This window comes from Vanessa atalanta, chromosome 15 (assembly GCF_905147765.1).
Source record: "Vanessa atalanta chromosome 15, ilVanAtal1.2, whole genome shotgun sequence".
Classification (NCBI taxonomy): domain Eukaryota; kingdom Metazoa; phylum Arthropoda; class Insecta; order Lepidoptera; family Nymphalidae; genus Vanessa; species Vanessa atalanta.
This window is the reverse complement of record NC_061885.1, coordinates 4305155-4377243: the sequence shown is the minus strand read 5'-3', so window position 1 is coordinate 4377243 and position 72089 is coordinate 4305155. Positions and strand designations below refer to the sequence as shown.

General features: G+C 30.6%; 6 protein-coding genes and 1 non-coding gene across 15 annotated transcripts; 4 read left to right on the top strand and 3 right to left on the bottom strand.

The window, feature by feature from the left end:
• The first annotated feature begins 18875 nt into the window (after positions 1–18875).
• Positions 18876–23873, top strand: LOC125069356 (retinal homeobox protein Rx3). Its single transcript, XM_047678831.1, has 3 exons — positions 18876–19159; positions 19459–19573; positions 22975–23873. The coding sequence occupies exons 1-3, from the start codon at positions 18953–18955 to the stop codon at positions 23568–23570; spliced, it is 918 nt and encodes a 305-aa protein (XP_047534787.1). The 5' UTR covers positions 18876–18952; the 3' UTR covers positions 23571–23873.
• Positions 23874–24671: 798 nt separating this feature from the next.
• LOC125069355 (chitooligosaccharidolytic beta-N-acetylglucosaminidase) lies at positions 24672–44364 on the bottom strand. Of its 6 annotated transcripts, XM_047678827.1 has the most exons (12): positions 44101–44364; positions 43895–44018; positions 39036–39138; positions 38460–38669; positions 29224–29432; positions 28275–28608; positions 28018–28159; positions 27458–27643; positions 27011–27246; positions 25496–25731; positions 24919–25106; positions 24672–24776 (listed from the first exon to the last, which is right to left on the bottom strand). In XM_047678827.1, the coding sequence occupies exons 3-11, from the start codon at positions 39128–39130 to the stop codon at positions 24925–24927; spliced, it is 1830 nt and encodes a 609-aa protein (XP_047534783.1). In that variant the 5' UTR covers positions 39131–39138; positions 43895–44018; positions 44101–44364; the 3' UTR covers positions 24672–24776; positions 24919–24924. The 6 variants fall into 6 exon arrangements, with proteins under 6 accessions (XP_047534783.1, XP_047534782.1, XP_047534781.1 ...); XM_047678826.1 differs by having other exon boundaries at positions 43887–44364; XM_047678825.1 differs by having other exon boundaries at positions 43891–44364.
• A 5735-nt stretch (positions 44365–50099) lies between these two features.
• Positions 50100–56176, top strand: LOC125069181 (MAPK regulated corepressor interacting protein 2). The gene is made up of 5 exons (XM_047678581.1): positions 50100–50240; positions 50323–50407; positions 50648–50757; positions 51076–51132; positions 54124–56176. Exons 1-5 carry the CDS (start codon positions 50189–50191, stop codon positions 54267–54269), a joined length of 450 nt encoding a protein of 149 aa, XP_047534537.1. The 5' UTR covers positions 50100–50188; the 3' UTR covers positions 54270–56176.
• A 228-nt stretch (positions 56177–56404) lies between these two features.
• Positions 56405–59034, top strand: LOC125069417. Of its 2 annotated transcripts, none has more exons than XM_047678908.1 (6): positions 56405–56640; positions 56847–57051; positions 57130–57208; positions 58194–58395; positions 58491–58610; positions 58993–59034. In XM_047678908.1, exons 1-5 carry the CDS (start codon positions 56566–56568, stop codon positions 58590–58592), a joined length of 663 nt encoding a protein of 220 aa, XP_047534864.1. In that variant the 5' UTR covers positions 56405–56565; the 3' UTR covers positions 58593–58610; positions 58993–59034. The 2 variants fall into 2 exon arrangements, with proteins under 2 accessions (XP_047534864.1, XP_047534863.1); XM_047678907.1 differs by having other exon boundaries at positions 56841–57051.
• LOC125069416 (putative diacyglycerol O-acyltransferase MT0231) lies at positions 58772–62017 on the bottom strand. Its single transcript, XM_047678906.1, has 6 exons — positions 61781–62017; positions 60561–61538; positions 60271–60453; positions 60008–60185; positions 59432–59628; positions 58772–59257 (listed from the first exon to the last, which is right to left on the bottom strand). Exons 1-5 carry the CDS (start codon positions 61967–61969, stop codon positions 59477–59479), a joined length of 1680 nt encoding a protein of 559 aa, XP_047534862.1. The 5' UTR covers positions 61970–62017; the 3' UTR covers positions 58772–59257; positions 59432–59476.
• A 911-nt stretch (positions 62018–62928) lies between these two features.
• LOC125069234 (mpv17-like protein) lies at positions 62929–69415 on the bottom strand. Of its 3 annotated transcripts, none has more exons than XM_047678654.1 (5): positions 69147–69415; positions 68218–68357; positions 66139–66224; positions 65650–65762; positions 62929–64417 (listed from the first exon to the last, which is right to left on the bottom strand). In XM_047678654.1, the coding sequence occupies exons 2-5, from the start codon at positions 68347–68349 to the stop codon at positions 64194–64196; spliced, it is 555 nt and encodes a 184-aa protein (XP_047534610.1). In that variant the 5' UTR covers positions 68350–68357; positions 69147–69415; the 3' UTR covers positions 62929–64193. The 3 variants fall into 3 exon arrangements, with proteins under 3 accessions (XP_047534610.1, XP_047534612.1, XP_047534611.1); XM_047678656.1 differs by having other exon boundaries at positions 69143–69158; XM_047678655.1 differs by lacking the exon at positions 69147–69415 and adding an exon at positions 68637–68655.
• On the top strand, positions 66767–66848 carry Trnal-aag. Its single transcript has one exon. It is a non-coding gene; the product is annotated as a tRNA-Leu (tRNA).
• Positions 69416–72089: the final 2674 nt, after the last annotated feature.

The following is a 72089-nucleotide window of genomic DNA, read 5'->3' as shown; positions in this document are numbered from 1 at the left end:
GACAAAATTCCGCCACATGTGTATCCACCAACCGCGATGGAGCAGCGTGACTGAATACACTCCAAACCATCTCCTCAAAAGCAGTTCAACGTCCAACGATTGGTACATTCATTTATTACCTTTTTAAATCTCTATCTAATATATAAAAATAAACCAGATTTAAGTTAACAATTTATTAAGAATATACTATCTGTTATTTGCAGGAGCGATACTCGATAGCTACTTTTCTCAAAGGTCACGAGTTTCTGTTTGGTAAGTTACAGCTACGTGAGGAAACAGAAAGGTATTTTAAAATCCAACTCACATAATTTGGCGTTAATAATAATACGATCACCGCACCGCAACTCATTAATAATAAACATAGTTGCACAAGCACATAGACTGTCCTCCAACTAGCAACAAATAAAAAGGACATTGAGGGGGACTCAGAAGGTCAAAGTCAAACCCAACAATCTTTATTCAATATAGAAGTGTTACATTTGCTTATTCATCGTCTAACACGAACCTGAGAAGAACCGGCGAAAGAAACGCAGCGGGATTTTTATTTGGTGTGGATTAAATACTTAAAAATTCGAACTGCTACACTTTTTGTTTTAGAGTTACTTCAAATGAAATACTTAAACCTTATCCGAATATATTTATCAAGTATACAAAAAATATTCACGTTTAAACATAATATCGAACAAAATTTCATTTCAAACAGTTTATGTAGTAATTAATTTCATACCAAAGAGAATTTACCATAGAGTGGCGGATTAGTGGATTTGCGGCGTGCGGTCGGACTAATTCATTACAGCCTGATTAAGGTTTACGGGATTAATTACTACACTACCTGAATGAATTAAGCATTGTATACGATAGGTTATTATGTATATTTTAAATTCAACTGTTTGTTTAATTATTGAACGGATAATTATTGACTATCGAAAATTTACACACTAAAAAGATTTTTTTTTATATTCAAATCGATGGTCGTTTATCATTACAAATTGTTATTTATTTAAAAAGGTGCATTTAAAACATATATATATATATATATTACACGCACTTAAATAACAATATTAACGTCCTTTAATTTCCCCACTGGTTTATATTCCACCACGCTGCTCCAATGTGGATTGGTTAATACACATGTGGCAGAATTTCGTTGAAATTAGACACATGCAAGTTTCTTCACGATGTTTATCTTTAACGCCGAGCGCGAGATGAATTATAAACACAAATAAAGAACATGAAAATTCAGTGATTCTTGTCTGGCTTTGAACCCGTAATCATCGGTAAAGATGCACGCACACACGCACTTATATGCGTAACAATTAAAAATGTAGGTACATATCATTCACACTGTACCAAACCTCTGGTTTGTTACCAGGATAAATCCTGTACACATTACCTTACTGTACAGTTTTCTATACAATTGACAACGTTTAAGAAACATTTTATGATTATTGACTATTTAGATTATCGACTGATTAGTTAAGACGGGAAAGTTAAACGAACAAACAAATAAACAAAATCACTTTCGCATTTATATCAGTCGCCATATTTTGTAAGCTGTAACATCATTGATCATTAGATTTTGCCTGTTATTTAAGCTATCGTCTCCGTCTGTTTTCATCCCAACAGCTAAAAATTTAAAAGTATATAAATATTAGATTACAGATAATTTCGTGAAAATTTGAAATAATTTTCAATTATTTTCCGGTTATAGAGATGATACTGAATACAGTGATATCTTTATCTTTATTGAGATCAGTGCAATCAATAAAATCTGTTTGCTCAAAAACCCATTTCTATTAAGGTTGTCAAGGAATCTGTAATAATACAGATGTTTTTTTTCTATTCATTGCATTTTACGTAGTTTGTACCACACCAGCATAAAAAGTCACCTCTAATATTTTCAAAAATATAATTTATATAGAAGATGATTTTTTAAAAAGAACGGAATTATTATTACTTATAATGGACGTACTATTACAATTTACATATACATACTCTTGCAAATGGTGATTTTGATATCAATAATTAAAGTCAGTCATTTTATATTTTTAGTTTTAGCCAAAAACAATTGAATCCAATTAAAACAAAACTGTCTAAAAACCGTCAAATTAATAACGATTTTGTTTGACATAACCACATGACATTGCGAAATCATATCATCGCATCAGCAATGCCACTAATATACATAATTAATTTAGTTAAATCAGTAACAAACTCGGTTACAAAAGTGGTGAAGATTATCACACACGACAGATAGAAAGATTGAAAATAAAATATGTTATATACGATTACTTCCATTCCATAAATAAAATATTAATTTTAAATTGGAATCAACGATTATGAAAATCGTTACCGTTAAATAATTTATAAATGTATTTTAATCAATATTAATAGATACAACCGAGAGTATTCATATATTATATTTGATCCCATACTTATTACTTAACCTGGAACACAGAATTACAAATTAGAATCGTTTGTCAGTGGAATGATTGGTAAGCAGTTGGCTTGAAGGAGTCATAGACAGGACAATGTTGTATTTTAAATAATAAAAATCATATATTACACATGTTTGCGACTTGTAGACGGATTTATTTTCAACCATTTACAGATAGGCACTTAATGAATGAATTTAACATTCATTTTATATTTAAAGGTATAAAATAACTCATGATGTAATCTTCATTGGACGCTGTTTAAACGTTTTAGTGTACAAGTCTCCTAAAATAGCTAATAGAGTGATTTTAATTAAGATAAATGAATCACAGATAACTTTGAATCTAGAGAAACGTTTGTAAATTACTCCGCAAAAGTAAAGCGTAAAAGTAATTACTCGAAATGAAGCGTGCCGATAGAAATTAGTTTAAATAGGGTCGCCATATTTTATATTTAAGGAGATTATTTTTCTTTAAAAATATTTAACTGCTCATAAAATGAAGAACCAAGCTTAAAGTGTTTACCAGGTACTTTATTTTATGTCCATTTGAAAAAAAAACATAATAGTGAGCGTTTTATTGATTGTTGTTACAATTATTGATTCTCATTTACCTCATAATAAAAACTATGGACGTAAACCAAAATCCGTCCACTAAAAAATACATGTAAAATACTTCACGTACATAATACTTTTAGAAAACTCATGTTGAGTGAACGAGTGAATGATAGTTTTCCTTTGCATATTATTGTTATTATTTAATTATGATGACACCTTCGTCTACTATATCTATATTCAATTGTATCTATATTCGAATGTTATTGATTTCAAATTAAATTTAAAAAATATAAAAGACTATTTTTAATATTCGCAATTTTAAATTCCGAACTCGTATGTTCTTTATAATTAACAAAAACTGTCAAAGCCATAACATGTAAGCTTTACAAGTCTCTATTTCTCGTTCTGTCAAGCCACCCTACGGGACTCTGTCTTTGCCGTGACCGCAGTGCTTTAATTAAAGGATTACCTGTTTTTCCGTCCGCCACCGCCCGTCGAATACGGTTACCGTTCATTCGTATCGAATGCGGAAACTATTCAGGTAACTTGTATACAAAGTAATACTGTCTGTGCTTTTCTACTGAAAAAAAAAAATACAATGAGATTAATTTTGTTTCGCAATTTTGACATTTGTGACGATATTGGATTAAGTATACTTTTTTTATAATAAGGAAAAAAACGAATATAACGCAATATTTGTAAAATCCAATTCAATTATAAGATATATCTATTCACTTGATTTCTTGGAAGTAATTAAAAAATATACATGGTTATGTATCTTTAATGTAACAGTATTTGTAATTAGATTATTTATTTATAAAAAAAATCACTAGTTAAACAAAACTGATATAAACTAGCATGAGTATATAGTAGAGGCGTAAACTCGTGAAGCGAGTCTTGTATGCGAAACGTACATGTATTTTATTAACTGAGATCAAACGGATCGTAGCCGGATCCGGTTAGTACTTCAGGTGGTGAAACGAAATGAAATTTTTACTTTTTACCTTCGCTGTGCGCCCTCACTGAAACTGAAAAATCTTTGGTCAGGGGTGGTTCTGGAAAATTTACCTGAAATCCCATTCAAAGATAGATTTAAGCACGAATATATTTTAAAAAACAAAGCTTTCGAGTATTTAATACAGAAAAAAACAAACAAATATAAGTGCTACTTGTTATAAAAATATTGTTATGGGCTTTTAAATTTTTCAGTAAAAAAAAGAAATTGATGAAAATAAATTAATAATAAATTTAACGTATGATTTTCAATTGTTTATGTATGTAGCTTTAGTCTCTGTATATTTTTTACAATATTAAATACAATCGCGATACAAGTTCAATATGTAAGCTTAAACAAAACAAATTTTGGTACATTCGAAGTGAAAACAAACCAACAATAATGATCAGACGCGAACAAAAGTCTCTTTATACATTATCCACTTTCAGTTAAAAATTCCCGGAGCGTATTCTGCGCTTTAACAAACTGCATTCGAAATTAAAAATTTTCATTCCCTCTGTCCTTACCGGAGGATCACTTTTGATTATATTCTCTCCACCGCAACGTAATTGGGATATTCTGTGGGTACAACAATGGCCTTGCACAGTCATTCGTTTTAGGTATTATAAAATTTCCATTCTTCCACAATGCTATTCTGTGTGTTTTATTCTTGTTTTCGCTTAGCGATTGCTTAGTCCTTTTGAATGTATTGTATCATAATGTACTTACCTGCTCTTTTGTTGTTTGCAGAATTCTTGAGACGGTTGTATTCAATTTTAAAAATGTAGATGAAAATTAGAAAATGAAAACGAATTACTTATTGACGAATGATTTAATTGTATTGTATATTTGTTATATAGATAGAGATAGTAATGATTATGTAGCTGTTAAAAAACATACATAAACTATGTAATTAATAAGACACATTATTTTTACTTAAAGCTTTGGAATAAATCAATATAAGTCATAATGAAAACTTAATTAATTGGTATTTAAATACACAAAAGTATAAACTCAAGTATTTTTTGATTGTATATATGAACATACATATTTTATAATTCTATATTTTTGTATATATTCATTTGAAAAAATGTAGCTAAGTTTATTGCACATCTGAAAATGTTTATTTCGTGACGAGACAAGTACGGTTATCTACCTACCTTATTTACTATCGTATTTAGGTTTAAGATCGTCTGTTGCTATATAAAAAATATATATCCTCTATACTCTATTCCAACCGAGAGCTTGATTAAACTATGGATAATATATTCACTATGGATTTGCGAAAAAATTGGCATTTTGAACGTCGACGAAATTGTAAATCAGCATTTTGGAAGTAAAATTTAAGTGGGTATAAGTAGTTAAGTGTAACGGTATTGTATTTTATATAAAGATATATTAACCGTTTACTCTTAGTAGTGTCCAATATAGCTGAGTTATTAGCAAATCGCATAAAATGCGGAACTTACTTCCATGGGTATATAATTCGTCTAAACTTTTAGTATAGTGCAAAAAGTTTATTATATAAATATACAAGAAACTATATATTCCTTCATAAAAAAATGTTGTATGTTTAAAACATTATTCTAAATTGATAATGGATACATTTTACCATTATAGTTATGAAAATAACAGTCTTAATGATAGGAGTTCCTACAGTCTAGATACAAGATACTTGTAACCATCTCAATTCTATTATTTCTACTTTGTAACGCAAATGGCGAAGCTTAATAACATAGAAAATTGCAACCGGTTTGTTTGTATCTTTACCTCAAAGGTTTTATTAAGCCTTTTATATCATACTTTCTTTATGTTACCATATGAAATAAAAATAATATTCTTTTTACCTTTGAGATCAAAATATTAACTAGGTATTATATTAAAAAATTAATGAATAGGTATATTAATAGGATTTGTTGAGATAAAACTTTCAACATATCCCAGTCGAGTAGCAATTTACTGTTTTCTTCAGCCCATATTACAGCAATAATAAAAAAAATATAAAAGAACATGTTTCTCGCATCTCACCTTAACTATAAAATGGTACTCCAATCTTTTAAGGCGAATTATCGTGTGACAATGTGGCTCATATAATCGCTACGAGAGCGCCAGCCCGTGACGTCATCAACTAATGCACTACACAGATGATTGTCGTAGGTGAGGCCGCAAGGTAAGGCATACACACGTTATAGACATACTGGATATGATTCTTTTTTCAATCTTCAGTAATAAAAACGACTTTGTGTATAATAGTATAACTTCTAACGCCTAATGTACGCAATTTTTTCTGCGTGTAATGTTCGTATTATGCGTTACGGAGTTCAATAAAATAAATGCATTGTATTGTTCGTGTATCGATAAAAACCATATCAACTATTGTATACAAATATTTTTGGCATGTATTTTATTGTAACACATAATATATATTATGATATAAACTGAGTACGATGTAGTTATAATTGTGTAAATCAGAGAGTCAAAAAATTAAACGAATCACGTCCGAAACTATCGTTTTAGTTATAATAATTCTGCAAAATTACATAACATACATATTAGAACTTATTAATGTCGTTTCAACTACCACTAATTCCTTGAAAAACCAGGTGCAAGATTGATTACTTCGCTGGAGCCCGCGACACGCACGGAGCAACTAATTAACGGTGTCACACTGTAGTGGCAAGACAATAGGTTACGAAAAAAACACCTTAGTAAGAAAAAAAAACAAAACATTATGGACTATAGATATACATATGTTTTTTTTTGCTCTCTCAGTATGATCAAGACAAAATTATTTCAGCTAAAACCTCTTTACCCATAATACCTTTCTGGAAGTCTCTAATAAAAACAAAACTATCCTCAATTCAACTTTTAGTAATTTTCGATTTTTTTTTAACATTGAAGTACTTTTCAGTTGCATGTTTGGTTTGACATATGGTGTTTAACCGCATAGTTTTTTTTAGTGCATAGTATTTTGTTATTAGACTTAGGCTTTAAGTTATTATGCCTATGAAAAAAACCTTTCCTACATAAACTATCAATATACCAATGACTGCGTGTTTTCAGAAAACATGAACACAACAATTCCGTACCATTTGGTGGTAGGGCTTTATGCAAGCCCGTCTGGTTAAGGTACTATCCACTTATTAGATATTCTTCCGCCAAACAGCAATACATAGTAAGCTGAGTAAGCCAGTCTAACTACGAGCCCAATGGATATAACATTCTAGTTCCCAAGGTTGGTGGTGCATTGGCGATGTAAGGAATGGTTACTATTTTTTACAGCGCATACATACATACATACATACGTACATGTCTATGAGCGATAATAACCACTTACCACCATGTGGCCCTTTTGCCTGTCCGCCTACCTATAGCACAAAAAAACAATGCCAATAAAATTGATTTGATAAGAGTAATGCATAAAGTAGGAACAAAATACAACGATTTATTTATTTATTATTAATTAGGAGCATTCAATGATTTTCTCTAAAATACAGATAAGGTATAATATAATTTATTTATCTATCTATAACTTCTGTATCCATAATATTATTTGGGTAATGACTTGTTAATAACTAGACAAAATAAGTATCTTATTACGGCGTTGTTATATGTAAAGATTCAAAGAGATGGGTTTATTTTTTTATATTATATTTACTTACGAATTGCACCAAACAATGAGTTGATTATAAAGAACCTAAGGTTCTTTGAGATGTTGACAGCTACCGAATGCGCACTCGGTAAAAATTACAAAATGAAAATTGCGGCCCGGCGCTGCTGAATACATTAATATCGAATATTGAATACATTTATTTTATACCGAAATATTGAATGAATGCTTCGCAAAATGTGAGCCGAATGAAAATCAAGTGATATTCCCAGGAGATTTTATTTGAAATGAGATGTTCGCATTAATGTTTATTGATAATCTGTTTGGCGCATTTTCCTGTAAAGAGATACCGAATGTATGTGAAATGTTATTCTTTTTAATAATACAAATTACGAAGCGCTTCATATATATACCTTTTTTTTAAACTCATATAACCTGCTGTTTATCAAATAATTAATTTCTAAAATGACTATGTTATTGCTTCTAATGCGATCTATATATAATTTTTTATTAAAAAAATAATTGATAACATTAAGTGCTTAAATATATACAAATATGAATTAAAAATAGTTCCTGTATAAATTTGTGGCAAGAATGTTATTAATATCCTTACACTATAATTATCGGCCTTTTATAAGGAACGCATATTAACAACCTTATAGCTTATGGTTTATTTCCCACAACGTTGGTGCGCTGCCACCCATGGGATCTAAGATGTTACCATCTTAAATCATAACACCAATATGGGATTATTGATAAGCAGCTGGTAGGTACTTATTCTAATTAGTACCGCTAACCTGGACTGTCTTTCGAGACTACTTAATTAAGCAATGGTTAACATTCTGTTTAATGTTTAGATTAAAAATCATTCGTAAAAGAAAGCCTACAATTTATAGAAATTAACGTAAATAAAAAATTAAATTTATAATATATTCTTAAGTAATTAATTCATTATCTAGATTTATTCGCGTACTATATAATAAACATTGTTAAATTAAAATCCACTTAGATAATCTTATTGTAAAAACATAGACAAATTATTTATTTTATAATGGATTGTAAAAAACGTTTGATATATACAAACAATTAAACCATAAACAAATCAGATTAATGAAGTAGTGGCGGATGGTGATCCGGGGAGGGAGGGGTGAGGAGGTAGACATTTTAATCAACTTTGCGAGCCGATAGCCGACAATGCGCGCCGTGCAATCAATTTGTGTATTCAATCATCTCTCCGCTATTGAAAAATGAAAATTCAAATTAAAAAGTTTACTCGGGGATGCTTGTTGAGATATTTATCATCATTCGATCCGTTTATTATGTAAGTTATTTGGTGTAACTAGAATTGAAATGTACAATTGTTAGAAATAATTTTTGCGTTCTATAAAGTTATTATAAGTAATATAAGAACATTCAAGTTATTAAACTTAATCAATTATAATTAAATATTGGTAGGTATAGTACGTATTTATAAACGAAAGTCGAATTAGCGATTTTTTTATTAATAAAGTAATCTTCATAAAATACATAAAATATGAAATATTTAATATCGAAAGAACTTCGTAAATAGTAAATCTATTTTCACATTAATAATAATAGATAGATATTAAGATTTTTTAAACAGAACACTGACAGATTACTTCAATACCATTCATAACAACCGTCAATTTTCGAATGTGATTAAAAATAACACACCGCCCCTATAATAGCGATTAATAGCATGAGCCGGTTGGTTCCGTAGCGAGAAAAGAGTGCAATCACATTAGCGGGTGAACCCTAAAATTTTAATCTGCGCCACAATGGCAGCAATCGCTGATTGCAGCAGTGCGCATATGCATAGTCTTTGGGGATCGCTTAGCGTACACTGCAGGAGCAAATATCGTTCGAGCGCGAAGTTTGAGAAGTACAATATCTGTAATACTGTATATAATTATAAAAAAGTTGGAATACATTTATTTATTTACATATTACATTTAATAAAGAACATTCAAAATGACTGACAGAAAGCACAACCTAAGCCATTATAACAGGATGAAATTTTACAGGTTGAATGGAGGTTTAAAATGTGTATGAAAATGAAACAAAAAAATCCGCTCTGTATGATACCCGGTGGGTTTCTATAATGAGGGATATACGGCTTATAAAATAAATAATATGTTGATTAATTTTAATATACAGGTAAGGAATCTACTGCACGCTATTGAAAGTACCTACTTACATTACCTACCTGTATTGTATTTCTTAGATATACTTACATACCTAAAGCAATATTAAAAATTTTAATTTTCTATAAAAAACATAAACACATAAACAGAATTCTGATTTATTAATCAGTAGGTACTATTTAATATTTTAAGTACAATCTTAAAATTACTAAATATACATATTGTATTTATGTACACCACATTTCTACACCATTTTTTTTATTAAAGCAAACCTACTAAGCAATGTAGCTTTTACATATATGTATATTTTTCTGAAAATAAACGTCACGTTGTAGTAGTAGTTATATTATAAAAATATTTACCCCTAAAGGAATTATTTTGTATAAAAACATAACAAATATTATTTTGTATTTTTTGCCATCTTTGGAATTACACTTCGAATATGTTTCGACTAGTATAGATATGGGATTAATTATTTTATTTATTTCTACTCTTTTTACATACACACGAATGCAAATCAGATACACTTAAACAGATTACGTCAAAACTGAAAAATAAGAATGGGGTGAATTTTGACATTAACAAACTATTTTCAAAATTAGGCATTACTTTTTAAACATGTGCTAATAAAATGGTCGCCAGTGTATAAAACGCGTAACTGGCGAGGGACGAATTGTTTTCATATTAATAGCATGTCGAGAGGTACTCACAAAGGCAAGAAGCCTGGCCCCTCACTAGCTGGCGCGTTGTTTATGGCCATTTAATCATGTCGCATCTTTGTACCGTAATTATATATAAATCAACATAATATTATAAATTAATTTGATATCAATATTAAAAAAAATTGTAGCTCAATCGCAATTGTAATAACAACTCGTTTTTTATTTTTTCTTCAGATTTTAGTAAAGAAAAAGTTATGTAATAATATTAAATGTAATGATTTCATTTGCAACTTTATGAATTCGGATATCTACTAGTAACTCAAATAACGTTACATTGGTCTGTATTTATCAAATAAATGTTGTTAACACTGCCTAGATCATTTTCAACGTAGACAGTAAGTTGAAGATTTATTTTATTTTAATGATTAAGCAATCTTGTCCATATAAAGAACTAATGTTAATAATTCTTATGTAAAAAAATGATTACTATTTCTTAATATTAATAACAGACGACATTTTGTGTGCTAATTAATAACACCTGTTAGACTGTATGGATTATTATGATATTTGTTATAGAACTACATTATGTTTATGACATACCTTCTCATGGAACAGTTAATATTATATAATATCAGTTACCAAATAATACTTTACGATTCGATTCATTTTAGAAGTCGAGAAATCTTATTTACAAAAAGTTATATCAAATGCAAAGAACTCTACTCTATGTATATAGAATTACATAAAATCTTAATATAAAATAAAGACGGAAAAGCAGAAGCAATCTGCAGTTGTGAACTAATTTACTCTTTGACGGGAACTAGCAAACGGATTTGCTCGCAGTTATTACGTTGTGCAGGTGCGGACGTAGTTTTGTTTCACTCCCCTCGCCCCCTCCGCCCCCGGCCTCTTCGTCCCCGCACTACAGACTACTGTACAGTTTCGTCGCGCCTGAAAATTAATTCCTCTACATAATCAGAACTTCCGTGAGCGCGCCGCCCGCCCGCGGCCCGTCGTAGCTTCATGTCGAACTATCTTAATTTTTTTTCTCTCGCTCCATTTATTTTCTGATTTATTTACTGTTGAAGTATTATTTGATTACAGAGTATATAAGATGAAATAAATAAATTAAATTGATGATATATCCTCCTGATACCCAGTAAGAATGCCAATGAATAATGACCAGAATTACATATAACCCAAAAATGTATGCTAATTATATTATATCAATAAAATTTTTACTACGTTGTTTAAAAATGATGAAACCATTAAAGACTGGCCAGACCTCGATGGACTTAAAATTATCAACAGACGATAATCAAACGTGCTACCACCGTTTGTTATATCCAGAAATCCACTAGCTCTCTTGTTATAGTTGAGACAAAAAGGCCCAACGTCATAATTAAAAAAATCTCGTGCCTGCAAAGAAAGGGGGAAGTGGCGCGAAAGCAAGACGGATGGGGCGCCACAGAGGGGCCTCGCAAAGACAATGTCGCTTTGGAAGCGTTGCTTAATCATAAATATATCAAGCGGAGACGGAGTAGGCGTTGAGCACACTTGTGAATTATATTTATACTTATTATTTGTACATTGTTACATGGGACCAATCAAAAAGCTATTACCAATATATTTGTTACTAATCAAGCATACGATCAAATAGGGCTTTATAATCTATTTCATATCCATTTCGTGAGTTTATTAACACTGTCGTGTAGTGATGTATTATTGCTTTATAGAATTTATTTTAAGTCCTTTTGCGGAATACTACGATTTAATGATAATTGCAAAAATTGCTCATTAATTTGTGTATTGTATTTTCGAATTGTAATAAATGTTATAGACATTTGTTGAATTATTTAGATATTTTACTTTTAAACGTATTTTAAATTATTATAAATTAATAACACATATCTTATTTAATTGGTGGAAAAGAGAAAAGCAGATTGAAAGAAGTGTTAAACATGCTCACTGTTATATATACAATAACATATTATATTTAACTAGTTTCTTCCCCTGGGATTTTATAAGCACTGGATTAGCCATCCTGTGTACACACGACATAATTAAATATTTGGTTTGATTTAACAGTAATGACTTCGAAAATCTTCTCTTGAACAGGAGAGCATTCTTTTGTCCTGAAATACATGTATCATACTTCTTATAAAGTCTGTTACATTGTATAATTCGAATTTACCTACGTATGTGTATTCGAACTCCATTTGTGATGTAATTTGATATTTGTCGAAAGTCTTAATCGATATCATTATATGTCGCATAAATTGTGCTATCTCTACGTTAAAGTAAGTAGTAAAAACATATATACATAACATCTAAATCAACCCTAATTGAATTCAGAAATCGAACGATTTATGACAATTATTATTTATTTATTTAATTTTGAAAATCGAAGGATGATAAATTATAATGAAATCAACATAAACCATCTTATATATTACACAGTAAAGCATCGAGTTTTAAGGCCGCCTTAGTATACTTTATAATTGATCTGTATTTTAATTTATTCAAGTTTTATATACTATGTGCAATAAAGAATGAAAAAATATCAGAAAATATGATAATTAAATTTTAATTTGTACATATTCTTATTAATAAACCAGGAAACGTTTTCTTGTATTGCCTTACTGAAATAACTACTAAAGATGAGACCAGAAGATGCAGAGCTTTTTGGGGAAGGTCTTAGTATATAATGGTCATGGCTAAGCAGGACTACATCCGTCAATGGGTTTAATATTAATATACAATTACTTGGCTTGTCTTTATGGTCGCCATTCTAGATGAAATTCGGCCAGTAGTACTAGTAGTAGGTAGTAGTTTCTAAATATAATGTTTATTAGTGTAAATCACTTCGTTTAAATTATTTTATACAATATCAACATTATAATACATGCTAAAATAGGTATGACATTTATCACTAGCTATGTAACTTTCATTTAGCTTAATAATTATAAACATTCCTAACACAAAAGTCATGGGAACGATAACTCGAAAAAAACTTGTATCTTTATTTTATAGGTTCCTTTTTTAAAATTTGTAGCCGTGTGTATTAATAATAAAATACGCATCACTAAAATTTAAGCATTTTAGTGATGCGTATTTTTTTTTAAATAATAAATTTGATGTGTTTAATATCGATCAAGAACCAACAGCCACGATTGAATGAGTATTATTCGTGCGTTGTTTGTTCTCTGAACGTGGTTTGTTCGAAGGGCATAGGTACCAAATGACAAATGACAGTAAGAAAACTGACACATAGTATGTACTACGCTTAATTAATTTAATATAAAATGTTGTAGTGTGCAAGCAGCTCAAGGAGCTCGAAGGAGGTATGCACATGGGCGCTTGCTAAAGAGGGTGTTAAAACAAAACGAATGAGTTCGGACAAAGGAAGCGACGCGTCCCTGCGATTACAAGCCTTTTGATTCTATCATACATAACATATTTTGATTAATGAACGCCATCTTTATGTATACAAAGCTTTGTTGATAAAGAGTACAAAGTAAAAATTTTTGTCATATGTTTAAAACGTTTGTTTTCTGTGTGTAAAATTCAAACATACATAAGAAAAACTTGAGTGAAAATTTAAGCGATTCTTTTCATTTGTACTTCGGTTTATATTTTTATTTCAAGATGATTGCAATGCAATGGCAAGTTCGAATTTTTATTTACGTAAAACACGAAAAAACAAGCAGGGTACATTTATAAATAGTGAAGGAAATGTATTAACAATTTAAAACATTCTGATTAAAACCTATTTATATTTAACAAAAATCTAAAGAAATTATATAATATAATGATTGTACACTTTAATAATTCTAGATTGAAAAAAGGATTTATTATATTTTTATTTATTTTGTTAAAAAATAACAAATTATTCCCAATTAACGTTATCGCAAAACATCAAATAATCAATTATCAATATTGCAACCTCAGCGGGTACGTGTGTTTCTATAGTTATTACCGTAACCTTTGGTCATAAATTATTTTTATTTTAATTTTGTCCGCTGTATATAAACCTTATATTTAAAGTAACACAAATATTAATCTTTCTATGCTAAGTTGAATGACATTTATATAAGTATCAATAAGACCGATTTGGCAACCCACATAGCTGAAATCCGTGGATTAGGCCGTTAAATCATATTAAGTATTATGTATGTATTGACTATGTGTGATTTGAACACACACATGCAATTTACGGCTCAATCAATAAACAATATGCAGCGATGCAAATGGAAACGCAGCTTGAAGAGATAGGTATGTGAGTTGATTAGCAGTCAGTTGCCGGCAAGCCGCGTCGCTCTAGTCCACGAGCAACGTTCCCGGCGCCATTGTCTGTCGCTCTGCTGGCGAATAACTAAACACTGTTAGCTCATGTACGCTAGGGTTTACACAGTCTGCTATAATTGATTATTTTAGATCCTTACATTGTTACAACTTGATAGCATTCAATAATAAGAATATTTTTTATTATAAGTCTTTTTAATAGTTACCGTCTGGTTATAAAATATAATAAGAACGTAAATAGTAATCATTCTTCATTTTATTTTGTTTTTGAATCTATATGAACATATGTAAAATCGGCTATCCCTTCGAAGTTTTGTTAGAATAAAACCATTTGGAATGAAAATCTGTAGTACAGTTAGCAGCACTCCAGTATATTTATGACACACCTCAAGCAAAATCTGTGATAAAGGGAACAATATGCTAAGTACTGTAAGTAGTTGTACTAGGGAAATTTTTTAGAGAGTATACTGAGTATACTATGTGTCGTTTGAAAAAAAAGGAAGAATGCTAATAAATAAGTACCTAAGTAAAAAAATATGGTAAGCTTATTTGTATACCTCAGTTTCTATAAGCATATTATATATACATTTTCTATTTATTACACATACTACGGTTACATTAAAGTTTGAATGTGGTTGGAAACAATATATTTATTAGTTCAAATTAAGTATTATTAAAATCATCACTTGTTATTCTGACACTACACATCATTTAACAATAAAGTGATAACTCATTTTCAGAAGACCTCGACCTAACACATTCAGAGCAGAGCATATTTCGTTTTCCTATCGAAGCTTAATTTTCAGGATTTCAAAATAAAAACTAATTTATGCAAAGCTAAGCAAATTTAAATTAAAAGATTTATTTAATTTACAATCACATTAAGAAGAAAATTGAAAAAAAAAAGTTACAACCCTAAAGAAAGTAACTGGGGAGGCATTTCCCACTGGTTTGCGTCTCGCTTATAAATGCTATTTTAACGCGGAAAAAAAGATTAATTAACTAATTGAGCTGCCCGACATACCGACTGTGCTTTCATTTACCAACTCTACGCAAATGCTACTTGCGATTGTGTCTGGGTTAATGACACTTGCCACTTCACATGTTCATTTACATTTATATCCTGATTTCATCATTATTTTTTTTTATTTCTCATAATTTAGTATAATGACTTCATGTTGAGTCTATCTAGAACTTTAAGATTATAACAGAAATATTGCAATAATTTTTATTGATTTATTTAATTGTATATGTTGTAGGTGTTTACGTTCTTATTAAAGATTTGTTATACATATTTTTCGGAACAAACAATACTTAATATATGATAAAATTGATTTCATACAAGGGGATTGTCAGAACTTCTAAGAAGGTATTATAGACACGCACACTTTTACACGAGCGATAAACCTTCTTTCTGTTCTTTTATATTTTGATGTGAAAAGTAATCGAGCATTAAGAATGTACATCCCATGGATTTGCATCGACGTTAAAGTATTTTGACATCAAAATTATCCATAATCAGTACTGATCGACACTCAGAACATTATTCTGCCATTTAGTCATAAATAATATCATAGGTTTGATTTCAAATGATTATTTGAAATAAATATAGGTAATTGATTTTAATTTTTAAGCAAAACTGTATAAGTAATATTAATTTGATAAAATATTTAAAATAGACTTTTTCACATGCTTATGTATGTGTAACGTATCACATACATATGTAAGGAACTTGTCGTTAGTATCGTGTAAAAAATAGTTGTTTCATTAAATTCATATAACTCTTAAAAATTCAAACATTTTAATCGAATTTAATTTAATTATTACACAAGTAATGTTTGAACTAATTTCAGTATTAAAAAAAATACATTTTAATATGTCTCACGTTATTTTAATCATCGTTTAATTAAGCCGAAATTTAATCAGCGCATTATAAGGCAACGAAATCCAGCATCGTATCTGAAACAATATGGCTCGAATGTTTAATTAGCGCATTGCAGGCTGGTGGGGTGAGCGGGTGGGGAGGTGTTATTCATTAAAATGTTTGCGGAAACTCGTTTAGTGCTGCGGTGGCCGCCCCGCCCGCCTCGTAGGGTTGACTGAATTATAGTTATAACTACAGTAGGCTTCTCTTGGCTTACTGGGCAGAAAATTTTCAAGATTAGTTTTTTTATTAATAATAATCAGAACGCAGAAGAACGAATCCCAGATTAATTAGCCTGTGCAATATACCGTCCGTATTAAAATCGTGATGTTATTTTAAGTTATTGAAATACCTATGTACAAATCCTTTAACTTGTTGATATTCTTATATATTATCATAATAGATGAAATAAGGCAGATACAGAGATCCTCCTATTATTGCGCTGAGTATGAGATTTACATAATTCTACCGATAAATTGTTAGCAGCCTGCACTTTGGAAGTTGGCACTTAGCAGCGTTTATGCCCCTGTGTCTTAAATATTCGGAAAATCCTGGTCACCTAAAGTCTCTCTGCCGTTTCATAGTTTCCACTTCTGATGATTAGAAATCAGTCAAGAAGATCATTTTACGTTGACTAAGACTAAGATATAAACACACTGCTCGTGGTATATTAGTGTGTGTAACTCTCTCTGTGTCTGACCTCGACTATATATATAATATACTTAAGGTACACCACATTATTTATGAAGGAATGCGTGTAGAAGTCTTCCGATATTTTTTTATTAAGTATTTAACGATTAACCATTCTTTGAAAATAAATAAGAATAACAAACGAATTTTCTATGCCTATTTAAATAGGTTCTGGTGATCCATTACTTTGAGAAATTAAAATTGGTTCGAAATTATAATATCTTATATACAATTACTATTTACAATCAAAACTGAGCCTTCTTTCGTTTAGCACCCTTAGTTTTACTTTGCAACTCATAAAATTATCAAACAAATGATTCTTAAGTAATGTGTACGGTTATAGTTTTTAGCACCAAAAAAATATATTGAAATGGTATACCATAACTTTTTGCCATAAAAAAACTAAACATTAAGTATTTAGTCCATATTTCAAATTGTCACCCCTGTAGCGGGGTGCGGGGTGCGGGCAGTAACATTCATTTGCTCTTCGTAATCGCAGCTTCCGTTATCTGCAACCCACTTAGCGAACTCGCTGTTTGTTTTCGTTCCTTTGCCAATTATATTTTGCTGACTCTACATAATTAAGAAAATGCCTTCAGGCTAGTTGCCTTTGCATCGCTGTTTAAGACGCATAATATATACTGTATGCTTTAACAGTTTTTAAAACTGTTTGAGTTAGTTCTGCTATTATTTGTTTTCTATCTCCTTTACGTGTCTGTGTGTCATTTTTTGGCATAACACGAGTTCTATATGGAAACTTAGAAATGTAGTCACGGAAACTATGAAATAAAAGCGTATAAAGCTTTGTGATTCTTGAATATTAGTAGATTAGGCAAAATCTTTTTGTAATCTTAGCAATAAGACTTTTTTCTTGCTTTTATAAATAATATATATATATATATATATATATTATTCCACCTAGCTTTAATTCTTACTATGTTTACAACTGTTATGCTGTAGCTATTCAATTAATATGCCAACAATAAAACTATTTTTAATTTGTAAAATAATTTCAGTGATAAATATATTCATAGATTATATAAAATTTGAAATACATGTTACTGACATTCTGTTTTTGTATGGAGTAATTGCTACAAAAAACCTTTGAATAAAAGCTTAAGTCTACGCCGTTCAATATCTCATTAACAGTTTCAGTGCGAAATTAACCGCATTTATACAAAATTTATATTTACAGATACGACATAACTCAATCTACACCTATTTTAAACACAACCCCTGAGAGAACGTCACGATTGGCTGAATCCTCCATCCCCTAGGGCGTTCGGCCAATCACACTCGACTATTATACTGCGAAGGGGTGGAGTCAGGGTAGTTTATAGCACTGTTTTTTCGCTTACTCAAACAGTGTAGTGACGAACATCTCTGATGCAAGACTTTTTAAAATCAAAGTTCGAGTGTCAATATTCTCGTATCACATACGAACTTTTCGTATGAAATAAATGGTGAAAATGTTGTTTAATACAAATAAAATTGTTTAATAATACATTTTATATGAATAAAATGTCAATTTAATTCATAGTTCTTCCCCTAATCGAAAAACTTTGAGATATAATTTGAGGATACTCTGAATAACCTCGGAAACTTTGACAATGGCTGGACCGTATTTATCTCCGTTGCCAGGAGATCTTTTGACAGAGTACATGTTTGGTAGACGGCGGCAGAGAAGAAACAGGACCACATTCACACCGCAGCAGTTGAGCGAGTTGGAGTCCTTGTTTCAGAAGACTCATTACCCTGACGTTTTTTTAAGAGAAGAAGTAGCGTTAAGGATTAGTCTTTCGGAAGCCAGAGTACAGGTATGTTTAAAAAACTGATAAAAATATTTGTATTTACGTCTATTACTTATAAACTTCCTAATTAGTATGATTTTTTTTTACTATTATGTGTATATTTAATAATTAATCTAACACAAATGATTGTATATAAATAGTCTTTATTTTATTTACATTAAAATTCCTTGTACAAAATAAATAATATTGTCTGTAACTTTAAGTTAACGGTGTTAAAATGTATGAGGTATATAAATAAATTTACCTTTATAATTTTTTTATTATATTTATGAATTGTATGTTATTAATTTAAAGTAATTTTTAAGGTATGGTTTCAAAATCGTCGTGCAAAATGGCGAAAACAGGCAAGACTGCAACTGTTACAAGATGCTTGGAGGATGCGCTGCCTCGGTCTCGGCACACCTCCCCTTGGCATGCCAGGTTTGAAGAAATTTAATATTTTTTTATAAACAACTGATATACATTTAAGTATACCACATAATTGTACTGGCATGTATTTATAATATTCATATATTTATAAAGATGATGATGATAATGAATTCCCATAAATATAGGCTTTTAAATGCGATAATAAATAATCTTTGCTACTACGCGACTTCACCGCTACTTGGCTATTTATATTTCTAATGGTTTTAATTTTTGGAGCCGAAGTTTTCTGATTAACGTAGTAATTATTAAGTTATTATTATAACATTTAGTTCATTTACAAATTTCTACCTTTGCGTAACATTTTCTAAAAATGAGTAGGTTTTTTTTAAAAATAATTTTGATAACAATATTTTTAGGTTTTGGGTGGCTTCAAAAGTCAGTTTAGAGTCAAATTATTAAATTAGCAATTATTTCAATTTGAATACTGCTAAAGTTTACACATCATATTATAACAAGACATTTATAAAGAAAAGTGTGTAAACATATTAATAATTGAAAACCGGTTTAATATATATTATTTTACTTGTTTATTTCTAATAAACTTTTAATGAAGAAAATTAACTGGAGTTTTAAAAATTATACTAAATTTATGAACAATCAATGTACACTTCTAATTATCACTCGTACAATAACAAAAAATATATTTTCTAGTAAACTACTACTAATAGTCATGGTGCAGGGTTAAGACATTTTTAAAACGTAGGATCTACGAGGAACCGACAAGATTAAAAACGAATAAATTAAAACGTTATAACATTATTGTTACTCAATGTTGATCTTTCAAGCTATTCTTTGATTCGCAACTGAACATACGTCAAGGATGTAGTTAGTAATCTGAATGGGGTTGGCAGCGCTTTGTGCCACTGATATGCATATGATTAAAGTTAGGGATTGTTGCACAGATTAAATTCTCTTTCAGTGTATTATATCTATCTTACATGTCTCTCGTCAGCATTCCTCATTTGAAATGAACTATCTATATTACGCGAAGAGTACACCTTTTATATATATTATGATTAATATTGCGCGTAGGGAGAAGCGTGTGATTTTGTGCAGTTAAAATTGATACGGAGAAAATGTTAAGAAAGAAGTTACTTTATAATACATACATAATTAATTATTTACGTTTATACTGCCAATGAGGATATACATCCTGCACCGACTCCAAATAGTTTGGGACAAGGGCAGGGAAAAGAAGAAGTGTATATTGCCAATGTCACACAAATAATATGCCTTAGGGTTTCTTTATTATCAAATTAATCAGGTAAAAAAAATCGCATAGAAAAAATTAATTTCTCCCAGTCGGCTTGTTCCATTGAATAAACTTTGCCCAGCTTAAGGTAGTTGTCAAGATTATTATGAACTGAAACATTCCTTTTCTCGAATTAAGGAGAAGGATTCCACCACGCTACTCCAATGTGGAATGATGGTTGGTGAACATGTTAAAGATTGACACTTAAAAAAAAAATCCTTATAATGTTTTCGTTCACCGGCTTTACTAAAACGAGATAAATAAACACAAATGAAAATAATTGGTGCTTGAACGTATTCTAGCCTCGGAACCTACAATCATTTCTTTTAAAATTCAGGTGTCAAATCACTGGGCCACCTTGGGCCGTCATTAGGTCAAATCATTTACAATTACGGTCGAATGAAGTCCTGCCACAATATGGTTATACTTAGAACAAGAATATAGATTACACTCTAATTCTCTCAATTTGCCATCAACACGACTCCGCTGCGAGTTTTCATACTTAAGAATTTCAATCACGTGTAAAATTCCTCGTGTTATTTTTCATCACCGGACAAACTCAATGGCCGGATTTGAGGTTAGAGTTAAATTTCAGTTTGATATTGTCTTAGATGGAGATTCACACGTTCGTTATAAGAGTATTTACTAATATATATTTTTTATGTTGTACAGATATTTCAAATTCCTATACCAAATTGTTTCATTCTTTATTTATAATAAATGGTTTCAAAATAAGAATCACTCTATAACATTGTTTAAATAAATAAATATGTAATTTAAGAGTAATTACTGTTTCTTTCCGGTTCCACGTAGACTTGATAGAAATAAATGAGTTAAATAACATGTATTAAACCAGTTTTTAAATATTAATATGATTATAAAAGTTGTGGGCGACGTCTTTTGGGTATATTGAATGAAATTAATGTGTAATATCATATTCATCTATTCAACTTTTAAATATCTATTCCTGGACTGAGACCAGCCCTAACTGTCTCAATGCCGACTAATCCTGTATGGCTCTGAATCCATTGGTTCATCTGACCAGGGGACCTGCCCTTTTCCGAGTGGTTCTTTCTATTGGAGGACTACCTACTAGTTATTAAAAATAGCTTCAATTGGAGATAATAATAGCTTCTCTCCTTTTGGAGAGATTGGCAGGGATTCTACTACTCTGTTATAATGCGGGTCGACTTAACATCTCTATGTCATATTGATTCATCAAATATATGGCATTATAGTTTTTCTCAAAAACTGATATAATACCTTTTATAGCATGGTATAAATATGCTCTTCAAAAATTACTGTAGTGAATGTATTTTGGTCGCAATTATTGTAAAATGTAATGGTCGAATGTGATTGCAACTTTAACTATGTAATATTTAGCAAAATATTTCTGACGTTTAGACAATTTTTAAGCCTGATACGTTTACTGAGTTGAATAAGCTTTAAATTTATGATGCTCAACGAATAGAAATCAAGCATTTAAAATGTTAGCTGTGCTCATCCGATGTGATCTCACGACCCTTTCTCAAGTACTTGCTTTATCTACAAGATCGTATCGGCTTACTTGAATTGAATAAAGTATTTTGCATTTCTGTTCTATATATATTCTAATATTTCAGTTCATATAACAGTTAGCGTAGATGAATGGTTTCTAAATTATATCTTTCTTTAATTTGAACTTGACGGAATAATTACTAATTTTTAATAAATAAATATGTATTACAATTTCATATTTTATATACATTAAAATTGCATTAAAAAACCTTGCCAGAAATTATTTGCAAAAAAAAACTTAACAATTTAAAATATAAATGAAATTGAGATGACGCTAACTTGTATAAACCGCATACGTAGAACCCCACGTATAAATAATTTCATAAGCAAAAATGATATATTTGATCATATACCTAATATAAATAGAGAGAATTCGATAAGCTGTCTCTTTTCCGGAATCTCAGAAACAAATTCGTATCCTGTGATGTAGTTATTTCCATTTTATTATTCTACACATACTAAATTATTTCTATTCGCGTAAATATTGCCAAGATTTTTATATTCAAATTTTACATTTTATTTAAATATTAACGTGGGCTCTTAGAAATTTTTTATAGTAAAACAAGGACAAATTTCTTTACAGGACATACAAAGCCACCAGAATCCTCGCCCGAGGGTGGCGAATCTCCAACACCCAAAGAATCGCCAGAGTCACCAGCTATGGAAAGTAATGGCGAATTGAAATCACCTCGACCCGATACCTACCACCACAATGGCAACATAACTGAGAACATGCCCGCAATCCCACCGCACGATATGCCTCCCCCCATGTCGTATGCCAATGAAGACGGAAGAATGATGCAACAGCCACCCTTCCCTTTCCCACCATTATTAATGACACCTCAGCTCGACGAAGTGGTACCCACTGATTTAAGAGTGATGACTTCAAAGAACAACCCTTGTCACTGCGGGACGTCTGGAGAAGAAATAGATGAACCTCAAAACTTGGCGTATCGCAGACGAAACCACGAGGCGAGCGACAGTGAAAGCGACACTGAAATTGATCTTACTTCCCACTCTAAAGATGATGATTTGCGCGAATCAGAGCGACTCGCTAAGAGGATAGCCACGAACATATTCAGAAGTGACGCCGTACTGCACGACTTGTTACCGAATGACCTGAGTATGGGCATGAAGAACATGAACGAAAGAAATCTCGGTAGAAACGTATCGATGTAATTTTAGATTTCGTGTACATTTCTGTTTCTAGTCAATATTGTATTTTATAGACTTGTAGATACTTGTTTATTTGTACGAATTAATATTAATATCTGTGTTGGTAAGCTGTTGTAGATAGCGTACTGCAAACCAAAAATGTACTTTCTAGATTGTATTTATTGAATTTGTTTATTTAGTTTTAGATTTAAAATAAGAAATTGGGAAATTAATAATAGACCAAAGTTAGAAAAATCATTTTATTTTGTCAGTATAAAGGTTTCTTAGCCATTAATTAACCTGAGGCAGTACTTGGCGGTTTTGTGTGTTACGATTGTCGTTTCAACATTTGGCTAAAAAATCTTATGAGATCGCTTCAATTTAAACGGACAAAACCGAGTGTATACTTCGCCTTATACCACTTAATAAATTACTTTTAAACGATTTTTCGCATTTACATTTTTTCTTCCATTATTTTAAATTTCAATAAATAATACATATAATTAATTTACATTATATCAAACTTAGACATTAAAACATTTATATTAAATTGAATTAGTGTTCAATTAATTTAACTTATATTAAAAATATGAGATCGCTCGGGATCTTAGGCAGTAATGACTACCTTTATTGTCTTTTATTTACGTACGAATTATTCTTAAGTATTTTACTTAAATATAAATTGATTTCAGTTTTGGAAAAAAATACAAAATAATTGAGAGGTGATAAATCAAAAAGATTAGTTTTTAGATTTAAAGTAGATTTTAACTTCACATTATTGTTATGAAAATGGGAAATTAATAGTAATACATTTTCTGTGAAATAAGTTAGATGTTCGGGTTTCATAAATAGAGCCCTGTGGCAGAATTACAGAATCGTCATTGATTCAGTAACATCACACTTAGGTTATTCAACTATATATTGGAAATCTTTGATTTCCGTTAATTGTAATAATTTTGGTTTTACTACTTTATATTATTTTCAACAATCTTAAAACCTAATAATATTTCTTATGGTTTCCTTGTCAGGGCAGTTTTACAACGGCAAGATTCTGATAAAATAAGTCTCCTCGTTTCCATGAAAGGCGATTTTTCATTTTCACATCAGACGTTTCGATGTTTTATCATTTGATTTTCGTCACCGCGTTCAATCTGTAGAAATAAGAAAGATTCATGAAATATGAGACGCACATTTAATAAACAACATTATGTAGCGTCACAAGTGGGGGGCGTCCAATGGGGGAACTCCTGGGTAGGAACCCAGTTTTACCATCGAACAGTCGGGGGCTCGCTGCGGCTCGAGTCGGCGAGTGAACGAGCCAACCCGAGGCGTCGGGGCGCCGGAACTGAGGCTACAATTAGAGGCGAGGCTCACGCGGCTACACGCAGCGCAGGTCGTGCTGCGCGCACCAGGCGGGCGCCAGCGCGTCGGAGCGCACGCCGCGCACGGCGAGGCGCGCGCGCACGCGCTGCAGCCGCACCTCCGCCGTGGCCGCACCGCTCGCCGGGTCTGCCCACAGCCGCTCCGCCACGGCCGCCGCGCGCGGCCACACGCGCGTGTCTGCGCCGCCAGAGATGACCACTTTAGTGTCGTATTCCGCGCGACGAGTGTCGCGTGTGGTCGAAATTTCGCGCCCAATTTTTGGATCGTTACTCGACCATATTATCTTGGCAAACCGACCAAACGCTTTTGCTTTTATTAAAAAATTACTAGTAAAATATTTAAAATATAGATATACATAGTCGATATACATCTATAACCTTGTATTAATAAAACTTAATAAAATATTAAAAGGTAAATTGAATAATAAATTTTGGTTAGATTAGATTTAAAGAAACTCCTTTATGATATAAGATTGACCCATATACAGTATATGGGTCCATAGGTTATGCAGTTTATATTTTTATAAGTATAAAATTATTATAATAAAGTTTAAATAAACATCTCACCCAACGCTTGTGAATCTACATATTCACTCCACATGGCGACTTCTCCCCCCAACATGTTGGGATCGCGTGGCAAAGTATGGGCGTACATTCTCCTCCAGTTGGAGTACTTGGTGTTCCCCCAGAATCCGTGGTCCAGGTACCAGATGTCCTTGGGAACGGATATGGTCTTGTAGCCCATCCTTATTAGTTGCGTTAATAGTGAACTACTTATTGGTTCCCAGACTTCTATTACATATCTGTAATTCATACAACGCATTTATAGTCATTGGGTCTATAGCCATATAAATAAAAACTAGTGGGTCACCCGCGAAACTTCGCGTTTATTTAAAGGATTTATAGGAATTTCGAAATATATGAAAGATTTTGTTTTGATTTCATTTCATTGTTTACTGCAAGTATCTCTCATTTTCACTCATCTGCATTTGGTGCCAAGATTATAAAACTTTATTTAAATGAAATTTTTAATGTCAAATAGTATACATAGATAAGTTAGAATTGGAGTTTCTCTAACCGACCAGTATTTTCCGTTCTCTATTTTTTTTTAATTTTAACTATTTAGTTAATTGCAATCAAGAATCATCTTTATTTTTCTGCACATCTACGGCTAGAGTTCTTCAAAATGTGCAGCTATCGTCCCATAATCACTGGGACAAAAATCGGCTTTCGCTATTAATATATAAGATATAAAAATACACAACAATATACTTGATGTCAGGGATAATCATAAATCCTAACACCATTTCTTATAGGTACATTAGTCATATATTACATAGACGAAATAATCTATACGCAAAAATAAGCCATTTACGGATTTTTGGATTTCGTCAATGGGAGATTTACGTCCCATTAACGGGCTCTTATTTGCTTATCAAGTAATATTTGTTCTATTTCTCAAACGAATTCCATAACTAACTTCATTATATTCTTATCATGATAAGGTGAAGTAAATTAGTTCCAGTTTCAGTTCCATCATAAATGTAAAGTTTTAATGCTTGTTCGATTTAAAGAATTATAGCGTTATATCCTCTTTCAGTCGGAGAAGGAGGAAAGATTTGCTAAGCCCTTCTATATTATGCACTACAAACAGTTATTGATAGTTTGAAATTTGTTTACACGAATCCATTACAAATATTATATACTAATTCATATCTCGATCATTGATTACGCTCAATCAATATCAAAATTGTTTTTCGCCTATATTTTTTTTACTCCTCCCTTGGTTGAAATGGAATATACCTACCTGGATGGCAAAGGGTCAACAAAAGTGGGAAATGCCCCTTATAATATAATATAGCATTATTGCAATACTATGTTTTATATACCGAATTTAGAGACAATAATTCTTTCGACAAATTTACATACAAAATGTTAAACAATAACTAATTATTATAATAATAATATATGATAATTTAAGAAAGGCAATTTTGATATTACGATATTTAGAAATCACGGCGACGATAATTATTTATCAGGATTCATTTTGTTTATGACCGCTGATGATTGAAAGTCACTTACCGGTCTTTATTTAAATACTTCTGTATGCGATGAGTCTGCGTGAGTTCCGAAGACCAAATCATGACAGGCTGCTTTTCAGTTTGCCCCACAGCCGCCAGTTCCTCATCCCATATCTTGAGGGCAGTTTCGTGGAACTCACCCCACAGTTTGATGAAACCTTCCACGTTTATCTCGTAACCTTTGCTTTGCATGTAAGAAGTTATCTCTTCGGAGGAGTTCCAACAGTTGAAAAATACCTGAAGGATAATATGGTGGATCAAATTATTTTTGTCATATTACCAACCCGAATAACTTTGATCGGAATGTCTATACATTATAACTGCTCGAGTGGATAAATTACTGAAATCCCAGGTAAGGACTACTGTCCTATAAATCCAAGTAAACTTCAAAAATATGAATGATACATTATCTTATAAAAAGAAAAGAGAATTATTAACAGTAATTAACCTCATCCCCTCCCATGTGGAACAAGGCAGGCTTAGGTAAGGTTTCGGCCAAGTCCCGGTAAAGGTCTCTCAAGATGCGGTACATGGCGGGGTTGGCGGGGTTGAGTTGTCCGCACGGCGGCTGAATGCACAAGTTACGCCAAGTTTTAGCGTTTACGCACACAGCGAGGTCACCGAAGCCGTATTCCTAGAAATACATTAATTTCACCAATTATTATTAAAATATTCCTTGTTGATAAACAAATAACATTCGCTGACTGCGGTCAGCGAATGTTATTCGTAACAGATTTCATATATCCTATACGGTGAGTTGAAACTTTCTACAGGAATTCCTTTTTTACTAGATAGATATTCCCGGCATGCTAACAGATAATCCAAATTAAAATAAATGTTGATTTGTGCACGGAACTATCAATTATGTGACTAATTTAGCTTATCAATTAAAACATCTATAAATTAATTCGTCCTACTGACTGTTCTTGATTTGGATGTAGTAACATTGACTTTTCCTTTAAATTTGGATAGTATTGAGTACTAATTACAATTACACTTAAAGCCTACCTTTCCCCACTGCCAGCCGTTTCCTGCGTGCGCGGGCGAGTCGATTTCAATGACAACCCTAATTCCGCGCACTCGAGCATAATTTATGAACTCTCGGACTTCATCCGTTGAATATATCTCATAAGCAGAGTACGCACCATACCTGAAAATTTGATTAGCGTAATTTTCTATGCGTGTATGTCCTTGCTATTGTTAAAATTCACGTGAAGTATTTGTAAGTGCGTTCGACATCGAATCGTGGATTTTATTCATTTTACCTTGTAAATTGAGGGACACGTTTTGATTCCAATGGAAAACTATGGGAATCTGTAACGTGCCAGTGGAATACGTTCATCTTAACTGTTGCCATGGCATCTACCATTCTCTTAATATCGTCCATCGGAACAAAATTTCTCGATGTGTCCAGCATGAAGCCCCTGTGTTTATACACTGGCTTGTCCCATATTTTAGCTCCGGAGACCAGACGAAGGCTACATTTGTATTGTTCGTCATAATCTGACTTATCTGCTGAAACCAATTGACTAAATGTCTCTAGACCATGACGAGCACCAAACACTGTTTCTGCAATAATATGGATTACGGCGTTTTTCTCTGAAAAAGACGAAAATAACAAATTATTATTAAATAAAACAAATTTTTATCTTTTTGGACCAAATGTTTACGTTTACGCCCTGTTTGAGAAAACCTATTGGACTAACACATGTGGTATCCGAGGACGGGATCAAGCTTTATTATTAAGTGCTAAATGCTTTGACATGGAATTAAAAAGCATTAGGGACAGAAGTAGTGGTTTGAGTTTGAAATGTCAAAGCGTGAAAGCGGTGCAAAAATTTGTCATTAACTCCAATTTTATTTTTGTCCTATTTGCATTACAAACACTTTGTCCTTGAAAAATATAAATTTTTTAATTGCCTTCACAAGTAATAGGTATTAAAAAGGGAAACGTCTGCTAAAACAGTTCCAACATTTCACGTAATTTTCAGTTCATCATTTTATAAAATGTGATAAACATTTTATAAAATGATGAACTGTGTTTTATTACTCTAAGTACTAATTAAACATACATATCGTTATTTTTATTGTTACGGAACAGTTATGCTGTTGTCGTTATTAGCAATGCAATGACAAAATTAGTGATGACAACTCTTGAAATGCCGGGGCTTATGTCATCCGCACATTAAAGTACCGCCATTAAAAGATTCTAACCTTTACTTTGCACGTCCAAGCGATATTGCTCATCTGTTTCCCAAGTAATGTCCAGATCGGTCGTCTTCACCGTGATGTAAACAACAACAGGCGTCTCGACGATCTCGGTAACGTTGCCGTCACATTCGTCGATAAGGTTCTGTGTGGTAACTTGCGTCATCTTCACTAGGATCTCGCGTGTTTCCACGGGTGCATTGCTGAGATCAAATCTGCGAAATATTTTTAGAAGTGTTACTTATTTCTTCATAATATTACGTTAAATAAATATAATATCTTATAATGTAATAAGTTGGATTAAAAAAACTATATAACATATTATTTATCACATTATTCACGAGTCGAGGTGGATAACGCACCAACAATTAGAACACGCGAGTCTTACTTTAAACTTGCGGATTTAAGGCTTCGTAAGCACCACAGATATTTAACTCGATAGAGCCGCAATAATAAGCTCTAAAAAATATCTTCAAAAGTGAAGGAGATCCAGTGTTGTAGATGTGAAGTAGATGCAGTGGGCATATACATGCTGCTATTTTACTGAATAATATTTAATAAAATATTTATTACATATAGTATAGAAAATATTTTTTGTTTTAATTAATAACGATTTAATTATATGAACATCAAAACATAAATGAGCAAAATAAACAAGGATGATACTGCTGCCAAGTATGGAATATTCGATTAATAAAATCGCAGACGATGGGCGTCGATAGTCCCGACTTGGCAATCACGATTTGCCTGTCAAATAAATGATCAAAGATCTCTTAGGTCGAGTAACCGTTATCACTTATAAATCGGTCGTTCACCCCGGCAAAGCAATGCCAATTTCCACAAACGCTAAGCAAATGTCATATACATACATCAAGAATGGCGATGACCGGTGACCTCATCATAATACATCTCAACATTGATATTTGTTTACATCTACAAACTTGCCTAGAATATTTACGATTATAGCTTAAGTTGTAAATGTTAACTGCGGAAACATTTCACAGTCATCATAATTTGAGATTTAATAATTGTTTTGTTTTGTAAGATATAATATTATACTTATACCTATTTTCATAATCCTATAATAAATAATATCATCACATAAAATTTAACAATTAATTATGTATCATTGAGATTAAAATAACATAGTTATGTTTTGAAGAAAAATTAAAAAATAAAATCGTCGTCTTATGTAATAGACTTCTGTTTAGAAACTATAAGACAGACAATTCTAAAGAAGCGTTGGCGTAATGTAAATATTTCTGAACGCCATAGTTAGCCAGTTTTATACTATTATTTTATATAACCTATTCTTTATACCCGTAACATTTACCTACACTATTCAAAAATCAGTTTTATTCTTTAAGCCTTGCTAAAATGAAGATGTACATCTTAGTTCGTCATCAGATATGGACACAATTTTTAACGGAGACAGCCAACTATACGCTATGGTATAGTCCACAAACACATTCCTCATACACAAGACGATGGGATAGAAACCCGAGACCGCCGGAGTGAGTTCAGGCGCAGTACCGACGACTTAAAATGCTCTCCGAGTCATTAAATTACAAACACTACTAACTTCTTTATGCCATTGTATAGAATACCGCTTATACTAATTAATTTATTAATAATTAATTTATTATGTTTGATAATAATAATAATTAAAATTGAATGAAAACAAATCTTATTATGTATGTTACCAAAAGATGATTAGTAACGAAATATAACAACGAAAATTCTGAAGATGAATTTCTTAATTTGCGGAACTAGATTAAGAGATTCATTTATAAGAGATATTCCTTTACAATATGTATTATGTTTGATTTTTTTTTTAATATGAATCAATAACGGCAATTTCTTTTTTGTTTTATGTAATGTCATATTGCATAAATTACGTTAAATGTATTATTTTTACGATAGAGTCAATACCTTTACTACAAGTCAATATATGTATATACATACAAAAATATGTATGTGCACGCGAATAAGTCACACAGACAATTTATAATAATAATACACATATGAATAAAATAGTATTGTTAAAAGGTAGGTTCTTTATTGTATTAATACACGTTCATTACACCGTATTCATTGCACACATCATTCCGTTATAAAGTAATTTTAGTTCTTTATTATAATTTCATCGGACAATGGAAATTACGTTTTGCTGTTGTTGAAAAGGAACTGAACCATAATAGATAAAATACGGCTAAAAAAAACCAATAAAATTATAAATTGTACGTTGATATATCATATTCGATTCTATTATACACACGGACGTGTATGTCTGTCACGCTAAATTTAGCCCACAAGTCTGTGTAGTCGTTGGATGACTCCCAGAAAACAAAATAAAAAGTTTCATAATGGCGAGCCCTTCCAAACAGGGATCAAGAGAATAACCGTGCATTGACCGCTCAAACGGCTGGAGCTAATGATCAAAACAGTCTACGCTATATTTAAATATATAACGATACAACGAATACACGCAATGTTATCATCGTTCATTAATAGTAAAATATCGTATCTAGAATGATGTGTACGCCGCTGATAATAAAAACTGATTATTTTCTAATGTTTTTTTAATGAAAATCATGTTATTAGTACATAAGTATCGTAACTTCGTATAGAGTAACTTCAAAGTCGTGAACGGCATCAAACAGTGATTTCTCTGTTTTTGTTATCATTGATTAGATATACAAACGAAGAAGACTTCAATCATTTTACAGTTTAAAATCAAACTTAATTTTTACATGAGGCCTTATGCTCTAACAGTAGAAATACGTTAGTATGTTCGATAAATCAAATTATCGTTCGTAAATTTATCGATCAAGTTTTATTTTATTACATTAATTCAAGCATAAGGATTTTGATTATTACATTTATGACTTTGCGGATATGTCGCCCGTGCCTTTGGTGTAACTTTAATGTGTATTTTTTTTATTTTGAGTTTGCGTGCATGATTTTTTTACCAGGCAGTATCAAATTTTGAACGTGCATCTTTTTTACCAGCCAGTACCACAATTTAGCTTTTAAGAATAATATATGCTTTAAATCAGTAATTTGCAATATAAATGTGAAACATAAGATTTGAATCATATTTTTAATGCAGAATTTTGTATATACATATTAAAATGTTAATGACCTTAAAATATCTACATACATAAACAGTAACTGTTTATTTTTTATTTATTGATAGTATATATATATATTTTTTTATTTATTAATATTAATAAAATAATTACTTGTCCCATTGGATTGTGTACACTCACAGAGAGAATAGAGAGTGCGCAATGCACATATACCATACGTATTTGTTCAAACACTCGTGCACTATAATAGATCTAGCACAGTTGGCTAGCATTGATGAGTTAAGAGATCATCAATTATACTAGACCACGGAGGTCGTCAAAGTTTTCATATAATATTTTTTATATTTTAAGTATAATTTTAATTAATTATATACTCCCAAATCTCAACAGATAAATTACAAGGCCGATATATTTATAATATATTAGAAGATTAATAATAAAAGTGTTTTAAAAATATATTATTTATTTATTAGAAACCATAAGCAAATAATGCACTTGTATATATCATAACTTATGAATAAAATTACAATTTCCATGTACTTATTCTATGAGTACAAGCGCCTGAACTAGGCCGAGCCTGTGTCTCAGACGCTATTCTCTTCTGATGAATTGAAAAGTTAATCGATTTTTTTATGAGTAGCTTATTTTACAAAATAATATTCAATTATTTGTGATTTATTTTTATATTTTGCTTTGATATGGATCATAACACAAAATAAGAGACTATCGTAGAACAATGGTTAACTTACGTAAATAATAAAATAGTCAAATTTCGCCCACACGCGTTACCAAGAACATAGTGCGTAAACATGACGTGAAAACTATCTGGCGTATATAAATATAAATAACATGGCGTATAAAGCTATAAATATATCAAATAATCGTGTATCAACCTTGTGGTTGCAATAGTAGCCGTTGTGACGCAAGGAGTGTCACGGGACTTAAAATAAACAGACGGACGGGAGACACCTGTATCATTATATCGCACACAGCTCATATGTGTGTGCGTGGTCAAAATACAATGTAATATTATGGCTGGTTTTACGAGTCAAACATACATAAACTGTAATATGCCATTATAGTGTAAATTGAAATTCGTTTTAAATATTTAATTGGTAATATAATTATTTTATATAAATTGCGTAATCAAATTATTTTATATAAATGAGATTATTCAAAGAATATTATATTTATTTTTTGAGTAAAATAATGATATTTAATGGTCAATCGTTATTGAGATAAGATAAATATAAAAGAAAAAAGCAATTTTCTATTGCAAATACTAAGTATTTATTATATTTTGAGTGAGATAAAAAAGAAATAAAATACTAAACTCTAAACTGATGTACCCAATATTTTATTCCAAGGTATATATATACATATATATATATATATATAGTTATTGGAATTGCTATACAATATATTTTCGTGTATGTACATATTTTTTAACACTACACCTAATAATAAATCTTCTTTTCTATCGTTTAAATTTTTATAGTAAGCAAAATAAGTTCATAATCAGTGCAATCACCGCAAATCGCACAAGGTTGAATCAATAGAATATTGGGTTAAATGAGTAATTTAAAACATTAACTGGAATGATCATATTTCAAGAACGTCATATCTCGCCTACATATTATCTACTCGTACTCATAACATGCGATGCTTGTGTAAAAAATGTTTGTAAACTTATTTACAAACACAACAAACAATTGTAGGAATGTTTGCATTCCATTGCATCTTTGCATTAAACTGCACACTGAATTCAAAGATAATAAATAATAAGATCGCCGTCTAGAAGCTAGCTTATGACACTATTTATAGTGAATTTATAAAGTTTTGAGTTCAAATACCGGGTCAGACCAATTTAAAGTTATTTAGTTTTTAAACAAGAAATTCTCATAAGTTCAGAGCTTGGAAGTTTACAGTGTTTACACTTCCGTGCTTCGGAAATAACGTAAAACCGCTGGTCTTGCACTTAAACTCTCCTGTAGTATCGGATTGCCATTTCTTCGATTTATGAGAATAAAGGAAAAGAGTGCACTCTGCATGCACTTATGTACACTATAATCTTCGTTGGATGATCACTGTTTAGAACGGCCGTATCATAAGCCAAGAGGACATTATTTCATTATGTATAAGATAACTTTATGACATTCAGTTATTTTTTCCGTTTTCGTTTACCTGATTATCATCGTGTGAAACAATGATGACGTCAACCATTGTTTGGTGCACTGATTGATCTACTACCTACCTGTTAGATTTAGTCACTGTATATGTAATGATCACAATAGAGCAAATCGCTAATCATTTGCGAGAACTGATATATAATTATAATTGTGTATAGAAAGGTTCAAAATCATAAAGTGGTAAAGGTTGTAGGAGATAATATACAATCCGATTTCAAAAATTATTCTCCAATATCTAGGACGAACCTTCAGACTGGATAGGCTGGTTGTCTAAATAAAAGTGGTTAAAATTAATTTTAAAATATTAAAGAGGCAGAACAACATCTGCTGGGTTTTGCTATTTATTTATATTTTAGATACTTGATTATAATATGTTTATAAATCTGTATCTTACGATAACTCAAAATAACCAAGATGACTGCAACTATAAAAAATGTGTCCAAGAGATTCTGATTATAGTTATTTACCGGTTCCAATCATTTGTTTAATTAATAATGAGGTTTGATATGTGGAAAATGAACGACAGGACGTGATTTCGTCGACATTAATAATAACAATATTATGAGTATTGATCGAGCAGTGTTTATATTTTCGTATTATTTATGCATTGCTAGTATAAATTAAATTACGAGATACGCGATAAACGCTTCAAGCCATTATTAACGGCGTTTCAATTTTCCACAGAAACAAATCACAATGCATTGTAATGTATCAAAAATAGTTTTTTATCTTTCCGGCATTGCGTGCTAAGAGGGAACTGTGAAACAAGTGTGAACAAAGAACCGTATCTACGCTAGTTGCACTATGAATATCTTATGTACAGAGTGTTCTGTAAGTGTAGAGTTGAGGTAGCGTGATTAAGACTAATCCTTTCATGTTTAACTATCAATTAACGCAAATTATAAACTTTTTCTTTTTGTCATAAATTACAAATATAAATATGTTTCAGTATTAATTACTGTTATGGTTTTTCTATGAAAATATTAAAGCGTATTATTCTTAGTTTTAAAATCGCCGGAATTGTTCCTTCGAAAAATTTTTTTACGCCTAAGTAAAAGGTACAGTTTTACATTAGACCAACACGATGGGTCACCCTGTACAGTGTAGAAAATTACTAGGTTCACTGTTCAATGTATAATGTTCGTGCGTAATACAGTAACAGTTAAATCATAAATAAACCAGGCTCAATTATAAGAAAATGGTAAATAAATTATTACTCGCATTATGTAGGCGTCACGGGTGCTGCCTTGTGTTGCCAAGGTTATGTATAATTTATAGAATGCTTGTACACAAAACTTTAAATAAAAAATATACATTATAAATATGTAGGATGATGTTGGTAAAAAAGTTATTTAGTTTTTTTAAGACTAACTGCTCCACGCGTAGACCTTCTTGAAAGAATTGGGCTTTAAGATGTTTTTTTTTTTTGGAATCATTTTAATAGTTCTATATATATTAGTTAGAATGAAAGAAACAAATTTATCGGCTTCATCACATTAGTCTAGATTTCTCTTAAAATTAAAGTATATTTCTTATCATATAAATGAGAGACTACTTTTTAAATGAGTCATTTTTGTTCCAAATGAGCGTTCGGCAACGCTTTAAAGAGATCAACTATCTAAAGTCTACCTCCTTTAACAGCTTTCTAGGTTAATAGTGTGGTAATTATGAATAATTTAAACAGTCATTTAGATAAAAATATTTCGTTAACGACATACATCGAGATGGATCAATATGCTTAAATATACACTTGTATTAAACAATAGCTTATACATAGAGTCGTATAAAATCATCATACATTACATTGCATTAGCAGCCTGTAAATTTACCACTGCTGGGCTATGGCCTCCTTTCCTTTTGAGGAGAGGTTTGGAGCATATTCCACAACGCTCCGATGCCGGTTGGTGGAATTAACAAGTAGAAGAATTTCGTTGAAATTAGACACATGCAGGTGTTACGATGTTTTCCTTACCGTCGAGCATAAGATGAATTATAAAAATTCAGTGGTGCTTGCCTGGGTTTGAATCCGTAATCATCGGATAAGATGCACGCGTTTTAACCACTGGGCCATCTCGGCTCATAAAATCATCATTGTATCATAATGCCTGTTAATATCCGTCGTATTTAATTGCTATCAGGCTTTAAATTATATTATTGTGATAACGTTTGTTTTTACGATCCATCCATATTATTTTATCGAACAAATGGACATGCGACATATGTACATATATATCCTTTTTCAATTTACATAAATATTTGCTCGTATATATTTTTGTTATTTTTTTTAACTGTCGTATTAATTATTGAGGCAAATGTTACTCTGTTTACAAAAAAAGTTGTATAATAAAGTACATTATTTAAAAAATAGTAATCTTAGAAACTATCAGAGAGATTTGAAGATTTTTTCCTAATTAGCGAAGCAATAACCACAAATGTGTGTGTATTTAAAAAACAGGCATGTATAATTCAATCAACGCCATAAATAAATCGATTATTTCCACCTTTTAATCTTATTTTCTATATATGCATATTTCAAGTCAATAAAAATATACCTATATATATATTTTTGTAGCAAATTCGATCATCGTACGTGAAATTTTTCTCGTTGTTTTTTTCTCATAGTTTTCTCATAGATCTCATAGTTCTTTTTTTTAATTATACCTATACATTAAAACTGTTAGAACGTATAAATAAAGAAGGCAACGTATGAAACAATTAAATACAATACTAAGGTTTGCATTCGTGCAACATTTTTATTATATATTATTTTATCGCCTGATATAAACTCTGATTCAGCCGAGGAGTTATATGAGTGGGTCAAAGATCAAGGCCTGATATTTATTGTTGCTTATTTAAAATACAAACATGTATTGCAATGCCTGTTTTAATTTGTCAATAAACAATTATTTGATACAACTCGCATACAACTCAAATGGTACGTTGCAATAGTAGACTATATACGAAGACGTGCCCCTCCACGTTAAATCATAATCGTGCCTTAGTGTGTGTGCTCGTGCTTACCAGATGTCGTAGTGTGTGTGAGATGAATAACATAAGAGTAGAAACAGCAAAAATTTTATAAATTACATTATATTTGCAATAATTAAACGATCAAATTTAATCTGGGGAGACGAATTAGACTTACACCATGATTCATTTTGATATTAACTAAGTTCCAATTGTTAACATCAAATATATTGGCGTTCGGTAATAATATTTATCTTATCATATACCTTATAACATATTTGGGCTCTTTTTCATATATGTCAACAGATAAACATAGTTTCTCGGAATAGATTGTCAATATCATATATCACTATAAACATTGTTTATTTCGATTGATTAGTACAACAAAAAATATTCTTGCTATTTAACGTAGGTACTAAATGCTATTTAACCTTTGACTTCTTACATTGAATTAAAAAAAATTGTAATCCACTTATAACTTGGAGAAAATGACGTATTAACAATATTCTAATATTCAACGATCTCCAAAAAAAAACATTTACTTAATTAGTTCTCCGTCATTGTAATTATATTTAAGTATAAAAGTGGTTCATATTATACAAAAAAAAAAAAAACATTTCTACGAATTACTTGCATTCCTATTTACCGTACAGTCAAGCGATTTGCTTTTCATTAAAATAGATACAACAACAACCCAAGACACGTCAGAATCGAACCTAAGAATTTTAAAATGCAAATCGGTCCGTAAACCGTTACGCTATTGAAATCAATTATGAGTATGATTTAATGAATTTTTTATCATATTATTTTCTTAATCAGCATCAATTTCTTATCCACCAAGCTTAGGTTTCGAAAGAAACATAAACGAACAGGTCCAGTCAAGATGATACGCAGATAATTCGTAACGGTTTAACAAAACCTTTACAACCAGAAGATGAAATAGAAACACGTTTATTGAGTATGAAAATCGTTACTACGCTATGTTAGTACCTACCTTAAATAGTTAGGGTGTATCTTCACAGTCTGCATGCTCAGGGCAGCGGTAACGGGCCTAGGCCAGAGGCCACCGAACCTGCCACAGACAGTCCTGCACAGATCGATGCTGTCGTAGGTCAAACTAGACACGTTCCCACGACTGCCTGGCTGTGGACGCTCAGATCGTTGGCAGCCCGCATCCGGAACGCAGTTGTATGTCCATGTGGGTCTAGGAACAAATAAATTGAACAAACTTTGGTTATTTTAAATGCAACAAACTTAATTAAAATTATGATTCAATCATTTTCACGGAAGATATTGGATGCTCTATTTTACCTATTTTATTAAAAGGGAACGAAAATAGCTTTTTTTTAAAGCTTAACATTCATTTGCACTTTAATAAAAGTTCAAAATCATCATTTAAACTTTTATTAAATTGTGGTTGCTTTATACAAAGAGAAACCTAATAATAAACTAACTTTCAAACAAATAATTCTTCTTATTTATGTATGTAATAAAACTCGTCAAAGCGTCAGCTTCTTAAGCCCCACTGGATACCTTTTATACTAATAAATGAGATGGTACTTAAACTTACTCATATGCATTTGTCGTCGGATTGTCGATGGAATTGTCGTTACAGCTCACCAAGTGCACAATTACTACGACGGCAACTATCCATCGTCCGTCCATTTTTGTAACTAGAACAGATGTTAAATTTAAATTAATTTAAATAAATATTTTCATCGAATAAAAGAGTTATTTAGAATAGCAAGTAAATACAGCCTTATAAGACTGACGGGCTGACTGACGTTATTATAATGAAACATTGTCTTAACGTTAATAAGTACGCTTTGCGTATTCATTTAAAAAAGTAACCCGAATTCTTGCATTCAAGTTATTCCGCTACTAGATTGTTATAATTAAGTTCGAATTTTGAATTAAAAAGAACTAATTCATTTATAAATTAATTAAGTATAATCGAAATTATTTATAGAATAGTTACTATACTATGTTAACACATATTTCACGACCTTTTGGACTATCAATAACGATTGAGCGAATTATACTAGGATGATACAGAAAAAAAAATCAAATTCTGCACAATAATAACATGCATGTGTGTGTGCAAGTATGCATTGAAGCAATTGTATTTTATTACATCAAATCCGCTAAAGTTTTCCTTGTTCTTTGTTATATCAAAAATATGCATAACTCTAGCATGATTATATGCTGAATGTATTTGTGACCTTTAACGTTGTCTGCGTTACTTGATCGATTAATCTACACGGCAAGTTTAGACAAACCGCGGCTCTGTATCACTTTGAAACTATACGATTTGAAACTCGTGCTAATAATAACAAATATTTTATATTTTTACATTGATGTCTAAAATCTTAGTAAAAAAATATTAAGATACAGTAAGAGAGGGAAATGATTATTTAAAAAAAAAAAATTGTTAACGTCTTCAAATTGTATTTAAACGAAAACGATATCCATTATTATTTTATTCAGTATTCAATTTGATTATTTTATTAATTGCTAGCTGGGTAGCTAGTAATTAATCACGGCTTCACACGGGTACATTAAGGGAAGATGCATACCTATTACAACTTTTAAATCAAAGGACAAACATAAAAAGAAACATTCTCATTTTTTTTCGGCTAGGAAAGTTGAATTTATATTATTTTATTATATATTAAGTTATACATATAAGCCTTTATCTTAAATCACTCTATTTATTGACGAAACCCGCAATAAAATCCGTTGCGTAGTTTAAAAGATCTAAGCGTACTGACGGCAAGAAGCGACTTTGTTTCATACTATGAAGAGATACAGTAAACGTATAATTTGTACAGAGATATACACGTATGCGACACATTATTATTTAAAACATTAATTACTACATGGATTTCAATGAAAAAAACATTAAATATGACCACTATAAAAATGAATATTTTATTTATCACATTAAGTAGCATACTGTACTCCGTTGCGTGCGCTGGCGGGAAATGTTATCGCTATGATAGTAACGGTGGCAGGGCTACGTACTGGCACATCTGATTGGGAATCTACTCATTAACTATTCTACTAACAAACAATGACACTTATGTATAAATTAGATTTTATTCTGTTCCATTTTGAAAGTGGTGAACTAGATTTAATTACTTATATATGATTACCAGTAATTACAGACACGACGTACGCACGTAACATCTTAGAATCTTTAGTACCGTCAATAGACAGTGTAAGGAGTGATTTGTAATTATTACAGTGCAAAAAAGGGAAGATCATTATTTACCATTATATAAGTTCGATATCAGCCTTTTTTTAATTTGTATTTATAGAAAATAGAACACGATTATATTGTGTGTTTTCGCAATGACACTTCCGCACGCAATGTTGACACGAATATATAATATGTTAAATACCGTAAGTGAACGCATTATAATTTCCCGTTCTTCGTTTTTACATATAATTGTTACTGTTATATTTAAAACAGTTAACAAATTAACACATAGTTCTATAATATTCAAACATTAAAAATCACAGGTTAAGAGAATGGAGGATAAGAGGAAATAAAAATCTACGTATATTTTTACTTATTGTTAGATATTTTTTAAGATAATTTGTAATTACTATACAAGTTCTTTGTTCTCATTGTCCATTTTTTGAATTAATAAATATATATTAGTAACTCACCGATGCATTTTTTTTACACATCTGTCAAAAAATTTGCACATAACATCAGAAAAGAGGTTGTAATCAAAAACAAATATAAATAATGTGTCAATATAATATTTTGTTAATTATTAAAAAAAAATAAGGCTAAAGTCCGATCATTCTTTAGCATAAGCAATGAAAAACAATATCTATGTAACGTCACTATTGTATACATTATTTCAATAGTTTCAGTATTAAAAGCAAAGATGTTCCGGTCGATTGAACATGATTATACAGAATGCTTTTTTTTGTTTTAACGATCAATTTGTTTTATTGTTAAATACGTTTGTGATATTATGCTTTGTATTTTTTGTTGACGATACATCGTTATTTTGTAAAGAAAGCTAAGTAAGTTATAACAATGTAAACTAAGCATGTATAATGGAATCCACATTTATCGTCCTCAGATTATATTGATACTACTCTATTGGTATATTTTCATAAAATTATGTCTCATGGCGTTTACTTGTGGATAACGCTATAGATATTGAAACGGCTTATTTATCTGTTTGCTAGGTATCTGGTCTATTTATAGGCATAGAATCTGAGACTACCTTCGTGATGTTTTTAAGAAAGTAGTAAATAGTTGTGTCTCAATATATTTTCAACATTATTATCCGCAACGATATTGATTATTTATTTTTAAAGAAATAGTTATACTTATTGTATATAATATATATATATATATAATTGTATATATATAAGATTTTAAATAAAAAACAAGGTAAATATCCCGTGTCAAACATTTATAGTAATTATTGTATAATTACGAAAAGTAAAAATAAACTACAACACCATATTTCCGACTTCGCAAAGTCAAGAAATCAGATTCTGGCCAAGGCATTCGTTTCTATAACAAAATTCCGCAGCTTTTTTTTAAAACTGTATTTAAAGGTAGAGCTATATTGAAGGAAAGAAACTTATGTTACAAAATATTAATAAATTCGACGTATTACTCAATACACGATTGTAAATGACAAAATAGTTTCGAGTTATTCTGATATTCACGCAGGATATAATAGTTAAACTATACCTATTTAATTAACATTCCTGTAATTTATTACTTGAGAAAGAATAACAATTGAGTCTCCTGTCGATTATACTCGGTATAATGTGCATTCCGTACATTTAACATAATATAAAAATTGTTGTGATTAGATAAATCCTACTTGAATAAAGCATATATTAATTCTATAATTGTAACCTCATTTTAACTTAACTTGTGTTCATCCTGTGGTCGAAACTAAGCTACAATCATCATTGAAATTATAAGAAAAAAAAAACTTATTTCTTATAGCTTTTTTCATAGAAGAAAAAGTTATTGAAGTATTTAGTCTTTGCCTAATAGATAAACTCTTTGGAGATAGGTATAATTTTTAAGCTATTAACTATTTATGCCTAGACCTAATCGTATGTAGAAAGGAATGTTCAAGGAAATGATTTCGCCTATCAATCATATAATTAACGACCACAACATGTATAGTGAAATTCAATTTCAAATAAAGCAAATAACACGCGAAATGGATGCGTTTAAAAGTTTAACGACCCCAGCAATAGATTAGCTTGTATGCTATTAAAAAACAAATATAAATAATGCATTACCCAAGGCGACATTTAAAACTTGATAATTACGAATAATATTGCAAATTATTTTAGACATTTTGTATTAGTTAATCTATTTGTAATTTATTACTTAATCTTAATCTAAAATAAAATTCATTAATCTATAACTTAATCTTAATCTTTTTACTTTTTACTTTACTTATCAAATTAAATTATCTTTTTCAAATTAATTCAATAGTTTTGTTACGTACTTTTTTATCAGGAAATTGAATAATAATAATGATATTTCTTTGTAAACAGGATGATTAAATCCGTGAAATTAAAACCTTTGCTAATTAACTGAAATAAAGTTAAGCAACCTTCATATTTACAATTTGTATCGTAATATACTCATGTTATCTGCGTTTGCTTTACTTCTCATTTAGTTGAAATTGGGACTATTGCTGATAAGAATAATTCTTTGTCTAAATTAGATTGGATAATTAGACATGGTTTTAAAAAAATTACAAGTTCATAGAAAATACTTATAAAGTTCAATGTTTTGACCACAAATTAAAAATCAGAGCTGAACAAACTTACATTAAAAAGAACAAAATATCATTCTTATTTTATTATTAATTAAAGTTGGCCTTAATGATATATAAAAAATAGCTTCTTAACAAATACATTTTGTTTTATTTTCATAATTTTACTGTTTTAGGCTTGGACAAATGGTTTTGATTATTTATTAAGCGAATTTATATTTTTACTTTATAATCAATTTAATTGTCATAGCTTGAAAAATACTGTGTGATTACTAAAAGAGCGAAAGTTTTTTTTTTTATACATAACATTTGGTTGCTTGTAAATAACTAATATGTACATAATTACAATAAAAGTTTAATTTATAACTTAATAGCTTTTAGTTGAAAATTTTTGGTATCTATTTAAGTATTTTTTTATTTTCATTTTCAATAGGGTTTTATTAGTATTTTTTTACTATCTCGAAGAAAAGAACTTGGTATAGATATATGCAAGAATCCCGTCATATTATAAATGATTATTTAAAATATATTTATACCAAGAAAAGTCAAAATTTTAATGAAAAATTAAATTAAAAATAAACGACAAATTGAATATATTAATATCTATAATATAATATATATATTAATATCAAAAATACCTACTTACTCTTATTACTTTAGTATTTGTTCTGAAACGCTATGTTGGAGAAATAATATTGGTTAATGTGTGTTTTCTAGCACACGAGTCACACAACTATCACTTTCGGTCGGTGCATTATAAACTTCTTAAGCTGCAAATTGATTTCCAATCACATATTTTTTATTTGTTCTGAAATATTTATTTTTACAAAACCCTTTTTATAAGTTCATAACCTTGTACCGCAGTATCCTGCCGAGAAGGAATTGCTTTTATTTTTCACGCAAAGTCGCACTAAACCGGACTGCACTTTTTGTTGTTTTATATAATGTTTATTTTGTTTTTTTTTTAGCGATAACCACACTGGCTGTGATCGCGGCGCGGTTCGCGTGGAATATGGTCTGAATTTTGCTTGGTAAGAATTTAAGTAGTTAATATTGTTGTAGTTTAGCGAACGCTACTTCGGCACCATTATCAGACGTTGATGAAGGCGCGCACACGAGCGTAGGGCGCGAACTGCTCTGATTGGATGACTTGCGACGATTTCTCGGCAGCTCCGCTATTTGGCGGGAGATCTGTGTCGTAATTATGTAACAATGTATGGTCAATTAAAAAAACTACTATTGTCTTCCTATAAACAGCCTTTAACAACAAGTTCAATATTAAATGCGTTTATAACAATTGATACGATATTTTTATTTTATTTATGTTACCGAATGGACATCATAAACATTATTGTATTTACTATTTATGCTATGTACGTATGGAAAACACAAATATTTATTGACATTTAAATTAAGAACTTTTAATAAATTTATTAATGTTGGATTAATTAGATCGTAAAGTATATTTTTTCTTTTTTTATTCACACACATTTCTGACTTATGATTTTCTGTAAATAGTATCTGTATACTGTCGCCTCTAATGCGAGTTTAATTGATCTAATAAGGATTATATTTATAAGTTCATACCATGATATAAATTGATCGTACGCACGCAATAATAGTGCTGATATGCGAAAGATTTATGCTCTTTAATTCTTCATGGTATACAATCAAATGCTACATGATAATTCAACACTTAAGTAAATTTTAAAGGTGCATAAAATATATATAATATGATTAAAAAATCTATGTTAAGATTTCTTTAATTGATCGGACTATATAATATTAGAAAATAATCTTTATGAATAATTATATTTCGCCTTAACAATATTTCGACTGACATACATACGTTTAACGTGATAGCAATTTAGCTGTGAGTTATAATTTGAAACAATTTACGCACATCATATACTAGTATATTAATTGAGACTATTAGTCTTAAAATGTCATAAATAACGCCGTTTGAAATTCCATCTGAGATTGAAATATGACTGTGCTGGTACCTATTCTAGTTAAGATCGATTTTATTAATAGTCGAATACACGAATAGCCCTTCGCTTTCGTGACGTCAACGACGCCGAGCCAAAACCACTCCTGCTAGCCCATATAACATAAACTGTCCATTTATTCATCAATAACGCTTAAAAATCAATCGCATTCATTTAAGACGTATTTTTTTATAAATATGTGTCCAAATTTTTCAAAAAGAATACTCTTTCTACTTTTACATATTATTATTTTATAACCAAACTTATGATGAATAATTTGCAGAATTTAAATATATATTACAAAAAAGATTGTTATAAGAATTTATTTTTTAAATATTTTTATTGGTCAAGATGAACTGAAAGGTTCATGAACCTTTTTCTGATTATTAAGTCGTACTTATAATATTTATAAGTGTCACAACAATGCTAGGTAATTGGAATGACAAAATACATGGGTAATAAAACATGATCAATTATCCTAATAATAATTGATTCTCTATATATAACTTTAGCCATTCTTATCTTTGAAACTTGACATTTTCTGTTATTATTTAACATCCGAATCTGTATGAATCGATAAGGCAAGTTGCCTTATGTTTATTCTACAAACATGACCTAAATTGGACTAGTAAGCATTTCTTAATTGTATGCGTTAGCTTTGATTCTTATTTTGATATGATATATGACATATACTAAGAACTATCATAAAACACGAAGATTACATGCAATAAATGCGATGGATAATAAAATCACTTACCTGCTATCTTTATCTGAAAGTTATATTTGTAATGACATTATTCCAATTTATAAACAGTGTTTACATATATATTATGTATGTACATACTGAGATAATTAATATGAACCGAAACTGATTACTAATATTCATTTAAAATTATTGTCAGATCTCTAGTTTAAGGTTGAAGAACGAATATTTATTCTCCTAATACAAATAAATCTCCCACGGGAGACTCCAACGATCGACCATCCAAAAGCACGGTTTTGTTGCCTCAGCGCCCGCGCCCGTCGAACGTTAAACTTTACACCGACATAGTTGTAATTTTTCTCCATGTATTTAGATTAGTATAGAGTTTTTTTTTTGTAATTATTTCAAATATATTTCATTAAGAATACAACGAAAATTATATTCCTACTTACAAAGTTCTTCTGAGTTCTTTGATCTTGCCCAACACAGTCCCGTTAGCTGCATTCGACGTGGGAGTAGTCATGGTGTGAATCGCCATTGTCTGATCTAAATGCGCTTGTGCATGTTGACCCAACTAGCCATATACAGTTAGAATTTTATACAAGTCAGAATCTATGAAAACTAATACTTAAATATTTATTTACATTAAGAAAATAAAAAATGCTTGTTTATATCGGTGTATGAAATAGAAATATACGGATTTAAATAAAAATATATATAAATGTATAAATGTAATTAGTTATTTATTTAATACTTTATTACTACTAATTCTTTAATACTAATACTTCAAACCCAGACTGATTTATTGTACAAAAGACATTTAATGCTACAAACATATTACGGAAGTGAAAAAAAGAACAATAAATTGTGCATAAAGAAAAACATATTAAATATAAAGACTAATTACATACAAACATTCATTATATATACAAAAAAATATAAATTCTGTATGTGTATAAAAGTACAATCACATTATCAACATTTGCTTTCAATTCAGTAAAATAAAACATATTTGCATATGGATTTTTTTCATCTTACGGTATCATTTCAAATTCCGTTCTCTTTTACAACCTCATTTGTTCGGAAAACATGTAAAGCTGTTGGCCGAGATCCTGCGCCTGATCTCTCCGACCGTGTCAGATAGCCGACCGACGCGGACGATCATATTATGAGGGTGTGGGAATAGAGAGTGCTTCTGTTTTTATGTTCACACTTTTGCAATATTTATACTTATCCTGTACACATTACCGTCTTCACCATAGGGCACATAGGGCATGTGCCCATCCTGAGAGGGCCCCGAAGAACCAACAATTTCCTTCACACGTTTGTGCTCACGTTGATGTATATATTCGAAAGTGATATCTGTGTAAGAAATAACTAAAATATTTATCAAAAAAGGCTATAAAATAGCCATAAGATTGTACAACCAATCAGATTCCTACGTATTTACGAAAATTACCGCACCGTTTATTGGAAACTATACTTAAGGCCTAACCATGAGCAAATTATTGGTACAAGGTAGTAAATATCTACCAAAAGGACCCCAAATTCATGGGTGCCCAAACGGCCCCAGCATAGCTTGAGACGGCTTTACCTGTACAGTCTATTGGCTAATTTTTGAGATTGGACACCGAGTCCGTAATCTCAAGAGTACATCATCATATTTTCGGTATAGTATAAAATATTTCGAGTTTTTTTATAAAAATAATAAGTTAATTAATATATAAAATTCTTATGATATGATTTTTTGAGCGTAACAGTATCTAAGATACTTTATAAGTAAAGGGCTTATTTACTTATTTCAAATTGTGTTCCTATACACTTTACAATATAATGAAATGAAATTCGTCCGAAATCTAAAATAAAAAATATAAAAAGTCAATTACATTGTAATTTTATGGTGCCTTTGTCTTTCACAAGATGAAAGTTTCAAATTAAAAAAAAAATACAGTCTTATTCATATGCCATTCTCATACTGCATGTATCGCAAATAAGTAAAGATTGGACACACACGGACTTGTAGTTAAAACGGTTGTTAAGTGAAAGTAAAACAGCGAAAGTCTTGTACCTAACAGTATCGTTAGTAGAATGGCAAGCATTCAAGAATACTATTTAAAATGTAAAATAAAAACTTTGGCATATTGTTTATCATGTACGAACTATGAAAATGATGGATATGTTTATTTTATTTGATAAATATATTGAACATAATATGTAGTTCTGTTTCCCTAACATTTAAAAAACAGTCGGACTGAATATAGATGAATGCGCCTGATTATTAAATGACAGCAATTTTATCTATTATCACAGATTTTATAATTTAACGTAAGGAAAAAAATAACGTAATAAAAAAAATAAAAAAAGGAAATATTTTTCAGAGTCTCGATTCCTCTTCGTGTAGATAAATTATAGGTTACTTGTGATCTGTGGTCTACATTTGCAGTGCGGGAGCCTTTAAGACAGGGATTTTCGATACCTAATGTATTAGATTAATCCATGGAAGAGATGAATCTTTTTCATTCCACCCAGTTTTAATCACCAAACGCTCTATAGCGCAAAGCAACTTTAGCATTTTAAAATGGAAAGCCAACGAAGTCCATCTTTGATCTTCAGTTATTTTGCAGAATGCTGTCCGAGGAATCTTAGAAGACGCTTCCAGTATAATATCTAGGCTAATGATGTAATAATTTCTAGAATTTACTGTGGGATACTAAAATATTATTGTTGAATGGACCACCTCTGAATCGCTTTGAAAATATTTCTATAATATGCTTGATCTACTCGTATTTTAGGAGATTTGTAAATTATATTATACCTAATGAAGATCTCAATAACTATTTTTTATTTATGTAATTAATCGTTAACGTAGTTCTTATTAATTATGGCTAATGTTATGTCTACTATTAATTATATAAATAAATATTTCGTTTCTTAGGCAATAACTTACACAACTTACTCGTAAATCTGCTACTGCGTCTATTACCTTTTAAAACGTTAGTATCAAATAATAAGTAATAAAACATTTTTTACTTTTCTGTAAGGCTATAGAAAAATTCTCTTAAGCAGCCCAGAGTTCTTTAAAAAGTAGCCCAGAATTTGATAATTGATATTGTTTTCACTCCTTTAGTCCTAAATCTGTCCTTCCGGTCGTTTCGTATCGCCTATTGAATTATGAGAATAAATTAGTACAAGGATAGAGGGTGAACTTGGGTTTGACAGGGCCGGATCTACCGTATGGCTTTTTGGGCTTCAGCCCAGGGCCCCATGGATTCAAGGGTCCCCTAGCTAAGTCAAGTCAAAGTCAAAATAGACGATAATGCGGAAGAATCCATCATTCTATTTAATTAAACAGATTGTATGGCTTACAGCCCTGCGAATCCTGCAGTTAATCAAACCCAATCAATTAATTTAATACAAGTCGTACGTTCAGGTGTGTTTTAAGTGCCCTAAGTAGTCTTAGCCCAGGGCCCTCTAAACTCAAGGACCAAGGTCCTCTGGGGTTTGAGCAAGTACAGAGAATAATTTCTCCAGCACCATTTGCTAGTCATGGGCCATAGGCTAGTAGCCGTAGAACCTATATAAAATTGCAAATCGGTGTAAATTTGATATATTATTAGTATTACATTCTACAAATGTACTAATAAGCATATCATTTATAAGAGCGACACTCATAGCAGCTGAAAACATTTGTTATTGTTTAAATATTTGTTACAAAAGGCCCTTAAATGGACTCTCAACATTTGGCTTGCGTCTCAATATTTGGCTCGATGACTCTGTAAAATAAATCAGCATCATACAACAATAATACCTATTTCAAAAAAACCTTCTGTGTTTCTAATTATGTCAAATTATTTGTTTGTTCCATTTGCTGTTGACACATGTGGCCCTTGGAGTAATAGTGTAAAAAGCTTCCTTTAAAGTACAACACCTCGTCTTATTGCCTCCACTGGTGACAGGAGGGCTGGTTGGTTTTTTTGCCCAGAGGATTGGAATTGCGATTCAAGGTTGCGATTTACAGACTTAAGGTTAATAATTCTTATATAAATAAAATTTATAATAATGTTTCAAATAGACGAAAAGTACTTATAAATGACAACACTGCATTCATGTCACATGTCAAGATATAACACTGCACTGCCAATAAATTATGTTTGTTACTACTGGCAACACTAAGTTGTACTTCAATTTGGTTTCAATACAGTACAGGCGTGAATTTTAGTTATATTTTAATCGTGTTTAAAAATTTAAAATGTATACAGTCTCTAAAGGACCCAGCAAGATTGTCGCGAAAACACGAAGAGGTAACCTGACAAAGTTTTATACATATAATTTAATTTGAACTAATGTAACCTGGTCATAAGACTTGAATATTTTGATTTGCAGGTCTTACACAAAATTTAGAAAGATTAGACAGCCGTAAAGACTATAATAGAAAATCTTCAGACTCTGACAATGGAGAAATCATAAGGTAATTAAATTTATGGTCCATGATGCAACAAGGAACAAACTAATAAATTTCATCACTGATTTTACATAACCTCCGGCCGGAGGTCGATACCACTTAAAACCTCTTAAATATTACACAAAATGCACTTGAAACTTTATATGCAAATATATTAACTTAGTTCTATGTGAAATACCTCTTTATAATACTTATGATAATTATTTAACTTTTATTTAATATCATATTATACCTCACATATTTCAGCATGCCCAAACCAGTTTTTCATTCCAATGGCAAAAAAACTGTGCACCAAAGAATACAGCATCATGTGATTACCCCACAGCATGAAGAAATCATAAGATATATTAGTGAAAGTAAGTTGCACTATATTTTTAATATCATTATGCTTAGATCCACTAATAGTATAAACTTAATGCTCTACTAGTAAATTAAATCCACAGTTATATGCTATAATTTATGTTTTTAAAAATATAAACTTATTATAAATCTATTTAATTATTTTTATATTCAGTCTAAAGAATGCATAATTTTCAAACTGGTTTAAAACATAATAAAAAACAAGGGTTATAACTAAATTGTGATGAATTTAAAGCAATTATTATACAGTATATAAAACAAACAAATACAGTATGTCAATCAAATAATTTATTAAAAACCTTTAATCTTTCTAGCTTGGACACAAACAGCAAATGGAGACAGTGAGCCAACCACACCAACAAGTACCATTGGTAAGTTATTGATAACTTAGTTAACTCCTATTATTCATGAATATCAGTCATGAAGACATGGACGCATGTTCCTGCATATTCAATTTATTTATAATTTTAATCAAATAAATTTAACAAAACTAGTTTAAATGCATTTTGATGTCACTGTTGGAAGCAAAAGAAAAGAATCGTGTTCTTTCACTCTTGAAGGAATCTTATTAGCACAATCATCGCTCACTAATGCTAATGCATGCTGATAATCTTTTAAAATGGAGGAGTGTGCCTTTGTGAGTGAATAGATCTATATCTATACTTGTTTATATTATGTTTTTCCTTTTCTAAAATAGATTTTATGTTCATTTGAATGTACCTACTCATATACTTTGCAAAAGTGTACAGTTTGTTTCATATTCCTTCATCTAATTAGAATCTAGGACATCACGCTGCTTTGCTATAATGCATTATATTATTTTATCTTAAAACACTTTGAAGGAGATATCAACTCTGTTCCATGTAAATTCAAAAATTGCCGTACCAAATTAATCGGTTAACAATAATATTTTATTAGCTACTAGCTGTTACCCGCGGCTTTGCCCGCGTAGAATATAAATATATTTACAAATTAACTTCAAAAATTACGTTAATGTAAGACCTCTTTATATACCACATTGGTGTGTATTTTAGCCCTTAGGGTATAATATTCAGAAACGCTTAAATACGTATCTACTCATTTTTAATCAGTAGCCCAAAAATAAAGTTTCATGCTGCTAACTTCAAAAATGACGGACTTCCAGACTAACCTGTATACGAAATATCAACCTCTATTTCTCCTCTTTAGCGTAAAATATTCAGAAACGCTTAAATACGTATCTTCTCATTTTTAATCAGTAGCCCAAAAATAAAGTTTCATGCTGCTAACTTCAAAAATGACGGACTTCCAGACTAACCTGTATACGAAATATCAACCTCTATTTCTCCTCTTAAGCGTAAAATATTCAGAAACGCTTAAATACGTATCTACTCATTTTTAATCAGTAACACAAAAATAAAATTTAATCCTTCAAACTAAAAAAATGACGGACTTCCAGACTAATCTATATAAGAAATGTCAACCCCTATTAAACCCATTAGAGGTAGAATATCGAGAATCCCTTTAATACGTATTTAATCATTTTAATCAGTATCCCAAAAATAAACATTCATGTTTTAACTTATAAAATGACGGACTTCCATAAAAACTTGCAACCCTTATTTCACCGCCTTTGTGGTAGAATATCAAAACACGCTTAAATTCGTATTTACTAATTTTTAATTAGTATCCCAAATATAAAGTTTCATGCTTTTAACTTAAAAAAACTCCCATAAAAAATTTCAACACTTATTTCACCGCCGTAGTGGTAGATTATCTAGAAACGCTTAAATACATATCTAGTCATTTTTAATCAGTATCAAAAAAATAAAGTTTCGTGTTTCTAACTTAAAAAATTACGGACTATCATACATACTTTCATCCCTTGTTTCACCCCCTTAGGAGTAGAATATGCAGAAACGCTTAAATATTTATGTACTCGTTTTTAATAAGTATCCTATAAATAAAGTATTATGTTTCCAACTTAAAAAATGACGGACTTCCATACAAAAGTTCAACCCCTATTTCACCCCTTTAGGGGTAGAATTTCCAAAATTCCCTTCTTAGTGGGTGTCATGGTATGTTAGTTTATAAGTGTACAGTCTAAAATATAAGTTTTATGCTTCTAGTCTAAAAATGACAATACTTTCAACAACTTACAACCTTTCATCCCCCTTTTCAACTCTTTACAGCATTTTTTCCAATTAAAACGCCTATGTCCTTTTCATGCACATAGACTATTTGTATACCAAATTTCATTTAAATCGGTCCAGTAGTTTTGGCGTAAAAGCGAGACAGACAGACAGAGTTACTTTCGCATTTATAATATTATATAGTATGGAAGTATGGATAATATGGATTATTAGAAACAAAATACTATCCTTAATCCAAACAATACTATAAAGAAAACTATAACACCTAATTATTATTAATTTTATCTACATCCAAACTAAAATAAGTGTTAATAATTGTGAAATTATTAGAACCAAAATATTATCCTTAAAACAAAATTAAATAGTATTTAAAAATTATTACTATATACGACGATATTATATCGCAAAAACAAATAACGCTGCATACAAACGCTCAGAAGGGAGCCGACCGCGCGTCGATTTCGACCAAATTTGATTACCATAAAAACGGTTCTAGTGAGTTAATCTTAAAAGATAGACATATACTGTCGCAGACATTTTTTTAGATCATTTCAAGAGGAATAATTCTTTCATACATATATTTTTGATATATTCAACCGTTTTCTAAGCGCACGCAACGGAAGCCCTCAAGGATGAATAATTTTCCCCGCTTTTTTCACTTTTTCCATATTTTTGTTCGCTCCTAATAATTGCAGCGTGATGTTATATAGCCTAAAGCCTTCCTCGATAAATGGTCTATTCAACACAAAAAGAATTTTTCAATTCGAACCAGTAATTCCTGAGATTAGCGCGTTCAAACAAACAAACAAACAAACAAACAAACTCTTCAGCTTTATAATATTAGTATAGATTTGATTTTTGGGTTAAAGTTTGTATGTACTATTTTAACTTACTTTGATTTGTATGCCATGTTTTTATTTTAATAATAAAGCTTAGTCTAACTTAATTATGCAAGCTGTGGTTTCATGTAATTGAAAGACACACATTTTAATTGTGTTTAAGAGGCATTTGGTACTCATGATTAGTGTAAAATCCTTAATTAAATAAAAATAAATTACAGTCCAAGCCCTAAACTAAGTCACATTGGTACTCTATTCTGGCATGAAAGATTGCAAACCACATAAGTGGTATTATGTTTTAAAGTGGATTAGATTTTAATTAATCTTATTATAAGGCTTTGTTAATTTGTACTATGTGTATACATTTTACAATATGTATTATAATTTGCAGGATCAGGCAGCTCCTCACCTACACCTCCCACAAATCTGTATTATCAAGATGATAACCCCAGCCCCGTGTTACATGACTTCAAGCCATTCGATCTTGAGACATGGTGGGGTAAAAGACTGTTCCAAAACATCACAAACTCTCTCTGAGCCTCGAAGGTCCGTAGAAATAAAATGGGAACATGAAATTTTTCGATAGCGTAAGTCACAATCAATTGCAGTTTACTAAATTTTATAAATGTTTACATAATATTTAATGCAAACTATTTTTGTGATGCAATTTTTCATGCAGTATATGTCATCTTATCTTCTTGTCATATTAGTCTGGTTGAAATGATTCTGATAAATCTTACAGGGATTTACGGTTTTGAAGTAAGGTGTCATAGAATAGATTGATGCCTATGATACATTTATGTATGTTTATACCTAGTTTCCGCTTTATTGTACCCACTCTAATCTGTAATCCATAAGTTTAGTAATCTACAGTTGATTGTGGATCTCAGTAGATAACACCTTATTTTATATCTTAAGAAAATCTTTCCAGAGCTCAATTATAGTTGCAACTGGCTTGCAATGTTGTTTGAACCAATATTCTTTAAGATTGTTTGTTATGTTGGGTGGATGTTATTTTTCCTTTATATGATGTTCAATTTTTACAAATTTCCAAATAGTATGAAATATATACCAAAGATTTTTTAAACATTTTAAAATGCTTGTTTTGCCAAATCTATTGAAATATTAAATATGTAAGTGCCATTATGAAATATTTCCCCCATTTCATGTAAAATGAAGATATTAATAACGGCAATCAAATTATATTATGATTTACTTAAATATTTATGTACTGCATTTGCAGAAAAGTTCAGATAGAATTAAAAAATTGTTATAAATGTTATTGTTAATGACGCTAACACTATTGAAAGTGCCTAAATACTACATTAAAACATAAACTACTCTGTGTAAACTATTAGAATATTTCCTTGTAATGTGTCTGTTATAACCCTATCAGCAATGAACATGCATTCCTGCACAATTAGAATACTTTAAATGCAAATGCAATTCATAATATGAATAATTATTGATTGTGTCATATGAATGTACCTTATAGGGCATTATACAACTTATTTTGTTTAAAATTTTACAACTTGTTTTGTATAGATGCGCTAAAAAGTATGAAATTATCTGTATGATTCAATCTTGATATAAAACTACAATTTTATTTTAATTCTATTTGCAATAAGAGCTTTATATCAGTGTATTTGTATATGAAGCAAGCTGATAACTTACATGTACTATTTATTACTTAATAGTAATAACTTTTTCTACAGTAATTTATTTATTTTCATATTGAGCTTGTAAAATTTCTGCAATACATACATCTCATCACATTTTTTGTATAAAATATTTACCCTTGTTAAGAAATCAGTATGTTGATCATGCGTTTTAGCTTTATACGATAAATAAAATTGTTGATATGGTTGAAATGCCATGTAATGTCTTTTTAATTGTTATGTTTAGAGCTTCTAGTGCTTGAAGCGTGTGTGTCTTCCATTTTGATCGGATAATTTTATATGAATCTTTGGAATATTGGTTTTGTTCATTGTTTTTGTTTTTTTTTTTTATCTTATGGATTTTTATATAAAAATGATCGATGATCGTTAAAAAATATATTTCCACTATATTAGTATGTTCGCTGATCGCTTTTATTTATGAGTAAGCCAAAAACAAATTAGATGTTTATTTACTGTCAAATGTTTACCACAAATTGATTCGTTTCCTAATTACGATATGAAATAATAACACAGATCGAATTTAAGTATATAAATTATAGAGATTTTAGCAATATTTTAAAGAAAGAGCACGTGTAATTGTTCAAAATATTTTTCGTACGATAATGTTGAAAAATGAACAAAAGCACCGACGTAGGAGGAGTTTTTATCCTTTTAGATTGAATATTTGAGTAGTGATATGTAGCTGGAGGTAGAATATTTTTAGACTGATTTAGTTAATTAAAGTTATGCTTTTTGTTGTAGTTGAATAAACCACCTGACAAAGTTTATGATGTTTTTTTTTAACTATATTTTTTATTTTCCATGTTTTTATCGTGCTTATCTGCCCATATGTCACTGTGACGTTTGTCTTTCAATTAAATAACCAAATTACAGACCCCCTAAAAAATCTATATGTATAAGAAAATTTAAAAAATATATGAATGTCAATGTCAAAATAGTCTTTTCCAGCCATTCCCGTCAATACATATGTATGATAATTGTAGACAGGCCACTGATGAACTAATCTTTTTTCAAATATTAAATAAAATATTTTGACGACTGATCCTCAAACCCGAAGACTGAAGAGTATAAAAACTTCCTGCGAAAGACTCAATTTGTATAAAGTGCAAATTAATATATTACGCATTACCTTATAAGTTGACATTTGTAACCAAATGCAAGCAATTGACGTTCATAACAAGCTGTTTGCATCTGATAATTTCGAATATGTCGAAATCAATAAAACATCGGTAATATTATTGAAATATTTACATTTATTCAACTTTCTATAGTTTCTAAAAGAATTCATACAAAAATAAACAATATGAAAGTAAGAATTATACCTACTTGTTTTTATATTTTCTAACATAAAAATTTATTTCTACTTTTAATTGCCATTATGCCATTTATAATTATTTATACGTTAAGTGGTAGTTTATACGTAATATAGGTTCAGCAAAGTACACATGAACGAAAAACCTTTGTAAAAGGAATCAAAAATACTCTGACCTTATTGAACGGACTTGAAAATTCTTTTAAAAAATCAAGTAAATACGAGGATAAATTATTAAAATATAGAAAGACGCATAAACATTCTCATCATAACGATATCTGGAATACAGACGATTCTACTACAAAAGACTCAAAAATTTCAAACACAGGTACAATACAATACATTGAATTGTAAATAATTTCCATTATTTATCTAATTTCAAGCTGTGTTATCAAAATTTTTCTAGATTGTCTTAAGTCACCCAGAAGTATTTACAATGTAACGGAATCTTGGTCTACCATGAGCATGGTGTGTCTTCAATACCAGTAAGTAATTAAATTGAATGGAATGTCTACTGAGAAATTAATTTAGCTATGATTTTCTGCTAAACTGAATAGGGTGTATAGGTTAGTCGCTCAGCGTGCTATGGAAAGGGCTATGCTCGGAGTATCTCTGAGGGATCGCATCAGAAATGAGGTGATCCGTCAGAGAACCAAGGTCATCGACATAGCCCACCGGATTAGTAAGCTGAAGTGGCAGTGGGCTGGCCATATTTGTCGTAGAACCGATAACCGTTGGGGAAAACGTGTTCTAGAGTGGAGACCGCGTCTCGGCAAACGTAGTGTAGGACGTCCTCAGGCACGGTGGAGTGACGATTTGCGCAAGACGGCTGGCAGGAGCTGGATGCGAGTTGCCGAAGAAAGACCACAGTGGCGTGCATTTGGAGAGGCCTATGTCCAGCAGTGGACGAATGCGGGCTGATGTGTGTGTGTGTGTGTGTGTGTGTGTGTGAATAGGGTTTTACAATATATCTGAGTTTATATAATATGTATATTACTAGCTGTAGCGAGGCAATTTTGCCCAGTGGGTTAAACACGTGGATCTTAACTGCTGATACTGATGAGTACCACTATCTTTTCATGGACAATTTGGTTTTATAATTCATTTTTTGATTGTGATTGAAAAATGTCTTTGCGGTAAAGAAAAACATCATAAGGAAATCTCTGTATGTCGAATGAAATTTCGCCACATGCATAAGATCAACTCTCATCTGAGCAATGTCGCATGAAACGCTCCAAGCCTTATTGAAAAAAGGACAAACTCTTTGGACAGTTGTGGTACATTTATGGGTACTTCATACTTATTAACCAAATTATAAAAGTTTAATTCCAAAGACAACTAGCTAAATTTAATTAGAATCCGTATACCGTTCGTACTCTTGAATTACAAGACTACTGTCAAAGCAAATAGACTTTCACATTTATATAATTGAGATTAATGTACAGATAATATTTATACCTTTACTATTAGGTATGAAGAATTAAATAAACGTTACAATACACTGTTACAAGCCTACAACGAAGGTTGTACTTCACTTAGCTCCCACGACAACGAAGTGTTAAACCTTCGGAAACGCATAAACGATGCTCACGAAGAAATTACTAATGCGAACAAAACAATTCTAACTGTTGGAAATAAGTACTTAACACTTAAACACAGAAAATTCATCCAGGTAAACGAATCGTAATTTATGAGAAGTCAAGACTTTTTATTTAAAGTGTAATTTTGCGGAAATCTTTTATTTTTGTGTAATTTTAATGAATTTAGAAAGTCTGGTACGAAGGTAAGATACAGAGTCTGAAGAGAGCGATACGCATCATACTCTTGACGGCGGAGCGCGCGTGTCTCGAGTTAAATGAGAAGCCGTGATGCGGACGTTGTGTCAAGGTAATGTTAAAAATATATGAACCTGTGTTTTTACACTCGTGCACTATAGTGTTTTCTATTTAGTTGGCTAGTCTTTCTAGAAAATGGCAGCCGACTCCGATATCTGTCAGGATCATATCATATCACATATCTTAGTAAGTATTAAAAATAAATGCAAAAAATCTATTTGATCGGTTGGTTTAATGTGGTTTAACTTATTTACAACATTAAATATATCTACAATATACTTACACTAAATAAATATTGTAAAAACACCTTGTAAAACTTTTGACCGAATCGCTTTGTATAGCGTTAACTAATGAACCTATACCCAAAACTCTTAACGTATTTTTTTTTTTATTAATTATTGCATTATTTGCACAAAGTAATAAATCAATTTCAGGTTAAAGGCGTCTCTATCATATTGGGAAGAAATAAGATTTTATCACCTACTTTTTAATACATAGTTATTAAAATGTAATTATTGGTTAACAATTAACAATTAAAAAAGTAATATTTGCAAATAAAATGTCAATTTATTTTTTTAACTCTATGTATATTAAAAAAAAATATACGTATATGTGTACATAAATCTTCGCTTGGACCAAATGGGTAAAGATCGTGATTGTGCACTCCACTGTCTTGAGCTGGTTTGATCTTCTCCATATCTTAAAAAATTAAAAAGAAGAATTACAACACGTAGAAAACTTTAAATGTGGAAGACTTTTATATTGACTCGTTCTTATTTGTGGTTTTGTGAGTGGCTTGTAGTTAATCATTTTCGGTTGAAATTAATCTAATTACACAAATCCATTTAATGAAAAATTACGCAATGAGCTCACCTTTTACTGAGAAGTCAAAATTAAGGCCATTTGAGTCTGCTGCGATTAACTAACATATTCTTTATGCAACCGTTTTATTTCTTTGACCATACCATTCAAAATTGTAGCCAGTTCATCTGAACTAGACACTAACGCTGAATCAGCCATCGCTCCAAATCTGAGCACTCCGTTATAACATAGAGCCGTTATACCTAAACCTGAAAATAGGGAAAGATACTGTTTTACGGTAACTTCACAGGCTTGCAATTTTGCAATATTACATGCAAGATCCATTCATATAAATTAAAAATGGATATGGAAAATTTCTCTTGTTCCGTTAAGTCTTACGAGCGCATGTTGGAATGAATGTTAATTTTCTGAAGGTCTTATTTTCTACAAATCAAGTTCCTTGGATATACAGTTATTGGAATGATCTTAATTTCATTCATCGGACGGATTACATATAATTTTGCTTAGTGATAATTAAATTGTTTTGCAATGTTGAAAACCGTTTTTTGCACATATATATGAATCTTTCGAAGTTTATAGTATATAAATGTATTATTAACGCAATGTATAATTATGATATTTTCAAACCTGTATTTCCCTTATTTGGAATGAAAAATACCAAAGATTTCATCACTCCACCACAAATGCTTAAGACTTTGGGTCCAGGCATGTTACTAAATACCATTGTGGCTTGGTTGCTGTTAAATACATGAAAAAGTATTTCTTTCGGAAAAATACTACAAATCTTCAGAAAATAGAAATTTGTCTGCAAATAAAAATTACACAGTTATATATTATTTTGCAAATACTGCACTTTTTTTCGTTCAATATATATTTTAAGGCTTCCTTACAAGAGGATCAGCACTCTCTCGCAATCCATTACAACTTCTTCTTACATCACCAATATCAGATCCAATGGGCAAATCCAATATACTAACAGTAAAATTATTTTCCAATTTTAAAACGCCTGTTTTCTTTTGTGGAAACCGTACGGGTAGTATTACTGCAACCGTATTAGGCGCGGGGTCAATTTCCTATAATAATAAATGAAATAAAATTAGACTTCGATCATTTTATAAATTAATAAAGATTTTTTTTTTCTGAGCGAAACAGACGTTGACGTTTTACATTAAGGTTTTACCTTTATAAAATAATCTCGTAAGCCGCAAGATAGAGATGTTGCTAAAATATCGGAACAATTGAGATCTTCAGAATGTTTCTTTATGTCTTTTACTAAGTCAAATAAATTTTCATCTGAGTCTGTCCACTTAAAAAGCTTTTTGCCAATTAACGTCGGGCCATGTAAGGAAGTTCTATCTGGCACCCTCAAAATCCCATTTACTAAGCATCCTGGCATTTTACACAGTTTCATTATCATTTCCATCAAATCAGAGGGAGTCTTTTTGCTGTTACTTTTGTAAGCATCTGGCATACAAAATACGTTGGATTCGTTTTCTCTATCTGCTAATGATTCACACAAAAATTCTATCAAAGCCACGCCATCACCAACAGCATGATGTATTCTAAATATAACACCGTATTCGTCGTTTTTATTATCACTTTTTAATTTTTGATTCGTTATTAATATTTGAAACAGCCCCTCGTCATTAAAAGGTAAAGGTTGGTAGGCTATTTCGGTCATTATTTCTTCTAAGTCTGATATATTGAGCTCGGTGCTATTCGAAACATCGACGATGCGCACATATTGATTGATATCTATATAGCAACATTTTCTCCAGTAGTAAAATCCGAACTCCTCGTTTCTTCTATAAAATATTTTCTCCGCATCTGAGTTTTGTATTATATTCTGTAATTTTTCTCTGATGTGGTCGACTAAATCTTGAGATGATTTGGATTCGATTACGCCGAGCACGCTTATGATACTCTTAGTTGCATCATCTTCTAAACTCCAAAATACGTCAAAACTATTAAGAAATCCCGCAAAATGTTTGTCTTTTCGCTTAATTATTACAGAACAAATTAATTTATAAAAAGAAGCCAGTAGTAACAGCGATAAAACGAACGGCAGAACTAACATTAAAGTAATTAAAATAAAGAATTTTTGAAGCCAAACTCGATCTTCCATTTTAATTTTCACTTTCTTCTTGAACACTTTATACTGAAACAAAAATATATACTTATATTATAATTACCACTAAGTTACTTGTCTTTTTTAAGCATTTATTCATCATGTACGTTATTATTACAACTCGAGTAGAGTTGTAATAATAACCTCCGGCATAGACCCTATTAATAGGTACATAGCCTCTGGTATACTGTCAAATTTAATAGATAGTAACTAAAATATCACATAGAACGCGATTCATTCACTACTAATTAAATAGTAAACTAAATACTAACCTCAAAGTGAAACAGATAATCAATAAGAACAGCCACCAATACGCCACTGATAGCGCCGAAACCGGCAACTTTAGTTGCAAATGCACCCTCTATACTCGTCCTAGTGTGTGACGAGAGCACCAGATCTTCAGAAAGACCATAGCTCATAGCAGGCATTGTATGATTCAAAAATACACTTAAATATTTCATTGTTCAAAATATATTTTTAATTTACAAATTAAACGTTGTCTCTAATAAGAGCTCTAACATCCAACTAAAGTCTAAGCTCTATATTGCAGCAAAAAGAAAAAGGAAACCTTAGAAATATTTGAGACGGATAGACATAATCTAATTACTCAAAACGGTAACGTTTATATAACTTCTTGTATAATAATTCGCTAAAATGGCATAATATTACACCTAAATAATTTTATCATAATCATATTTTTTTCTCTTCTTATTTTATTAATGGTAGATACATTATATTGAATGAATTAATATTTACATTTATTCTATAATCTTTTGTCGTAGTGTGCCTTACGTTTTAATCAATTTCTAGGCCATGATTCCGAAATCCAATGATTCCAAAGTCTAGTAGGGATCGCCCTTGTAGCGATAAGACCGTTTTGTGTACATTTCATTAATTTTATTTTAATTATAACTGTATTCTTATTTTTTTAGTGTACAATAAAGTATTGTCAACTTGGCAGGCCGTGCAGGGCTTCGGGCAAGCCCGTATGAGTAGATATAACCCATTCGGCATAATATGTTCTACCGGCTTAAAGAGTGAGGGAGCCAGTTTAATTGCAGGCACAATGGACATAACATCTTAACTTCCAAGATTGTTGGCACATTGACAATGAAGAAAGAATAAAGAATGGTAAATATTTCTTATAGCGCCAATGTCTATGAGCGATATCGGTAGCGGTATGAAGCGGCTTACCCCGTCCGTATAGCTCTATCATAAAAAAATGCACATTACGTATACACGCGCTCGAAATATGTGTGCGGCTGTTGCACTAAACTTTGCGTTTGTATGTGTATAATATATGTAAATAACATGTGTAGTATAGGTTGGTATTAAAATAACATAAAATAAATTGTTTAAAATATTTATTAACGACATCAAGTTTAAATTTAAAATTAAACAACAAATTTATAATTTAGGGATTAGTACAATAAAATAACTATTTTAGACTTTCTCTTTGGAATTAAATAATTATTAATTAATCTATTACTATAAAGACCACCATAAATAATTGGTGTGTTTATTATATTATCTTGACTATTTTCGTCTATATTAGAGTGTAACAACTTCATTTAAGCGAATATAATAATAAAATTACATATCGATGACTTACATATCCATGCCCAACTACTACACGGGTTTAATGCCTAGAAGAGTACAATAACAGCCTGTAATGTCCCATAGCTGTGCAAGTGCTTCTCCATTTATGGACAAAGTTTCACCGCTGAGATGAAGTATGAATTACGTTACATACATTTGAAAACTCAGTCGTGGTTGCTTGCTTTAGACCCACAATTTTCACGCCCACCTCGGCTCTTATGAGCGCGTCTGTCACTACAACAAATCATTATAAACTTATGTATGTATATTACAATGAATTCCAAATTGATTCAATATCATTTAAAAATTCTCTTCGATCAAGTAGGTTTCGGAATGTTTCGACTCTATCTGCAAGAATCGGCTGTAAATTGTTCATGTTTTCATTACATTTAACTCAAACTACATTGATTTATTACGTAATACTTACATTATAAACATAATATACTATATTTTACTATTGTTTTTAGATATATAGGTATTCATATAACATTCATTACGTTTATTAAAAATGTTTCAAATTGTTCAAATGGCAAAAATCAAAAATGCCTTCAAAATACAAAAGTGCAGAATTGACTCCTTACCATAGCCTATTCCCATTAGAGAACATTATGGATACGCGAATAAAATAGCGTTTTAAATGTCGGCGATGCTTCTGTCGAATCTTTCGAAATAAAATTAAAGAGAATATAAGTGTTGTACTATAAATATATTAATAATTGTAGTGCATAATATAGCAGAGCTATTAGCGAATCGCACGGAATATGTAAATAATGTGTAATTTAAATGACTTTTCTATCGCTATTACATATTTATACGATAAAGCCAAAATCCTTTGACCAATGTAACAGTGCTTGCTCGAAGCAAATCCAATTTTATGATTTATGCGACAATTGAAGCGATTAGTATTTAGAAATATATAGAGATAGCGTACACTATGCTATCCCTCAATAATGTATATCTATATTCAAAATCACTTTATAAAAAATTATCTGATTTTCAATGCAATAAATAAAGTTACGTTCAATAATTGCCTGTATCATCGAGCTGGTATCAAGATCTACAGTACAATAAATTCAACTTAACAACTTACTCAGTATTTTTAACAACTTTTTGTCTCTTTATAAAACAAAGAACATTAATCCATATGAAAGAAGCTGACGCTACATAAACGACCCGTAAATTAGACGGAACAAATGCAAAGTTTATAATCTGTCCGGGAATCCAGAAAGCTTGATTGGCGATGAATGTTTTCCAATACTTGTCTCTTAGATCTTCGAACACGTCTTCTTTTCGCTCGAGGACTCCTAATACTGTAAAAATAACAAGTTCATTGTTAAGTATGCAGATGAAATTTGTTTATCGTTTTGTACAGGTATTTAAAATAATACATAAAAACTTAAAATACGGATCGGATTTAAAACTGTGTCCGTGTCAAAAACCAAAATAATTTATAATTAAGTATAGAGAGTCCAAGACTTAGAATTAAAAAAAATTTCTTGCTTTAATCAAATTACAAAGAAATATTTTGTATATAAGTTCATTATTCTCGAGCCAACAAAAAAGATCCGTGTTATTTGTATTTGGATTATAATTTATAAGCAACAGTGTCCTTCAGAGTTCGCCGCACCACTGTCCGAGGTACATGTTTTAGATCGACGTTACTCTTACTACCTCTAAAGTACAAGTTAAATATTCCCAATAGTCAAGTACTTAACTATTTTATAGAACCGGAATGGTGAAACAATAATATAGTGATATCAAAACAAAAACTAAAATGTTATCGTTTAAAGGTCAGTATAGTTAAATAAATAATATAAGGGTATGTATTTATTAGATGAGTTTTCCCCGGAATTTTTCTTTATGTAAAAAGACGTAGTTATGTGCTATGTTGCAATGCTAGAATTAAACTATAATTTTAATAAAACTCACGTGTGTTTGTAAATATTTTAGAAAGAGCGTGACGTTCTTAAAAATTAAAAGTCACATGGCCCTTTTGTAAACTAGACGCTCGATTTTGGTAATAACATCGCAGAATTATATTCAATTACTTTAATTTATATTTTTTTTTCTGTTAATCTTTTGTGTTATGTTTATGTTAGGTAAAATTTAAAATAATAAGTTGAGGTTATTTCAATATAATTAAACATAAAGAGCCGAGATGGCCCAGTGGTTAGAACGCGTGCACCTTAACCGATGATTTCGGGTTCACACCCAGGCAAGCACTACTGAATTATCATGTCCATAATTTGTATTTATAATTCATCTCGTGCTCGGCGGTGAAGGAAGCATCGTGAGCAAATATGCTCCAAGCCTTCCCCTCAAAGGGAGAGGAAGCCTTAGCCCAGCAGTGGGAAATTTACAGCCCTCTTTTATCACACGCTCTAAATTGCTCAGTCGTAAGGTTACTTTCACAATATAGAAAAAAAAATATTTACATTTAGATACATGTTACGATTTACCACGAATTGTAAGAATTAATGCAAAAAGGCTTAGACTGAAGGAATTAACATTACAATATGGAATGGACAAATTAAACACTCACTTGTATAGAATGCAGCAAGCAATACTGGAGTCATGAGTAATTGATCAGAAACGACCTTCGTAGCAACTGACTTGACGGCTGTCCCGACGAATTTTCTATCCAGGAACTTATACCTTATAAATGACAGAAATATACGTTTGAAATCTAATAGTTAAAAATAAATAGTCAACAATTTAAAAAAAAAACTATTGGTTAAACTTGTTTTATCTATAGATAACTGATGTTAATTTAGTGATTATTTGAAGTACCAGTGTTTTTGCCGAAGTTAGCCAGTTACCATCAGAAAGCTCCTTCGATCGTTAGCCGTATTAAAAAATTAAAATCAAGCAAACGAAATAATAATTAATGAAACAAACAAAACATTAAAAAATAAATTATTTCAAGTTTAGAACTACAATCTTAATACATTTCAAGTATAGATAAATGTTTATCGTTTGTGTCTTGTGTTTAGAAATTAAAAACAAAAAATTTAGTAACAACGTAAAGTACCAGTAGTAAAGGGTAGGTGCATACAAGCAGCTACCAACGGCTGCTATACGGCCTGCGGAGGTTAAATCTATCTCAGGCTTTTCCGGCTGCAATTGTACAGAAATCAATGAATATGTTATAAATAGAACGGCGACATACGTAAACAAGTGGATACGTATTATATCAGTCATAGTAACAGAGATAGTTATCATATATATTTATTGAATCTATATCAATATTTATGTGTAAATAATGTTTAAAGCTATATTATCACTTCACGTTGTTTCATTATTTCTATAACATGGCTTAAATAATTATTATAAAACAATGCTAGCGAATAGATTACAAAATGGCCACGAGATGTCTCTACTTTAGAAGTTTTACTGGCGTGTTTTAAGCTAACTTTAGAAATTTTATTTTCAAATATTACTTTAATAGTTATCTTTATTTATATGATACCATCATGATTATGATGTTAGAAAATGTGATCCTACAATTTGCTCTTTATATTCTGTTATTGCCTTATTATCAAATTAATTTAATTTTATCGAGATTTTTGAATTTAATTTATATAGCCAATGTTGTGATAAAAATAGTACATTTGTTGTATTGTGTAGGCATATGCATAATTACGATACATCTGAACATAGGTAGCGTGGCCGAGCGGTCTAAGGCGCTGGTTTAAGGCACCAGTCTCTTCGGAGGCGTGGGTTCGAATCCCACCGCTGCCAATAATTTTTTAGTGAAATTTTTTAAATCTATTTTATTTCATTTATATATATTTTTAGCAGAGAATAAACAACCTATTTTCGACTAAGATATTTCAAAAGGAATTCAGTACAATTCTTCAGGTAAAGTTTTTTAAAATTGAAATAAAACTAGTTTTTAACGGATTTAATCGCGTATATTAATTATTTTAACATCCCGACGTTTCGAGCACTTTGCAGTGTTCGTGGTCACGGGACCACGAACACTGCAGTTTGTGCACTGTAGAACTAGTTTTATTTCAATGTGTAATAATCGCGAAAATCTAAGACAACATTTTTTAAAATTATTAAATAAAGTTTCACGAAATTATTTAACTACTATTAAATAAATATATTATATTGATTTAGTTTTATTTAAAGTAAAAAAAGGAACTGTAGGTAGCGAGATACTTTACAATTACAAATGATATTTACTACTTTAAAACAAGAAATTAAGTACAACGTTCTTAAATGAAATACTACGTAATAGTATTTCGTAACGATTTATAGCTTCTTCAATACCGATAGGGGAAGCTTATCTAGATCAGATATATATATTATATTTAGATAGAGATTTATCGAAAATCTTGTATTTTACATCTAAAAAGGAATCAAATGTCTACATAATCTTTCATTCATAAATTCACATCGAAATATTAAAGAATAATGTCGATTTCCATAAAATTCCCGCAAAAATTGTTGTTTTTCATTTTTGACATTTCCTTGCATTCATTTTAATCCTGTAACAATGTACTGACTAAACATTGATGTGATTATGTATATCATAATATTATTATCCTTCAGTTTCCAAATCGACGCATAAGTCCACAATTGCGAGTTAACCCAAAAATAAGTAATTTTAAATTGATTAGCGTTTCAGAAACTCGAGGTACGTGATTTATAACTGGTAGGAGCAAAGTCAGTAACGCTGGATGTGTGCTACTCAGGAACCGGTTATTTAACCACCACAAAGCATTGCCTTACATTGTCCTCTGGTAGAGGCAACCAGCCGGTATAATTACTTGTCTAAGACTGGAAGAGATATACCCATCACGTATATCTTGGCAATGCGAATGTAGTCGTATAGATTTATTTTAATTAAACGCCTCCAATATTCTTCTTAAAAATTTATCATCCTGTATTATTTGACTTAAGTGATGTTGGAGTTGTGTAGATTTTCGTCCCGAAAACCGGAATTGCGTATATTAACGGCGATATGCTATAACGCGGTCATGACTTTTACAGTTTTAATGTTTAATTTTATACTGTATACATTTATATAACCCCTAATGGAAATAAATATCATGTAACTCTTTTAATTTTATTTTATGGACGTATAGATTTAGTTGTTTACCGAATAGATCTTATTAAACGTTTGCTGTGACAGTTCAGCCGCTGTGTAGAATGTAGCATACACCACGGTGTTGGTGATCACGGGTCTTTTTTTTAGCGATGTGCGCCACAAGATTGCCAATCGGGACGCCATAATGCCACCTGTGAGAAAAATTGCGATGTACACTCCACTTAAATTCGAGTAGTCAACTTATGATGAGACAATACATTAACATTCGCTGAAACACTTCATTCGCTAAAACAAACAAAAGCAAGGAGAACATTTTTGCAGCATGTTCTTCCCACTCGTATTTGTATTTTCGTCGCTGTTTATTTTTTAATAATATATTTTCCTTTGGACGATCACGGTAAATCACAAGGGCGACTCGAAATAAATGTTTTCGCAAACTATTTTTAGGCAAACATATAAAGTTTATTTACCGAATATAAAGAACGCTACGTCACGAAGTATGATTGCCGTCACTAAACTCGGACCCCTCACAAGTTAGCTGTTTCTTGCGACTTAACCTGTGCTATTTATGTCCATATTATCTCTGACCTACTTCCTGTAGTGGCTATGAATTAACTTATTACGTTTAACATCGAAAAGAAAAAAAAATGAAAGTTTCATACGAATCTAATAATACTTTCTACGTAAAATATTCGAAAATCTGGTATGTGATTGGTTAATATACACATGAAGTGTTAAAATATTCTTTTCAGTATTAAATAACAATAGAAATTTAAATTTATAATAAAGAAGTCTGTTACGATGTAAGAATACGCAAATATCAATGAAATAATATTTGAATACGAGTATAACGAATAATATTTATAGTAACAACGCAATTCATGTATTTAATAAAACTACAATTAAGAAAAATAAAGTAAGTAAAATATTCGAAAATATTTTAATAAAATTAATAATAATAATAACAACTTCTTACTTACTGATAAACACTTCCGCTGTGAAATATTACAAATAATAAACGTTTATTATTTTATATACTATAAAGCAGACCACGAAAAATATAAGACACGAAAATAATTGTCACAAAAAAAAAATTAACACGCACTCTGTTGTTAATATAAATAACGTTAACACGTCAATTAATTACATGTCTTAAAATAAAACGATTCACAAAACTACTATGTTAAAAATACGTGAATATTTCAAAGAATAAAAATATATTTTAATAAAATGTAGAGTACAGTTAATACAAGCAGCTAACTGCGCTGCTGGAACTGAACTACCTCTGGGTCTGTCACCGGTCGGCAATTGCTTCAATCATTCAATGGAATAATTTAAAAATTACACCGTCACGATCAACAGAAATTCACTAGGCACTTTTACCCTTTCTGCCTATGATACATACATATATTTAAAAAAAAAACACTTTATACATAGGTACTTTTCGAAATAAAATTATTCTATTTATAATAATTATATCTAACAAATATGTTGCTATTAAATTAGTAATATTATAAATAAAATGAACAAAATTAAATATTTATTATTAGTTTTCTTTTATTTTATTATGTTATACGAGGCGAAAACCCGGTCCACTTAGGTAAAATAAATAAACCTATACAAATACGGTTTATCAATTAATTATAATTTATTGTGGATAAGTTTCCATTGAGTTTATCGTACTCCTGCAAGTAATTATTATTTGGAATACACATATTAAACGCACCCGTCAACGTTGAACATGGCCGCCCGTTGAACTTGTTGATTTTCGAAATATATCTTTTTCAATTCGAATTATCTATTAAACGATATTTTGAAGATATATGGTGTCGACTAAAAAAACCATTCTTTTTAACGATCTATAATTTTACTATGGATAGGATTTCCATCGGGTCTATCGTAGATCTGCACGTAATTATTATTATAGATAGATAAAGATAATTACATAATTCTGAAAAAATTATGTTACTAATCATTTCCTATTACTTAAAAAGTTCGTAGCATTATATTCACAATTCATCACAAAGTATTCGAACTTAGAGAGTCCGTATTTAGGCTAATTGGTTTATAATTAGCTTTTTAATTCACATTATATATTTTTTTTATTTGTTGAACTTTTATAAATACAGGCATATTATCATAAAGAAGATTCATTAGTTTTTAAAATATTTGTTCTGTAATGTTTAAAATATCTTATAAATTTTACTCTTAATATTTTTGTTTTCGGATATCAATTATGTAAAGATTAATAACAACACGAATGATTAAAAATTTTTGTCTCTAAAAAGGTTTTCCCAACTGGTAAGTACTTACATGAAAATAATCAAAATGTTCATGTACCTGTTGGAAAAACCGATGATAACTAAGAGACGATGACATCATTTATGTCTACAAATTGTCAATGAAAAGCAGTACTCATAGCATAATAACAAAAAAAAAATAAAAAAAAAAAAATAGTTGAGTCCTAATCGCAACCGATGCATGACCCAATCATCAATAGTAAAATTAATTGAAAATAGGTTTGTAGGTACTTACTAAGAGGTGCTTACAGTGCAAAAACCATTAAATCTTATATTACGTATAAATCTTATATATTTTTACACTATATAAAAATTAAAGCTGGTGTATCAGTCCATTATTCTTTGTGTACTATGTAACCGTTGCATCGATCACCAGAATGTTGGGCATCATGTATTTTTTTTTATTTAAATAATTTATATTATCCACTGCAAGTCGCCGCAAAATGGCGCTGCAGCAATTCGCTGTGACAATTGGAAATCTATACATAGGGCTGATATAGGGGTTGGGGGAGATGGTATATTCGAGGCTATAGAGAGGAGTATCAAAAATAGACATTTGTAGATAGACAGTAAAATGTCTGCAGGGTTTTACAAGTAATTTACAAAGTTAACTTCACATTTCAAGACAGAAAACGATGCATTGAAACTATCCTTGAATATATGCGATTGATAAGACATTGATAAAATCTATTTGATAAGAGATACTCATCTCTGTGCTGTTAAGGGCACAATAACACAATATTATTGAATCAAATATAACTATTTACTTAATAAACGTCATGTAACGGATGTTTAATTAAACACGAATGTATTTATTTTAATAATAATTGATTTGACATTCGAAAGAAGTCACTTCGTTGTTTTAAGAATCACCCATAAACAACATTTATATATAGGTAAAGACGGGTATTTATGATAGCTTTACTTTTCAAACACTCTTCAGTGATGACATTATATGAGTTTTTTTTAAAAAACCGTATTATTAATAAGTGATACTTATCAATCAAAATCAACTAATTACAATTATGATTAGACTCAGACACCTGTTACAGTTTTAATTTTATGTAAATGTTTTTAAAAATATAATTATGTACTTACTTTATTTACCAAATAATCTAAAATTAAATAAAAATAAAATCTAAAAATCTTGATAAAGACTCCTATAAACATATCTATTGTAAAGATTAACTTAAAATAGGATTCCGTATGAGTATGATACATACATTATATATGTAAGAATGTACGATTGTATGTGTGTTAGCATAAATAAATAAATATCGTCCTGGTCAATATATTTACATAAATATACATTAGGTGTTATATATTCATTAACTATTATATACAATTTAGATTTTCCAACATTTGTTGAAACACGATCAATCGTAATTTATATACTCGTAAATACATTTCTCTTATCTGTCTGTGTAATTCTTCGTTACAAGTTTATTTCCTTTTTCTTTATTATTTTTAGTATAAACAAAAACAATATATATCCCAAACGTACAATAAGTTTAACGGTTAAACCGTATAAATGTGTAAATAAGTAATTACATAATATATAATATACAACTAATATATACTACTTAATCAAATTTCAAAATGACTTACTGACATACAACGGTT

What these genes read in the sequence shown, in the direction of transcription:
- LOC125069356 (XM_047678831.1), top strand. Translation starts at nt 18,953, where the DNA reads ATGGCTGGACCGTATTTATCTCCGTTGCCAGGAGATCTTTTGACAGAG. An exon ending in TTTCGGAAGCCAGAGTACAG is followed by an intron (nt 19,160 to 19,458) that starts GTATGTTTAAAA and finishes GTAATTTTTAAG; the next exon opens with GTATGGTTTCAAAATCGTCG. An exon ending in ACCTCCCCTTGGCATGCCAG is followed by an intron (nt 19,574 to 22,974) that starts GTTTGAAGAAAT and finishes ATTTCTTTACAG; the next exon opens with GACATACAAAGCCACCAGAA.
- LOC125069355 (XM_047678826.1), bottom strand. Translation starts at nt 39,130, where the DNA reads ATGGACGGACGATGGATAGTTGCCGTCGTAGTAATTGTGCACTTGGTG. An exon ending in ATACACCCTAACTATTTAAG is followed by an intron (nt 29,433 to 38,459) that starts GTAGGTACTAAC and finishes AATATTTCGCAG; the next exon opens with ATTTGATCTCAGCAATGCAC. An exon ending in ACGGCTGGCAGTGGGGAAAG is followed by an intron (nt 27,644 to 28,017) that starts GTAGGCTTTAAG and finishes ATGTATTTCTAG; the next exon opens with GAATACGGCTTCGGTGACCT.
- LOC125069181 (XM_047678581.1), top strand. Translation starts at nt 50,189, where the DNA reads ATGTATACAGTCTCTAAAGGACCCAGCAAGATTGTCGCGAAAACACGA. An exon ending in GACAATGGAGAAATCATAAG is followed by an intron (nt 50,408 to 50,647) that starts GTAATTAAATTT and finishes CACATATTTCAG; the next exon opens with CATGCCCAAACCAGTTTTTC. An exon ending in CATAAGATATATTAGTGAAA is followed by an intron (nt 50,758 to 51,075) that starts GTAAGTTGCACT and finishes TAATCTTTCTAG; the next exon opens with CTTGGACACAAACAGCAAAT.
- LOC125069417 (XM_047678907.1), top strand. Translation starts at nt 56,566, where the DNA reads ATGCAAGCAATTGACGTTCATAACAAGCTGTTTGCATCTGATAATTTC. An exon ending in TCGAAATCAATAAAACATCG is followed by an intron (nt 56,641 to 56,840) that starts GTAATATTATTG and finishes TACGTAATATAG; the next exon opens with GTTCAGCAAAGTACACATGA. An exon ending in AACACAGAAAATTCATCCAG is followed by an intron (nt 58,396 to 58,490) that starts GTAAACGAATCG and finishes TAATGAATTTAG; the next exon opens with AAAGTCTGGTACGAAGGTAA.
- LOC125069416 (XM_047678906.1), bottom strand. Translation starts at nt 61,969, where the DNA reads ATGAAATATTTAAGTGTATTTTTGAATCATACAATGCCTGCTATGAGC. An exon ending in ATTATCTGTTTCACTTTGAG is followed by an intron (nt 61,539 to 61,780) that starts GTTAGTATTTAG and finishes TTTTTGTTTCAG; the next exon opens with TATAAAGTGTTCAAGAAGAA. An exon ending in GAGAGAGTGCTGATCCTCTT is followed by an intron (nt 60,186 to 60,270) that starts GTAAGGAAGCCT and finishes TTTTATTTGCAG; the next exon opens with ACAAATTTCTATTTTCTGAA.
- LOC125069234 (XM_047678654.1), bottom strand. Translation starts at nt 68,349, where the DNA reads ATGGCGTCCCGATTGGCAATCTTGTGGCGCACATCGCTAAAAAAAAGA. An exon ending in CGTTTAATAAGATCTATTCG is followed by an intron (nt 66,225 to 68,217) that starts GTAAACAACTAA and finishes GTACAATTGCAG; the next exon opens with CCGGAAAAGCCTGAGATAGA. An exon ending in GCTTGCTGCATTCTATACAA is followed by an intron (nt 64,418 to 65,649) that starts GTGAGTGTTTAA and finishes TTATTTTTACAG; the next exon opens with TATTAGGAGTCCTCGAGCGA.